A 72,089-nucleotide genomic window follows, 5' to 3' on the forward strand; every position below is an offset into this window, starting at 1 on the left:
GCCAAAAATGTCACAATTTGGACTCCTTAATGCATCGCTTCATCTGTAATGGGTACAAGAATATTTGGAATGACATTGTATTGCAAGTCGCTTTTCTCAAACGGACCGATGGAAGAGAAATCACACTAAACGATATAGTCTTCCCAGAAGATATTTCCTTTCCACCACAAAAAAACAATGTCATCTTGTGGCTATTCGGAAATTTTGTCAATTATGTTGTTAACAACAAAGGCAATGACAATCTACAAGAATATCGAGAATATATGAAAGACGAATATTTCAAAATATACCGGAACAAAGACCATAAAAAGAAGTTCGGAAATATGATGCAAATTTTATTTCAGAAACAAGGTATCGGTTAATACCTAAATAATACGAAATCGACCGAACAAGATAGACTGCCAAAGTAGGGGATTGCTGTTGAGGGTGAAGTACGGTGGGGACTTCGTGTGCCCCGGGACCGATACGGTAACCGTGAAGGCCTCAGCAGAACCCTGAAAAAGCAGGTTTTCCCAAGAAGTAACAGGAGTCATGCCACAGCACAAGAATAGTAGGGAAAAACTATTCTCATGCAAAAGACGTGCATCACTGAAGAAGTTTAATTTCCTCTCTTACTTTTTCCTTTGCTTCTCTCTCACTTTTGTTTAAATTCTAATGGAAGAATATTTTGCGTTCCGCTAATGCAGTCAATAGTATTATAGAGAGAGTTATTTTCACCGTAATCAATTCGGATTACAATTTACAATTTTCTAACATTGTCTTCAAGACGCAATTCAGTTTCATAACCCATTAAAAACAAAAAAAACAAAAAAGTGAAAAAAAACAAAAAAAGATGGTAGAGCACTTGCCCTCGAAAGGCAAAGGTCCCGAGTTCGAGCCTCGGTCGGGCACACAGTTTTAATCTGCCAGGAAGTTTCAACATATTTCTTCTTTTGACCTTCATCCAAAAGACTGTTCTTCACGAAGTGTAGACTTAACGTACCTGGTGGCTGTTTCTAGCGCTGTTGCTAGATTATCGTAATCCGGCGACATTGTCAACAATAAAGACAATGTAAACAACATCGGTTTCTTCTAATCTTGCTCCCGATGATAGTAGCTCTCGAATTAATTTGTCGAATTACTGAAAATGATCAGCAAGGAAGTTATTTGTTGAAACAAATGTTATCATTAGCGAATTTTTCAGAATTAACAACTGACTTGGCATTCCTCTTCACTCGAAAACATTGCACAGCTATAATCACAGATCAAAAGAAGTAGTTTTGTCTTTGGCATACTCCAGATTATTATTTGAAATTTGCTGTATGATTTGTGGCTTTCATTTGTTGTCACATTTCTTCAAAGTTAGTAATTGCGCATCTTTCTTTGCGTATTTTCGATTATTAGAATTTGTTTCGTTTAACCGTCGTATTTTATATTTCTCTGCCTCATCAACCATGATCAATAATATATAGTGAATTGAGATTTCTCTGTGATATCTAACAGCATGCAAATTTCAAATGATATCGCCCCTGTTGAGCATCAAAACTGCTGTGAATTGAGAATTCTTTATGATATCTCATAGCATGCAAAATACCAATGAGATCGCCTACTTTGGGAAATCAAAAAGTAAAACGTTATGAGACTTAGGGATTGATAAGTGAATGTAAAGACTGTGTAGATGAATAAAACATGAAATGACTGCATTTATTACAGTAACTTTTACACACACAAAAAAACAAGAGAAAATTACAAACCTCAGGACCGATTTGATAGGACGTGGACACGATTCATTTATTAAGTGGAAGGAGGGGGGAGGGAGGGGGGAACAAATCATCTCACCATTCTTGGTGGTTGTTCGTCATGTAGCGCTCACGGTAGCAGGCGCTGTGTCAGGACGACATGTCTTTCGTAGCAGCTTCGACGAGCTGGCAGCTCTCATCAGCGACCCGCGGCTTTATGGTCTTCCCAGGTCCAGTCTCCATGCTGACTCTCCGCCGTGTGTTGCATGGCCGAAGCTGCAGTATCACGGTGTCGGGAGGCAGATGTAGGTAATGGATGGAAGAGCCACCAAGTCCTCTTGCTCCGTGATTTCTCTCATTCCTTATCTACCTCTGAGCTCAACGACTGCTCGAATTTTTTCTCCTTCCGACGTTGTCATTGGCAGATTAAATTTGCAATTCTGTCCATTGACTAATCGCCATTTCATGATCACGCCTCCCAGTGCAGGACAGAAATTCTCTGTCTCGCTTGGGCTGGTGAGTGACTCAGAAAATAGTGCCTTTCTCTTTCTCGGATCTCTAGACAACAATTCAAGCAATTCGTGTTACTGGAGTTTATTACAAAAGGAAATGATTACAATACTTAACTTTGTGAGATAAAGAGGTGTCGCAAGCAAAGGGCCATAAGCAAGCTCTTCAGTATATACAATTCGTAATACAAGTGAACTAATACAGTTCTATGTCACTGCTGTAGCGTTCGTTGGTCGGCTCGACTCCAACTCGGGCGCGGCCAGGCGGAGCGGCGCTTCTATTCTGTTGGCCTAGATGCCGCTCCTGTCTCGATGTCGTCCTAGAGAGGGGTCTGTCAGCGTACTATTGGCTGACGTCCTCTCACAGCCCTCTCCTCTTCCGTTCTTGATCGTCTTGCTGGCGCTTGACGTTACACCGGAACACTACGTTTCTGTGAAAGCAGGCATACAACGCTTCTTTGTAACGGCTATCTCTGAGTGAGGTCTGGACAGTCTCATGTTTGTGCTTCGTCTCAGAATCCGCTGGCGTTCGTGATTTATACTGAACGTCGTTACTGTCCAGAAAAGACTTTTATAAAGCAGGCTGACCTCTTTCGCAGTTCTTTAGTTCTACACGTCTCCCTGCGCGAATTCTTGGTGCTGGGTGTACGCTCCTTCCGAATGCCTACGAGTTGCCGGAATTGTCGACACGTTCTTGTTTCCTAAGGCAGATAAAACTGGCTGCTGCAAGCCAGAAGCATTCACACGCCTTCACGTATGCATTCTTGACGCTCCGTCCTAATGGCTGCATGGTTTCATCAATTTTCGACATGCTTCTTATTGTCTGTCAGCCTCTTGACAAGGTGTCCATTCCTAAGCGAGGTGAGGGCATCCTGCCGCCTATCCCTTGCGTGTTTGTAGAATTGCTCCAATGTGAGTGCTTGGGGCGCTCGCCGCATGGGGGCCTGTTTTCTCCTAGGCTGTTGGCACTGTGAGTTGGCGAAGGTGGGCCCCGGCGGAGGTATCACAAGTGAGATCATACCCTTTGTACTATACGAAAAAATTATTTGTCCTGTAAATTAACACAGTTCTGGCCGCATAACACGATAAATTTAGAGAGCTGACACCATTCCTCATGGACACATTATCAGTTTACTTGTAATAATAGAGATTTATTTGATGAACTGCAGATAACTTTTGTTTACTTCTCAATAAGTGCACCAAACTGTAACACTTAGGAACCACATATCAATAATAGAATAAAAGATCATACCACAGGGTTGCCATCAAAAAAGAAAAAGGAACATACCACAAAAAAGAAGAATTCCATGAGAGATTTGAACTGCTACCCAAAAAATTTGTAAGTGAGGATCGTAGCTGCACTCTAGATCTTTCGTTTCCCCGTGCAGTACATTCTCGTGATCAAAACTTTGTTTTATTTACGTTCGAAATTGAGGCAAAGGCTATGATGTTGCAACTATTATATTCCGTCGTCTGAGGCAGCATTCACTGCGTCGCTGATGAAAGCAGGTACCTATTATCGCAGTTTCCACCTCATTCGACTTGTTGACTATTGCAAGCAACAGGGTCGAATGTACAAATCGTATTATACACTATGAGCTTAGTGATCGTATTTGATATCGTTTATCAAAGCCGGTTGGCGCGAACTGACTAAACAAAAGTATATTGCGAAGTTTAAAATTTGAGATAAAGTAATGGGTTTAGCTTTTACTGGTTATTATTCCACACCAAGAGATTGAAACAAACATCTTGGACTCCCAGGGGGTAGCGAACACACAATGACGGGAACACATGGAGTCTAATAGTATTCACAGAAGCAACTCACCGAAAATAACTAAATTATTACAGAAGACATGGGTGATAGCCATCAAAATCATAATATCGTACTGCAGGAAATTAAGCAACTTTCGAATCATTCTCAAATTTATATACCATGTGACCTATTACTACTACACACATGACCAAACCTCACTTACAAACAAACAAGTTAAAATCGAACGAAAATTCTCACAAAAAGGAGTTTCATACTTTACCAAATCGCTTTTGGAAAACAGTAATACACTTAAGCATAATCTGATACCTCAAGTGAACTCAGAATAGATTCCACGCACCCATTGTAGTTGCAGAACAAGCAACAAAGGAACGGCCCAGAATTTGTGAAATAATATGTGAAAGTACTGCGACCATGTTCTGTTCTGCTTAGCCAGTATTCAAGATGATTAACCAGCCACAAAACTTTAGATTTCTAATTGTGAATCTGCGCTCACAGAATTGCCGCGAACATATGCCTATGACCACGTTACAAGGAAACTCATATAAAATTTAGCTTTATCCCACAAAACTTTACTAATAAGCAACAGCTCAACACATTCTCTCAAATGAATAGATTTTCTTCACAGTTATTCCTGAAACAGAGTGCATAGCTAATGGTCAAAACTCATACTCAATGGTCCTAACCACAAATTACCAATTACCTTCTACGAACAAAATTATAGTAATAAAACCATCTTCTAACTGACTCTGAATGACACATTAAGAACGTTATCCACGGCACGATGGTGTAACTCGTTTTAATATCTAAAATCCACCATATCAGTAAGAGGTCCACAGCAGCGTCCGCTCCTCACGCCAGCTCGTCTAACAGTGTCCCTTATTCAGACCGGCCGGAGGCGAATGTGTCCTATTGGCTGTAGCCACCTGACATCTTCTACTCTCGATTCTATCGATCTTTTCCGAAGGCTACAGGAAATCTCTTTGCTTAGCTTTCCCACGCGTCATGTTTGGACGAAGCCCACTACATTCCATCTATCTTTGAGTAATCCTTCACCTTTCTATATTCCATCACATTCACACTTCATGCAATCACCCATTCATGGCAGGGTGTAGACGGGAATTGGAAAGTGTGATACATTAAAATAAAGCACAGGTGGGTCCATTATCATATCCAAAGGCCATATTTTATGAGTATAAAAATTTTTATTATGTCAAAGAGTACAATGACACTCAATCTAGTGACACGCTAACTTCACTTATACGAATAGCTTATAAATTGAGCGTACTAACAGTACCGCGTCATATTGTCACCTTTTTGCCTCAGTTATCGCAACCTCCGAAATCTTAACACATTCATAGGAAGTGGACAAATATTTTAGCAACCAATATTATTAATTTCATTTAAGCTGTGCTATTATGTCCCAATCCAACCACAACATTTTAATTCGTGAGATATTCAGAAGAAACAAAGCTTATCAATTTAAATTTTTGCGAGTAAAACTAGTATTCCAAGGTAACCTAAACCTTGGGCTGAGCTGCAGGTCAGTCGGTCACCACCGCTGGTTTTCTTTTCTTTTTTTTTTTTTTTTTTCAGCCTTCACATTTGTTAGCTTCGCCAACTCAGCCAAACTGTCACATACCAACCTAACGACAACTTTGTACTTTGTGATATGCTCGGAAGGAAACAATTAATTGTGACAACGAACATTAAATTTATAACCTGTGCTCCTGGCTCCCAGCCTAGCTACATCCATTGAAATTACAGCATATTCGGAAAAAGGTAACCAAATATTTCTGATAAGCAGGTTTACAAATGTTGGCTACGTGAAACTGTACGCATTGCCAACCTTGAGCAACAGAGAAACACTAACCTGACTGCCACTGACACTGTTACTTTTAGATTGTAGTGCGGTTAAAAAATTTTATAAAATTTATTTCGGTTTTCTCTGGAGGAATTTTTCGATTATGTCGTTGTTTTATAGAGGTGCGCATGGTATCCCTGTCTTCGTTTTAGTTATATAGATTATGTGAAATGCTTGATTCCAGTTTTGGCTTTCTGTTTTTGGCTGTTTTCTTTTAGAGAATTTCGTGTGTGCCATTTCTCGATTTCTCTTTTTTGGGGGGGGGGGGGGTGGGGGGAGAGAGGAGGGGTGACTGATATCGCTGCTTCGTTAGGGCTGTGTAGATCCCGCCTATCTGCGATTCCACATCTGTTTTTTTATACATATATTTTCGGTTGTTTGTTCAAATTCAAATGTGTGGGAAATCTTATGGGACTTAACTGCTAAGGTCATCAGTCCCTAAGCCTACACACTACTTAACCTAAATTATTCTAAGGACAAACACACACACCCATGCCCGAGGGAGGACTCGAACCTCCGCCGGGACCAGACGCACAGCCCATGACTGCAGCGCCTTAGACTTTCGGTTGTTTAATTGTCTAAGAATTATTGTGTTTTTTTTCGATCATGTGATTCTTTTGTTGGAGGGGTTTGGTACCACTATCTTCGTTTGAGCTATACAAACCAGGGGAATTATTTGATTCGAATAATATGTTTTCTCTGTATTTTCTTTCTGTTTCTTCTACAGGAAGTTGCAGTCGTGATGTTTCGACTTTTTGGTTGCTTTGGAATTATCTTAACTTTGTTAACCCTTTGTTTAGTTTGTCCCCGCCCAAAAGCATCCCATTCCCGTTGCTCTCCCGTCAATTTCTCTTTAGCAATTGATTGAAATATTTCGCATGTTGTTTACGTCTGCTTTCGACCGTAGTGATCTACCTCGTGGCCCCCATACTGAAGAATGTAAACGATCAGTTATTAAATGTTGTCTGTGGTTGTCTTAATAACTCGTGTAAACCATCTACTTTACTCGAAATATGACGTCACAGGTCACAGCAGACGGGTGGAGGTTCAAATGGCTCTGAGCACTATGGGACGTAACATCTATGGTCATCAGTCCCCTAGAACTTAGAACTACTTAAACCTAACTAACCTAAGGACAGCACACAATACCCAGCCATCACGAGGCAGAGAAAATCCCTGACCCCGCCGGGAATCGAACCCGGGAACCCGGGCGTGGGAAGCGAGAACGCTACCGCACGACCACGAGATGTGGGCAGCAGACGGGTGGAGTCGGACCTTGCTCTATTCCCCTTTTTCCACGGCTGAAGGGCACATATGGTCTCAGGTTAGCTGGTTAGGGACACCAGATAGCTTGAGTGTTTTCCTATACCATTTTCGGAAGCCATTTAGGCAGATGAGTTAGTTCCCCATCTGAAAAGTATTTAAACAATAAAAATTTTAACCAAATAAAATTTTGAGGCGAAGAACTCTTCGAGCCATTTTCGAAGGACATTTTCATCCGGTAAGGAAATTCCTCTAAGGCTGTTCAATGGAGAACGAAAAAGGTGAAAATCTGAAGGAACAAGATCAGGTGAATAAGGTGTGTGCGTAATGACTCCGCAACAAAATTCCTGTATACCGTTTTTTTTGTCAGTCTAGCAGAATGTGGGCCGGCGTTATCGTGGAGTAACAGCACTTCACTCAGTCTTCCTGGTCGTTATTCTCAGACTTCGTCTGCACGACCAGTCAGTCGCTGACAATAAGTGTCAGTAGTTATGGTTACACTGAGAATCAATTCGTAGTCCACATCGTCGCTGTTCCAACAGATGCATAACATTATCTTGTGTGGGTGCGCGCTAGTCTTTGTATGGCGAGTTGCTGCTTTGTTTGGGCTCAGCCATTCCTTTCTTTTCCTTACGTTAGCATAAAGACACCATTCCTCGTCACCAGTAGGGGCATAGGATAGGAATGGTCATTGTTGTTCACGAGCCCGTTGCCGGCGAGAAGTGATGCACATATAGTACCCGCTGATGTCTGTGATGTTAGCTTAGAGCATGCCCGATTTTTGAACCTTCCCCATTGCATGCAAATGTTGCACGAGGGTGGAATGATCGCATTCCATCACATTTGCCAGTTCTCGTGTACACTGACGTGGATCATTGTGGATTGTGGCGTTTAAACCATCACCGTCAAACTCCGAAGGTCTTCCTAAACTTGGAGAGTCACTAATGTCAGAACGATCCACCTTAAAACGAGAAAACCGTTTCTTGTCGAGCTCTGTTCGAAGGTATTATCCCCATACAAGGCGCAAATGTTTCTGGTTGTCTACGCTGCTGTCACCCCTTTACTGAACTCAAACAGAAGAATGTGTCGGAAATGTTCCGATTCCTCCACTTGGCGCTCCAATTCTCTATCGTCCGCAGCTCCATTGAGTACGTAAACGACAGTATGTAAACTCAAATTGCAACAATGAATGAGAATAACAAATGACAGTCCATGAATAAATCCATAACAACCGGAATGCCAACATACAAAACAAAAACGCTACGAAATATGCACTAGGCTAGTAGAATGATATCTCTAAGTCTCTTTCCTTTATAGGTAGCAATGATTCTCAATTACAGACGAGGAAATGGAAGAAATGCGTTTCTTACTAACTGCACGTTAAATCCGTTTTGTGTATATTCCAAATGTGCTATAAGTGGCTGACTCACAATATTTTCTTTTAATCTAATCAAGGTGGTACGGTGCATGTAGTCTGAGAAAACAACACTTTGTCGTTTCTGTTTATCTCGGTCACACGTTCTTCCATTACTTTAACTCTCAGTTAATGTAAGAGGGGACTCCTAAAAGTAAGTTGCACGTGTTGTTTAAGACCGTTACGCAACAGGAGCGGGGCGTTGTCAGAAGAGAGCACGTTTCGGGTTAGCTGAAGACGCTGTTCTGATGCGGTGTGGATAACAGGCGCATATCAGCCTGGGGTGAAATGGTAAAGTAACTGGAAACGCATTCCAAAGTTGCAGTACGCACAGCAATACGGTTCTTGTTGGCAAAACGTGTAAATTGCACACAGACTGTTCGGCTGGCGGAATGTGGACCAAATGCAATGTCGCGTCCCGTAGTAGTGCAATGACGCCAACAACTTGACCAAGGCCGCACAGACGTGAGTGATGCTGATCCTCAGCTTCGGTCGCAGGTTCGAATCCTGCCTCGGGCATGGATGTGTGTGATGTCCTTAGGTTAGTCAGGTTTAAGTAGTTCTAAGTTCTAGGGGACTGATGACCTTAGAAGTTAAGTCCCATAGTGTCAGACCATTTGAACCATTTGATGCTGATCCAGCGTTCAGTCCACATCCCGCGCCATACGATTTCCGTCTTTTCGGCGAGCTGAACGAAAATCTGATGGGGTACGTGATTTTCCAACGACGAGGACGTTCACACAATGGTTCTCGAATGGCTCAGTGACAAAGGAGTGGCTTTCTGTCGTGCATGAACTGAACGGTTAGTAGAACGCTCGACCGTTATTGACAGAGGCTTGGTGACTATGCTGAAAACTAGTGTAACGTATCTGTGTCCATTTAAAGTGTACTGCTGTATTCAATAAAATTTACTTGACCTCGCTTAATAAAGTGGAACTTTCTTCTTCAACTCCCCTCGTAAATCTGTATGCTTTCATTTAATTTTACTCACTTTAGAAACTTCCCATTTCCAGATAATTTCGAGAGGCAGACCTCTTTTCTTCTTTTGTCAGCCTCTTACGTTTAATTGCGAATTAGCTGAATTTTCATGGCGTTAAATTGTGGCTTGTGTATCTATTAAGTGTATATGAAACAAATTCGTCACTCTCTCTGTCCACTGCTTTTATCCTCTGTAAACGTAATTTTTGCGTTTCTCTTCCATTATTTTCCGTGGGTGCTTGTTTAAACAGCGCTACGTCTTTGAGTAGTCTAATCCAAAATGGGCAGTTCGTGTCGTTCCATTCACAGACAGTCGCTACACATGAAAGACGATCTGGAGAGGTAATTGTCCTCTGTGGTAGCTGTGGAAACACCTGACGTCGCAGGGCGATGGTATTGTTGCAGTTGCCGGGCGATGTGACTGAAGTCAAAAGCAGCGTACTGAGAACTAGGTGTGTAGCCGCTCCCGTCAGCAATGTTGGCCACTCTCTGGTGCATTCTGTTCCCAGAGGCCTTCAGGAGGGTAAGTCGCAACAGCAGCCCACATTCTTCTCAGCCTAAACTGTTTTTGTTTCTCTTTTTTTCGTTGTCCTTAACTACGAAGGCCGCTGACAGGCACACAGTTACTGTGGATGTGTCTCTCAGACCGTCTGTTTATTTATTACACACAAAATCAGTGCTTTGCTGAATATATATTTCCATGACTATCTGCCGTTCATTGCACTTCTTGAATGTTTTTAAACAATGTAGGATTTAAAACATCTAGACAAATAAGACACAGCAAAATTTAGGTACATTTTTTATTTGTGTGTTATTAAAATAACGGTAAACAGTTAGCTCTCTACTCACTCTCAGATTATCATCAGGGAGATAATACTACAGATTTCCAAAATAACTACTTGGAAAAACTCACTTTATTTATGAGAAATTGTATGCAAAGCCAATTTTGAGTTTACTGCTTATCGTTTCAATGTAAAGCGGATATTGCTCTCAATAATTCAATAATGGAAGCAAAACTAATGAAAAATTAGACGCTTTTATAGGATTTGTAGACGTGCAAAAAGCGTCCGACAATGTAAAATTGTGCAAGGTGTTCGATATTCTGACAAAAATAGGAGTAACCTATAAGGAGAGACGGATAATATACAATATATCTACATCTACATCTACATCTACATTGATACTCCGCAAGCCACCCAACGGTGTGTGGCGGAGGGCACTTTACGTGCCACTGTCATTACCTCCCTTTCCTGTTCCAGTCGCGTATGGTTCGCGGGAAGAACGACTGTCTGAAAGCCTCCGTGCGCGCTCTAATCTCTCTAATTTTACATTCGTGATCTCCTCGGGAAGTATAAGTAGGGGGAAGCAATATATTCGATACCTCATCCAGAAACGCACCCTCTCGAAACCTGGCGAGCAAGCTACACCGCGATGCAGAGCGCCTCTCTTGCAGAGTCTGCCACTTGAGTTTATTAAACATCTCCGTAACGCTATCACGGTTACCAAATAACCCAGTGACGAAACGCGCCGCTCTTCTTTGGATCTTCTCTATCTCCTCCGTCAACCCGACCTGGTACGGATCCCACACTGATGAGCAATACTCAAGTATAGGTCGAACGAGTGTTTTGTAAGCCACCTCCTTTGTTGATGGACTACATTTTCTAAGCACTCTCCCAATGAATCTCAACCTGGTACCCGCCTTACCAACAATTAGTTTTATATGATCATTCCACTTCAAATCGTTCCGTACGCATACTCCCAGATATTTTACAGAAGTAACTGCTACCAGTGTTTGTTCCGCTATCATATAATCATACAATAAAGGATCCTTCTTTCTATGTATTCGCAATACATTACATTTGTCTATGTTAAGGGTCAGTTGCCACTCCCTGCACCAAGTGCCTATCCGCTGCAGATCTTCCTGTATTTCGCTACAATTTTCTAATGCAGCAACTTCTCTGTACACTACAGCATCATCCGCGAAAAGCCGCATTGATCTTCCGACACTATCTACTAAGTCATTTATATATATTGTGAAAAGCAATGGTCCCATAACACTCCCCTGTGGCACGCCAGAGGTTACTTTAACGTCTGTAGACGTCTCTCCATTGATAACAACATGCTGTATTCTGTTTGCTAAAAACTCTTCAATCCAGCCACACAGCTGGTCTGATATTCCGTAGGCTCTTACTTTGTTTATCAGGCGACAGTGCGGAACTGTATCGAACGCCTTCCGGAAGTCAAGAAAAATAGCATCTACCTGGGAGCCTGTATCTAATATTTTCTGGGTCTCATGAACAAATAAGGCGAGTTGGGTCTCACACGATCGCTGTTTCCGGAATCCATGTTGATTCCTACATAGTAGATTCTGGGTTTCCAGAAATGACATGATACGCGAGCAAAAAACATGTTCTAAAATTCTACAAGAGATCGACGTAAGAGATATAGGTCTATAGTTTTGCGCATCTGCTCGACGACCCTTCTTGAAGACTGGGACTATCTGTGCTCTTTTCCAATCATTTGGAACCCTCCGTTCCTCTAGAGACTTGCGGTACACGGCTGTTAGAAGGGGGGCAAGTTCTTTCGCGTACTCTGTGTAGAATCGAATTGGTATCCCGTCAGGTCCAGTGTACTTTCCTCTATTGAGTGATTCCAGTTGCTTTTCTATTCCTTGGACACTTATTTCGATGTCAGCCATTTTTTCGTTTGTGCGAGGATTTAGAGAAGGAACTGCAGTGCGGTCTTCCTCTGTGAAACAGCTTTGGAAAAAGGTGTTTAGTATTTCAGCTTTACGCGTGTCATCCTCTGTTTCAATGCCATCATCATCCCGTAGTGTCTGGATATGCTATTTCGAGCCACTTACTGATTTAACGTAAGACCAGAACTTCCTAGGATTTTCTGTCAAGTCGGTACATAGAATTTTACTTTCGAATTCAATGAACGCTTCACGCATAGCCCTCCTTACGCTAACTTTGACATCGTTTAGCTTCTGTTTGTCTGAGAGGTTTTGGCTGCGTTTAAACTTGGAGTGGAGCTCTCTTTGCTTTCGCAGTAGTTTCCTAAATTTGTTGTTGTACCACGGTGGGTTTTTCCCGTCCCTCACAGTTTTACTCGGCACGTACCTGTCTAAAACGCATTTTACGATTGCCTTGAACTTTTTCCATAAACACTCAACATTGTCAGTGTCGGAACAGAAATTTTCGTTTTGATCTGTTAGGTAGTCTGAAATCTGCCTTCTATTACTCTTGCTAAACAGATAAACCTTCCTCCCTTTTTTTATATTCCCATTAACTTCCATATTCAGGGATGCTGCAACGGCCTTATGATCACTGATTCCCTGTTCTGTACATACAGATTCGAAAAGTTCGGGTCTGTTTGTTATCAGTAGGTCCAAGATGTTATCTCCACGAGTCGGTTCTCTGTTTAATTGCTCGAGGTAATTTTCGGATGGTGCACTCAGTATAATGTCACTCGATGCTCTGTCCCTACCACCCGTCCTAAACATCTGAGTGTCCCAGTCTATATCTGGTAAATTTAAATCTCCACCTAAGACTATAACATGCTGAGAAAATTTATGTGAAATGTATTCCAAATTTTCTCTCAGTTGTTCTGCCACTAATGCTGCTGAGTCGGGAGGTCGGTAAAAGGAGCCAATTATTAACCTAGTTCGGTTGTTTAGTGTAACCTCCACCCATAATAATTCACAGGAACTATCCACTTCTACTTCACTACAGGATAAACTACTACTAACAGCGATGAACACTCCACCACCGGTTGCATGCAATCTATCCTTTCTAAACACCGTGTGTACCTTTGTAAAAATTTCGGCAGAATTTATCTCTGGCTTAAGCCAGCTTTCTGTACCTATAACGATTTCAGCTTCGGTGCTTTCTATCAGCGCTTGAAGTTCCGGTACTTTACCAACGCAGCTTCGACAGTTGACAATTACAATACCGATTGCTGCTTGGTCCCCGCATGTCCTGACTTTGCCCCGCACCCGTTGAGGCTGTTGCCCTTTCTGTACTTGCCCAAGGCCATCTAACCTAAAAAACCGCCCAGCCCACGCCACACAACCCCTGCTACCCGTGTAGCCGTGTGTGTGTGTGTGTGTGTGTGCGTGTGTGTGTTTTGAACTGGGGACCTAGAAACAACAGAGAGGCTTCGTCTCGCCGTAGCCCTCAGTGGTTCACAACCCCATAACAGGCCGCAGCAGTCCACCCACCTCACCGCCGCCCCACACCAGACCCAGACAGTCTGGACCCGCGCGACCGCTACGGTCGCAGGTTCGAATCCTGCCTCAGGCATGGATGTGTGTGATGTCCTTAGGTTTATGTAGTTCTAAGTTCTAGGGGACTGATGACCTTAGTTAAGTCCCATAGTGCTCAGAGCCATTTGAACCAAACCCATGCTTATTGTGCGGTTCGGACCCCTGTGGACAACCCCCCCCCCCCCCCCCCCCCCCCCCTCCATCCCCCCGGAACGTCTCACACCAGACAAGGGTAACCTCAGAAGTTTGCGTGGTAGAGTAATTGTGCTGTACGCGTACGTGGAGACAGTGTTTGCGCAGCACTCGCCGACATAGTGTAACTGAGGCGGAATAAGGGGAACCAGCCCGCATTCCCCGAGGCAGATGGAAAACCGCCTGAAAAACTATCCACAGGCTGGCCGGCACATCGAACCTCGATGCTAATCCGCCCCTACTGTTCAATCTGTACATTGAAGGAACAATGATGGAAATAAAAGAAAAGTTCAGGAGTGGAATTAAAATTTAAGATGAAAGGATAGTAATGATACGATTTGCTGATGATATTGATATCCTGAGTGAAAATGAAGAAGAATTACATGATCTCGTGAATGGAATGAACAGTCTAATGAGTACAGAATACGAACTGAGAGTAAATCGAAGAAAGGCGAAAGTAAAGAGGAGCAGCAAAAATGAGTACAGTGACAAACTCAACATCCGGATTTGGTGGTCACGAAGTAGATGAAGTTAAGGAATTCCACTACTTAGGCAGCAAAGTAACCAATAACGGACGGAGCAAGGAGGACATCAAAAGCAGACCAGCACTGGTAAAAAGGGAATTCCTGTCCAAGAAAAATCTATTAGAATAAAACATAGGCCTTAATCTGAGGAAGAAATTTCTGAGATTGTACGTTGGAGCACACCTTGCATAGTAGTGAGACATCGACTGTGGGAAAACCGGAACAGAAGAGAGTCGAAGTATTTGAGATGTGGTGCTACAGACGAATGTTGAAAATTAGATGGACTGGTAAGGTAAGGAATAAGGAGGTTCTGCGCAGAATCGAAGAAGAATGGAATATGTGGAAAATACTGACAAGGAGAACGGGCAGGATGATAGAACATCTGTTAAGACGTCAGGGAATGACTTCCATCTTACAAGAGGGAGCTGTAGAGGGCAAAAAGGAAAACAGAGATTGGAATACATGCAGCACATGGGCGTAGCTTGCAAGTGCTACTCTGAGATGAAGAGGTTAGCACAGAAGAAGAATTCGTGGCGGGCCGCATCAAACCCCTCAGAAGACTGATGACTCAAAAAAATCAATAAAGGGCAATAAAAACTAATTACGTGGTTTTATGAGGCCCTGAATCATATTTCAGTCACTTTCAACCTGCATGCATCTCACTCAGACCTTCCTAGAACACTTCAAAAAAGTCGGAACGCCACACTGTCAACACGGAAATCTTTTTTTCCTCTTCAACTGAAACGGGTAAAAGGCACGTGTTTTTCGCACTGTTCTTTCAGTGTCGAGGCTCATCTTGTGTGTGAAGTATTCTTCTGACGGTGCCACTCAACTCTCGTGGGAAGCGTCCAATACAAAGTCTACACTTCATATGAGTCTCAGCAAGGTCTTTTGCTAGAGTCTTCAAGAAGATCAAACTTGTCATTACTTCTGCCTTTGGATAACCTTGATGCACCACATAAGAATTCGCAGCACAAGCCATATTCTCGTCCGGCGACTGTGCGAATAAGCTGCAAACCTTTAGTCTACACAGTCCACACCACCTTTTGTCGTGTTATAAAACATGATCATCTAATGTTTTCCTGATTCAGGTTCATTGTTTACTGCGTGGTGCATAGAAGAGATCAGTATTGCAGCTTTGGACCTCATGGGCACAAAGGAAACCAGTGTCACATCTTCCGTAAAATCATGAACAGATGTCTTCACACCTCGCTCCTTGTTAGGTAGAAGCTGCTGTTATATTTCCTTTTTATTTCTTTTCAGCGTACCGACGTATGTGAGTACTTTTGTCGAAAGTTCTTTGCTTGGTTCTACTAATTAGTAACGGTTGTCACCTGTAATATTTCTCCGTATGTTTTCAGTAGGTTTCACCAGCCGAAGAACACCCTGTTTGGAAACACTGTGATATTTCTTATAGTTTGAAATGGTGTGAACATCGCTGCTTTTCCGGAATAAATGTACGCATTGCACAAGTAGTCTGTGCAAACATCGGTGAAGCACTGAATTTTCAAGCCGTATTTCAAAACACGCTCTTTCCACAGAAAGGTACAAGACTTTCATCGACGTGTACCGTTGCACCTACAGTGTAGCAAGCTGGCTGCTTTAGATGAAACGCACAAAGATATGGGAAACTGCTGCTGATTTGTCTACTTTCTTCCTCTCCCCCCAATAACGTGGGTTGTCAAATAGTAATGAAGATAATAAACGCAGATGTCTTTCCTTACTAACAGTGCATCTGAAAACATCTCTGTCTGCTCCATCGGTTGCAAAAACAAGCTGAAAACTGATACGTTCCCCGGTTTGAAAATGGCTGAATACGCTAGCATACCAGTTAGTGCCTTCAGTTCAATGGCATCAATATATTGTAGATAGGATAAGCTGTGCTCTAAGCTTAGATATTTTCAGATTTATCCATAGAATGATTTCCTCTAGAATGTCTTGGATAAAGAAGAGTTTCCATACCTTCAAAACAGCAGGGTTTCCTCCGAGACTTTTCGCCGTCTTTCGCAGTCCAGGAAGCTGCAGGACGATGTTGCATTGTCCTTTTTTTACGCTGGCTGGTGGCTGCATTTTTCTCCAGCGAAAACATCTGTTCTTACCGAAGAAGTAAGCTTCTCCATCGTCATTAGCGGTCACACCTTCGTCACTTTCAGTTTCATGATCACTAAATATGTCGAAATCAGGGTCATTGTCGCTGTCATCAAAGTTTACATCTGAGGATTCACTGAGGCGTTCTTGAACATCCACATCTGTCTTATGTAAAATACGTTGCATAGAACTTTCAGCTTTCCCAGCCAAGGATAAATGGTGGCATCCAACAGAACAACGACACCCAAACACTATATTTCGACTGAGGAATCTCTCAAGGCGCGTAAATAAGAAACAAATGGCAGCAACAATGCAGGAGTTCTAGCACTTGTAGCTTGCCTTCCAATAGGAAGGTACACTGAAGAGTTTATTTCGCTTTGCAGGGGTGCGTGAAATATCACGAGAGGAAAAATAGTAGCGGTATGAGAGGCGGTACATAATTGTTAATTATAAGTAATGTCTAGGGTGACCAGATGCAATTGTTTAAAAAGGAGGACAAACAGCTTCAAAAAGGAGGACAAATGAAGAAAAAAGAGGACACATCAAATGGGTCAACTGCAGATGAGGGTACCACCCGTCAGCTTTGGACAAGTCACGTGACTGCTGGGAGTTGCCGGTAAAACTAGTTACTGATGGTCAGGTGGTGGTTAACTGAGCAATATAAAAAAAAAATTAAAAACATTGGTTGTGGTGACAGTGTGGCGTCAATTGTTTTGTTATGTCAACAACACGGAATTGTTTACAAAGCGAAAAACGTAAGACCATTCACCTCTCTTCATTCGACGCACCGCTACCAACATCTACAATTCAAGCAGCAGCTGACGACATGTAAACTGCACTTTAATTGCATGACTATGAAACAACGAAATACAATCATGACAGTTAATCTGTCAAGTTTTTTGTTACCTTTATTGGCCACTGAAACGTACGTTCCAGCTCCACATATCTTACATTACGCTTCAAATTCATTTCTCCCTTTCTTAAGCCGGATATTTGGAGGAAAGGACATCAAAAAATGTTCACTTTCGTTTAGGCATAGCCAAATATTGTACGTAACTCAATCGGTTAAAATTTACACTCACAAATTACACGTGCACTACAGGAAGCCAAGCCAATACAAAGCGAAGATACGAAACGAAATTTTTAATAATCGATATTTGCATTCGCTTATAGGTAGATCAACGATGACATCGACGATCCTGGTGCCACCTACTAACACCGCCTTCGTGCGTGTTTATCACAAAGGCTGTGCCAATAGTTAAAGTATTTAAGAAAAGAGCAATAGAACCGGACGAATTGTAAATTTAATTGTATTACGTTCAACTTTGCGAAAAAGCCGGGCACTGTAAAAATCCGCCCGGACCCCGGACAAAGAGCTAAAAAGGAGGACATGTCCCGATTAATCCGGACGTCTGGTCACCCTAGTAATGTCACCAAATCACAAGCGATCACAGGTAGATTTAGTACGGATGAATCCGATAAAGCAATGGATATAGCTGCCTTGACGCCACACCTCTCGCATTGTATCACAGATGTGCTAAAATTTTAGGTATTACTTGATAAGGTGAGGTGTAGAGCTGCCCACACCAGTACCCACTACGGTCACGCCACGAGACATCCGCTGTAAGAGGGGTGAAGGCAAGGGTAAGAGGAAAGTGCTCTTTGTGCATGCGCAACACGAGTAGCAAAGTCCCTACAACAAACATCAGCCGCCTCATTGTTAATACTAGAAACGTGGTAAGCGGGTTGATATTGGTTGTTCAGTCTGTACGTCCACGCCAGGTGACATTCCTACAAACTGCTGTGACTTCTTCTGATAGTGTCTAGTTGCCGTGATTAACACGCAACGGTCACGTCATTAGGAGGAACACTGGTGGTTGCATTTTATCTGTGAGATACAGGATCAACGTCGCACCATTAGCTTCAATTATCCTCAGATCTTGCCGTAAGTGAACAAAACGCAGAACAAAACGTGTATGAATTAATATACCACCAACTGAACATTTACATTATGAAAATGAGCACTAGAACTTTTCTTTATTAACATTTAGTAACTTTACACAGAATACAGTATTTGTGTGCAGAATCTAATAATGAAACAGGTACGAAATAAGTACAAAATAACGTACCTTTCTGAGGAAGTAAAAAAGGGAGACGTATCATCTTCGATGTCGTTATCAGCGTCACAGCCGTCGGGATAAAATATTGCACCGTATTGTAGATATAAATATTGACCACATCCTTTGCATTTATGCTGGGTGAGTCTTGTAGTCTTATTTGCCCAATATATATGGCAGTTCTTTCGCGTTTTGGTGTCCTCGGATGTTGTGCTACTGGGAGTATAGGTGTTTCAATTTGATGAAGTTCCCGAAGGCGAAATGAAATGGTTAGAGGCAAGCGGGGCAGTAGCGAATGCCTTAGCATTTGGTTTCTTATTAGTTCTTTTCCAAGAGTACGGAGTAGGATATTCGGCCAGCCGGCACTTGATTCCATTTACTAGATATATGATCTGGCTGTTTATAGGCAGCAACGAAAAATAACCATTGGCCACCATCTTGTGCCACAGTGTACTCAAAACACATTTTGTCGACCACGTCCACACCTATTTTATGTCGATTATAATAGGAAATCATATCCGTTTTCTTTTTTTCCACGATTTCATCGTTGATCGCTCCATCCATACGCATGCTGGAAATAACAATGACGTTTTTCTTCTTATTTTTATTTTGGGGCACGTACGACACCAAGTGCCCTCTTTGCGGAATGCAAACATACTGGAAAACGGTTCCCTCCTTTTTATCTCTTTCAGTTCGTTGGGGATTTGCCATGCGGCCAAGTCGTGACGAAGAGTGGTGTCGCGAAACCAGTTGTCAGCAGTGATATTTCGGGCGGAGTTAGCAAGAGGAGTAACCAGACGATCAACCACGTCTACGTGTTTGTTGCTTACCTGGAAAGGATCGTCGGCTTAAATTCCTTCATAAGTTTCCATGTTCAGTGTATAGTATACACCTGAATCTACTGCAGCTAGTTTCTTTATCCGGTATTCTGCCGGCTTGGACGGTACATACTGGATGAAATTACGCCTACTTCTGAAAGCGTGTAACTTTTCGTCTATTGTAAAATCGTCTCCTACACAAGAACATCGTTGGCGGTTCAGTACAAATTTCTGAAAATTTCCCGAACAGGAGCAAGACGAGAAATGGCTTTTCGCTCTTGTCTTGGTTCTCTGTTCTCAAACCTTAAGAGCCCGAAGTAAGAAACGAAACCGCAGCTGAGTCATGGTGAGTCGGAAAATCTCAATCCCGAATCCGTCGTTAGCCCATAAATCATCGAGGTTTAGTTTTCTAGCTTTATAGGGTCATCTGATATATCGAAGTCCAATGAATGCTTTCAACTCTGTTTGATCAGCTGGTTTCACGTCTCTTTCCCATGAATAATTATCTTTTACTGAATCGGTATATTAGTTTACAATGATCTCCAACAACCTTGCGAGAAATAAACAAGCCAACATATCTAAAATTGTGTGGATGCCCTTAGCTCTAATGATCAGGCCCGAGATTTTCCTGATAAGATTGTTTCCTCCTTAGCGACGAACGATAAGGGGTCTTCCTTTTTTTTCAGGAAATGAAGTCAATTACTTTCTTACCTCTCTTTTTTTGGTGAACATAGAATTCTTCGTCCTCTTCGCCATCAGATGAAACATCAGTGTCGCTTTTCTCAGTTTCCGAACTGTCCTGACGTCCTTTGATTATTTCCTCTGCGTGCGTGTCACGGTCTTCGTCTGTGTAAACTGTTTGCGGTAGGCTTGACACCAGGTTTGGTGCGGAATATCATTAGGACCCATGTCACAACCACCAAATAGGGTTCGTATATTTTTGCGATGTCGGCAGGATTACTGAAACCATATTTGTTTCTTGTGTCCTTGCTCACCTGTGGCAAGACGATGGTAGTATACACTCCTGGAAATTGAAATAAGAACACCGTGAATTCATTGTCCCAGGAAGGGGAAACTTTATTGACACATTCCTGGGGTCAGATACATCACACGATCATACTGACAGAACCACAGGCACATAGACACAGGCAACAGAGCATGCACAATGTCGGCACTAGTACAGTGTATATCCACCTTTCGCAGCAATGCAGGCTGCTATTCTCCCATGGAGACGATCGTAGAGATGCTGGATGTAGTCCTGTGGAACGGCTTGCCATGCCATTTCCACCTGGCGCCTCAGTTGGACCAGCGTTCGTGCTGGACGTGCAGACCGCGTGAGATGACGCTTCATCCAGTCCCAAACATGCTCAATGGGGGACAGATCCGGAGATCTTGCTGGCCAGGGTAGTTGACTTACACCTTCTAGAGCACGTTGGGTGGCACGGGATACATGCGGACGTGCATTGTCCTGTTGGAACAGCAAGTTCCCCTGCCGGTCTAGGAATGGTAGAACGATGGGTTCGATGACGGTTTGGATGTACCGTGCACTATTCAGTGTCCCCTCGACGATCACCAGTGGTGTACGGCCAGTGTAGGAGATCGCTCCCCACACGATGATGCCGGGTGTTGGCCCTGTGTGCCTAGGTCGTATGCAGTCCTGATTGTGGCGCTCACCTGCACGGCGCCAAACACGCATACGACCATCATTGGCACCAAGGCAGAAGCGACTCTCATCGCTGAAGACGACACGTCTCCATTCGTCCCTCCATTCACGCCTGTCGCGACACCACTGGAGGCGGGCTGCACGATGTTGGGGCGTGAGCGGAAGACGGCCTAACGGTGTGCGGGACCGTAGCCCAGCTTCATGGAGACGGTTGCGAATGGTCCTCGCCGATACCCCAGGAGCAACAGTGTCCCTAATTTGCTGGGAAGTGGCGGTGCGGTCCCCTACGGCACTGCGTAGGATCCTACGGTCTTGGCGTGCATCCGTGCGTCGCTGCGGTCCGGTCCCAGGTCGACGGGCACGTGCACCTTCCGCCGACCACTGGCGACAACATCGATGTACTGTGGAGACCTCACGCCCCACGTGTTGAGCAATTCGGCGGTACGTCCACCCGGCCTCCCGCATGCCCACTATACGCCCTCGCTCAAAGTCCGTCAACTGCACATACGGTTCACGTCCACGCTGTCGCGGCATGCTACCAGTGTTAAAGACTGCGATGGAGCTCCGTATGCCACGGCAAACTGGCTGACACTGACGGCGGCGGTGCACAAATGCTGCGCAGCTAGCGCCATTCGACGGCCAACACCGCGGTTCCTGGTGTGTCCGCTGTGCCGTGCGTGTGATCATTGCTTGTACAGCCCTCTCGCAGTGTCCGGAGCAAGTATGGTGGGTCTGACACACCGGTGTCAATGTGCTCTTTTTTCCATTTCCAGGAGTGTATTATTATCCACAAACATGTATAGATAGCTGTAAAGACAGTACACATACCAGATGTAACATATACAATCGTGTTGTATCTATAGGATACCCGTACGTGTTTACCAACGGTATTTCATCGGTGAGTTAATAACTATAAGTAATAGATATCACTATGTTAGCGACCTACATGAAGCATAAAAATCGGAAAGCAGATACAATGGATCTACAAGATAATACGGTCGCGTGGTATCTCTGAGAAACAAAACGGCTTCACACCGATCAAGCTTGAGCGGGAAAGGTCGCAACACGAATGGCACTAGTCTAGAGGAAGAGAAGAACGGGGAGTTCGAACCGCTCACGCGAGGGCCGCCCACCACGAGAATACGTAGCTTTGTATCTGAGAGATCCCACGCGACTAGTAGAGTGTTTAAGGATCAGCCACATCCCTGTTGAGAGTATTAAGTGTCTTTAGCTCTCAGCACAAAGACAGAAACGACCACGGAAGATGATTTCGCCGACAGGCACGATGGCTTGCTATTTACAGATGCCATCAAATTTATGAACAGTGAGAAGTCGCAGTATTGAAGGAGAAGGCGACATGTTTATTTATTTACAACATGCTCTATTACAATGCTACATGTATATATTGTGTGTGTGTGTGTGTGTGTGTGTGTGTGTGTGTGTGTGTGTGTGTGTGTGTGTCTGTGTGTCTGTGTGTCTGTGTGTGTAATGTTGTGTACTATTTGTGTTGTATGATGTCAATGGTGGGAGAAGGGAGAAGGTAAAACTCGGTGCCGGCGCATACCCTACTACTTGCGAGTAGCACAAGGGGGCCGCCGACCTTACCGTCCCCATCCGACAGAAGGATCACCACCCACAGTATCACACTACCTCATTTCATAAGACACTGCGGAGAAGTTCAGTATTTAAACCAGGATATTAGTATAAAGGTTGTCGTCAGGCACTTTACGCCACCACTTCTCCTCTCCTTGCGGCCAAATACTGGTAGCGAAAATTTTTTCCACCACTAGGACTCGAACCGGCTTTTTCCCGGGTCGAGCGCCATTGCAGAAGCGTGTATTAGAGGCCGCGGCCACGGGGGCGGGTTATGTCTGAAATGTGAGACACGAAGACAGTGACAGAGATACTGAAGTGCATGCAAAATAGCATATCGAAATACATATTATTTTCTACCAATTTCCACAGTACATTACAGACAAGATATGGAAACAGCAACATGGCGAAAATTTCAAAGCCTCCTGGAAGTGAAATGTAAGACAAGCGAAGAAACTCTGATAAAAGTTGATGTACCTATGAGATTTTACTTTCAAATACGACAGATTAAATTAGTGGTACGTGCGATGAGCATCGTAAAAAGAAAAAAATTGTCAGTGATTGCTGTGCATGGAGTCGTTGGGTGTTGTTGTTGACAATTCGTTATCATTGGTCACAGCCAATCAGAAGTATACGGTAACTACTATTTTTCTTTCTTATTTCATTCTCCTCGTCCCATATGGGCGGGGGATGGACTGTCAGCGGATACAAGTCGCCGCTCTTTAGCCAAACGAGAGCAAAAAGTTGAAAACAAATATAAAATTGGACGTGGCAGTTGACAAATTGAATGTCATGACATAATAAAAAGACATAGATTCAGTTACACAATTTAAAATACAAAAAGTGAATTAGTTGATTAACTGAAAGACTGACATAGATGAAAACGCAACAGAATGTTTCGCGAAAGATAACAGACAGAGGGACAGGCGTATAAGTTAAAAGAAGTAAAACTCCAATGTGAAGTAATGAGTGGGCCTAGGCTACTAGGAGGATGCAGCAGTTGGGGTAGTGCTTACGATGGTGTCTGTGCGGGAGCTTGGATAGAGGAAAAATTCGGGAAAGTAAAGAGGGATGCCATTCCGGACCAAGGCTTAGGATGTGAATTGAGTGGAGTTGAGAGGAAGGGAGTCTGACTGGGGAAGGTGGGATGAAAAGTTTCGTTGGGAGAGGATGTGGAGAGTGTGGAGGAGTACCGTTGGGGGAATGCGGTGGTAGAAGGTAACCAATAAGAATCGATCAGTCTTATAATTCTGGGTACCACAAATATTCGGCTGTTTTTTCCGAATATGTGACGATTTCCGAAGTTGCGGTTAGGTTGGGACCTAATTGGACAGACTACATTGGTGCGAGTAAAACAAAATATCAACTGATTAAACTGCTGCGAGTGAAACAAAGTGTCAGCTAATTTCATTTATCAAACAAAGAGAATTGCGAACGAGAATCTCACAGACTTTATACATCTGAGTCACGTCTCGTCTTGTTGACGTCCCAACAGTCATAGCGCGAACCGTTACTAACACCAACATACAATGGAAAATCCACCCACACCGTAAGTGCATTTTTACCGTCAGAGGCATAACTTAACCCAGAATTAACTCCTAGAAATAAAACCACTTTGATAACTCTCCATACCACAAAAAGGAGAAAAATGCCTATTGTTGTAAATCGTTGGAAAGTGGTACACTTTTGTGTGACCAGTGATAATCTATATTATAAACCGGGTAAGGAAATTCAAACTTGTACTGTTAGTTACAGAGCACAAGCTTGCAACTGTCTATTCCACTTATACAATTTGAATCTTACTACCGGACTAACCCCCGCTCCCCTACTCCCCTCGACACCACAGCCAACCTGGATGGGTCTCCAGTTCGCTTTGACAAATAATAAAATAAAAAGAAACGACGTGAAGAGTTGGAGTTTCGGGCGTAGGAGATTCCTTTCCAGACAGGAATTTGCGATACTAAGCAGTAACGTAATGACTGCTATGACGTCACATCTTAGAGAGCATTTTGAACTGCATATCATATTTTCTTTGGTTTGCACAGAAAGTATATTTTAACCGTGCTCTGTGTTTGCCAAACAAACTACTGTCTCTTCTATTTCGAAGGGAATTATAATATTTAGTCTATTCATCAATCCTTTTTTCTTTACGATATATTTTTTTTTTAATTTGTACTGCGTATCATGGTACTACTGCAGTTAACTCTGTTCACTTCCTTTCCGACAAATACGCACAACATTCGAAAGTGCATACTGGAGACTTGCCTCCTCTTGAGTTAGTGTAGTGTGCACGACAACATTGGACTTGCGGTATGTTTCTGAAGGCGACAGGGGACTCTTTAAGTTACAGCAATCACTTTAAACTTTTCTCTTGATTATCTTTCCCATGAATCCGCTAAATTGATTTTGCCCATTAATTGTATTAGTTGTTGATAGCCTGCACTTGAGGTTATCATAATTATCAGAATCTAAATGAACCTGAATGCTGAGAGAGTGTTAATGAAATGGTGGTCCTATCATTGACAAAATATGTGAATTGCTGATGGTTGGTTAATATATCAACAAGGGATTGATATTTTATAAAACTTATGGCACAAGTTTATTGATTAAAATTAGACGAAAATACATGTTAAGCGTGATGATAAAAATGAAACATGATCTGATAGCAGCACAAGTATGCAACAAATGCCCACCCGGTTGGCCGTGCGGTTTAACGCACGGGCCGGCCGGAGTGGCCGTGCGGTTCTAGGCGCTGCAGTCTGGAGCCGAGCGACCGCTACGGTCTCAGGTTCGAATCCTGCCTCGGGCATGGATGTGTGTGATGTCCTTAGGTTAGTTAGGTTTAAGTAGTTCTAAGTTCTAGGCGACTGATGACCCCAGAGGTTAAGTCGCATATTTTTTTTTTTTTTTTTTTACTTTATTGTTATGTTAAAACCTGTACAACTCAGGTAGGCTGGCAGCGGCACACTACGCCGCTCTTCAGCCATAGCGTGTTACAAGAGTATAAAACATGGTGAATGACAAAGAACAAAGTGACGGGCAAAAGAGAGAGGTCACAGAGACATAAAAAACACGGAGTCGTTCACATGTGACGATAACAACACGGAAAACACGCCGGCACGGCGCATAAAACACTGATGAGTCCGACGTCACAAGTGAACGTAGGAGTGGGACGGCGGACACCAAAAACACTATACGACGTCACACACACGAGACACAAAAGGCGACGATCTCCGGCGCGCGAATGTTCACTATACGTGTGCGAGTCCGGGGACCTGCCAAGAGAGGAGGAGGAGGAAGGGGAGTGGGAGAGCGAGAGGGGAGAGCAGAGATGCCACGGGCAGGGGAGATAGGGGGGAGGGAGGAAGGGGGAGAGGAAGCCCGGGGGAAGAGGGGGAAGGGGTTAAGTCGCATAGTGCTCAGAGCCATTTGAACCATTTAACGCACGGCTTTCCGAGCGGGAAGGAGCGCCTGTTCCCCGGCACGAATCCGCCCGGCGGATTTGTGTCGAGGTCCGGTGAACCGGCCAGTCTGTGGATGGTTTTTAGGCGATTTTCCATCTGCCTCGGCGAATGCGGGCTGGTTCCCCTTATTCCGCCTCAGTTACACTATGTCGGCGATTGCTGCGCAAACTAGTTCTCCACGTCCGCGTACACCACCATTACTTTACCACGCAAACATAGGGGTTAGACTCTGGTGTGAGACGTTCCCTGGGGGATCCACCGGGGGCCGAACCGCACAATAACCCTGGGTTCGGTGTGGGGCGGCGGAGGGGTGAAGTGGACTGCGGTAGTCGTCGTGGGTTTGTGGACCACTGCGGCTGCGGCGGGGACGTTTCTAGGTCCCCGGTTACAATATTATACAATACAATACAATGCAACAAATAGTTCACAACCCTGTGTGGCAGATGATTGGCTAAGACTAAGGTTTGACTGAACTATTTATTCTCTCTCAAAAGAAATGGATAACGCAATCTGAAATTATCTAACAATGAATAGACTTTCATGGATTTATTCTACATAGAAGTTTACTATGTTGGTGCAGATGAGAACAAGTGGCGAGATTGTGGTTTTGTTTGCCCTTACAAGCTGGAGCAGCAATACAGTACCCTCGTTCTCGAAGTGCGGGGCTACATCAGGTGTCAGTCGAGGTTCAAGTGCCTGCAGAACAGAGTTGTGCGGCGCCTGTAATTCCCTACCACGGGCACAAAATGTGCAGAGTCGTGGCTAGCGAGCCGTTAGACAGATCGCAGTTACTCTCTAACGGATCCCTGAAATCTGTGCAGATTCCAGCGTATGACACTCCCGTTCACTGGTCATACCAATGACCAGTTCGACTCATTCATACGGCAGTGTGCACAAGGAAATCAAATGTCAAAGAGGCAGACTTGTCACCAATAAGACTGCCCTCTGCATAGCGAGTTATCCTAGATGACTAAAGTCTCAACTCTCGGTACAGATAAGCCCTCACCACAGGTCCCCAGTCAAGCGCCGTGCTAGTGCACAGTCACGTTCATGACAAGTGTCCCAAGTGCACCCCACTCAACGCCAGTTTCCTCTCCAGACAGGATTCTGAATCCGAAGATCTACTACAGACAGCTGTCTGAATCAGAAGACCAAGTATCACGCCTCCTCGCTTTCTACCAAACCTCGGTAAACTCCTAAAAGCACTCCAGCAACCGCCCCCACAAGACACCACGAGCTCCACATCTCCCCTCTAACTCGTCTAACCCACCCATCAGTCACTCCTAATCAATGTTAACAACACTTTTCTCTTTTCAGGAGAATCTGTCAATCCCTGACTAGTACATTCCCGCGCAGAGAGGTGGAGATGTTGTGCTCCTGACTTTTTTTCCAACGGCCACTTTAGACAGCGTGCTACTTTGAGTTTATGTAAAACCTCAACATTACAGCACATCCGACCGGACTTCCTGGATAAAGAAGCGCTTTTGTGTCCCAACATAGATCGTTTCAGAGCCGCCAAAAATGTTGCGCTCCTGCTAAAATTGTTTCGAATGGCTGAGGCTTCCCAAAAAACTCTGCAGGCCGTGGAATGACACCACCTGACTGCTTCTTCGATAGCGTCTTATCCACGGCAAACATGGAAATTCATGAATCTTTATGGCCGCCATCCCTGTTCACAAAGACCATTTACGATGCTGTCATAACGTGTTGGCTGCGCGACCTAAATTTCTCTCTCACCACTGGCCTATGCTGCAGCAAGGGGCGCCTAACAGGTAGGGCGAGGTAGCCTGCTTCTCCGCCCAATAGACTGAACACATTGTCTACACACTGTGGGGGAACTTCTTGGTATCTTCTTGTATCGAGATGTTTCCATCCCTGCATGCGGCTTTCAAGCTCAAAACACCCACCGCAAGATTTACTTTTAAATAACCATGTAACACCGAAAATGCAGGATGCATGGCACCCGCTACCGATATATAATTTTTTCTGAATTGTATGTAAATATTTGTAATTTAAATGATTTCCTTTAATAACTAACGACATTGCTTCACTGCATGTGTGAATTTAGGTAGAAGTCTGTTGAGATTTCATTGTATTTATCCGGGGAAAAGGCAAAGGAATTGTTATTTGCATCGACTAACAACGATGATAGCAGTGCTTGTGCGTTGTAAAATCTTTGAGTAGGGAGTTGTTGCGCGGAGCGGACGGAGAGAGAGAGAGAGCGAAAGAGAGAGAGAGAGAGAGGCGGGTTCCAGCGCTTATAGTGTGCGGAAGTGTGGTATTAACACTCTCGCAGTAGAGAGTGCCATTTTCGGCGACATCGTGTACGTGCGCCGGCCAGATGTCTAGTAGCAGCAGTACGGACAGTGGATAGGCGGAAGAGGCTGTATTAGTTACGATTGCCCGTTCCTATAATTAGCTGTGGCTCCACAATATGCTACCGTCTTCAACAACAGCAGCAGTTCCAGCAACACAGTTTCGTCGTCGGCTCCGAGTTTCGTCGTATGCACAGCACTGAAGTAAGATTGTTCATTGGTAGAAAGAATTAACGGCTAACCCAGCAGCATAACTGAATGTGATTTGATTGATAAAATTTATTTAAATAATAAACAGTTAAACTCAGGGCGATTGTGTCCTCATTCCCCCAGACATTGTTACCAAGCAGGATCCTTATTCCTTTTTTTTTCCTTATATGCTAACTGGGTGTCATAAGGAACAAACAGAATAGTTACAGCCAGTTTATTAATGAATAATTCCACTTTTAAGAATTTTAACCTCAGTCTACTTTCAATTAACTGTTGTACAACAGAGGTTTCAGTATATGACTAAAGTAAAGCAATTTCTTTTTTCGAGATTGAAAATCAATCATGGGAAAAATCCAAATCTAAAGAAATGCACAAATTAAGAGTGCGGAAGTTTTATTTATTTTACATATAGGTTGGAGCAAATGGCTGTTTGGTTTGGTACATATTCTAGTGTTTAATTCTGTTCAAGTCAGTAAAAACGGCTCAGATGTTCAGACAATAATATGAAATCCAATTTGCAAAATAAGTACTTGCTTTTTTCCAGGTTTCTTTGATGACGTTATGTTGAGATCACTGAAAATCATTTTTCATGTAGCGAAGTTCAATTCTAACATACAGTTTAATTACATATTTTTAAGTCATTAATGCCAAACATAACGGAAGAGTGACTTCTCAGTTTTCTTTATCATTACATACTCACTGCAAATTAGTGTCAACAAAACGTGACAAACTTCAGTAGCCACGTCAGTGTTTAATAATACATGTTTTTCTTTCCCATCATCTTGTACAGGATTTTGGATGTAAATTGCCCTAGTGGGCTGGCGACCGTTAATTATTTCCTTTTTGTTCATTAGTGTAACTTTTGGATTCATGATCAGTGCTACCCCTTTTCTTTCCAGTGTTGTTGGTGAGTGAATGCACAAAATAACTTTCATTTTTCAAATTACAGCTCTGTTCGGTTTAATTAATTTTTATTTTTATTAGACTTTCTCTCAGAAGGGTCCGTTGTACACTTTCCACTTACTTATCGGTATCACATCTTCGGAAAAGATAGCCTTATCCAATTAGAAAAATCTATTAAGCCTACACGCGATCCACGGTCATATTTTATATCGCAAGCAGGATAGGCCTATTAGTAAGAGTTCCTGATAGCTGCCAAGATTTATTTAGTACCACAAATTTTTGATGGGTGCTGTGTAGTAATATACTACATTAGAGCTTTATACCTTGTTTTCACGATACCTGATGCGTTTTCATTCCAAGAAATATTTCTCTTATTTGTATGTGATTCATCATAATATTCATAGTTCGAACCACTTTTTGTCGGCGTAGTAATGCTATCGGCAATAAAACGATGCTATAGTCTGCATATTGTTTGTCTTTTACCGAACGTTCATTACGTTACTGGTGAATATTTATGGCTAAAAGCACATCTTCCTCTTTATCTGGGAAGCATTCCTCAGTAATTGCGAAGAGAAGTCACCATGATAAATGCGCACAATGACGAAGCACATTCCACATCTGAGTCAGATTTACAGATCACAAGTACAATACTGTACAGTAAAATTTTATTCATTTATGAAAAATGCTTATGGAAATTCATATTTTGACAGGTAGAGGCTTTATCACTGTATCTAGTAGAAAAGTGAAAGTATCTCTACTGCTAGGACTGGAATAACATTTTCGCGCAGACGACGTCTCTGCACCTTTTCGCTCCGTCGAGAAAATGCGAAACGTACTAGTCATTAATTTTCCATGAAGTAGCAAACAAATATTTCCTATATTTTTATTTGCTAGAGCTAATGAGTCGCTTTCACTTTAAAAGTTTACACAGTAATGGCTAACTCATAACTTTTAAAAGTCAGTCTCGTTGCGAATACTGTGATGTCCGCCCTTCGACAGTGCGGTTTCCAGTTTACATGGTGAGAGAAAAGAGCACGCAAAATCGTCTTATTAATTGCGTCATCGGTCGAAACCTGGGGGTTGCATTATTTTTTAACAGTAGACTGAAATCAACTGCAAAAACCACAGTCATAATGTCTTATGTTTCATTGTTTTTTTTTTAGTTAGTTCTTCGTGAACAGCTCATATTCGGATTTACATGAACGTAAAGTCAAACTGCACAAGTAGTATTGAAAATTTCATGATATAGTTACAACATGCAGTGTAGTAAAATTCGCTTGGGTTCCACTGTTAACTACCCGCGCGGTCCAGCCACATTAACGTGACCATCGCCTGTGTTGGAAGTCAATGTGCAATAACCACTCACAGACGGAAGGTGGCAGCATTAGCAGTAAAGGGTATATAAAACGTGTCGGTGGAGGAGTGTGGAGTGGAGGGGGGGGGGGGGGGGGGGGGCGACACGGAAAAACAGAGCGATTTATCCGACGTCCAAAAGGGCAAACTGTTCGCGTGGCGCCATGGTTGAAGTATACCTTGCACGGCTAAATTGCACTATCCAAAACCGGCCACGAGGAAACTGTGGTATCACGGTCCCTAGTCGACAGCAGTGAATGACGGCTGTTGAGATCTGTATCAGCGAGTTGTCTTGCAACTGTTGAGCAACTTATCGCCCAGATAATCCAACTGGCTGCCACAGCGTCTTCTCAATGAGCGTTCAGCGAAGGTCGCTACCTATGGACCTCCGCAGCTGAAGCGTGGTTCACGCATCCATGCTAACTGCTGTTCATCAGCGATCAAGGCTAGAATTTGCATTCCAATACCGTAACTGGACGTCCACCTAGTGGTGACAGGTGACCTCTTCGGATGAATCGCTTTTTATGAGTGTACGGCGTGAAACATCTGAAAGCAAACACCCTGCAACAATCGTCAGAAGGGTCCAGGCCGGAGGAGCGAGAGTTACGGTCTAGGAAATGTTTACATGGAATTCCCTGCGGGATCTTGAAATTCTGGAAGGCATAAGTATGCATACCTCAGCCCGCCCGGTTGACCGTGCAGTCTAACGCACGGCTTTCCGGTCGGGAAGGAGCGCCTGGTCCCCGGCACGAATCCGCCCGGCCCGGCGGATTTGTGTTGAGGTCCGGTGGACCGGCCAGTCTATGGATGGTTTTTAGGCGGTTTTCCATCTGCCTCGGCGAATGCCGGCTGGTTCCCCTTATTCCGCCTCAGTTACACTCTGTCAGCGATTGCTGCGCAAACAAGTTCTCCACGTACGCGTACACCACCATTACTCTATCACGCAAACATATGGTTTACACTCGTCTGGTGTGAGACGTTCCCTTTGGGGACCGCCGGGGGACGAACCGCACAATAACCCTGGGTTGGGTGTGGGGCGGCAGAGGGGTGAAGTGGACTGCGGTAGTCGTCGTGGGGTTGTGGACCACTGCGGCTGCGGCGGGGACGGAGTCTCTCCGTCGTTTCTAGGTCCCCGGTTAACATACAATGCAATACAATACATATCTCAAGTATGCATTTATCTTTGGTTAGCATATTCATCCCTACATGCTGTTTGTTTTTCGTCAGCACGATGGCACATACCAGCATGGAAATGCTCGCAGTGTATGTGCGTGGTTCGAAGAGCACCAGGACGAGTTTGCCTGCCCTGGCCACTAAACTCCTTGGATTTAACCCCAATCGAGAATCAGTGGGATCACTTCGATTGGGTTGTTCACGCCATGTTTCCTCAACCGAGAAACCTAGCGCAGCTGGCCACGAAGCTGGAGTCGGCGTGGCTCCACATCCGTGTTGAAACTTTCCAGAACCTCATTGACTCTCCCCCTGCACGTCTCGCAGCGGTGTGCGTTGAAAAAGTGGCTCTCCAGGCTTTTGAAAGTTTGTCACATTGATGTAATTGGCCTGTGTATTAGATACATTGTTTCAACAGTTTTACTGTTTTTAGTGTAGAAAGATTGATGTTAAGTTTTAACTGCAAAATTTTTGTTCCTGTTACTCTTTTATTTGCTTTGTTAATTTGCAGTTCCTGGTGCAGTAAAAACAGGAATGAACGTTAGAGTTTCATATTCCGTCGACATAGAAGTCATTACATGGAGAGCAACAGCTCGTTTGTAGGACGATGGTAAAAGAAGTCGGCTGTTTAAACCGACAAACATTACCCTCAATCTATATACGGAATCTCCGGATTGGAATGGACCGGACGACGACTTGAATACCCATGTGGCCATCCAGTTGTAGGTTTTCATTGGTTTCCGTAAATCACTCCAGGAAAATGCCGGAATGGTTGCACTGAAAGCACACGACTGATTTCGTTCCCCATCTGTGATCAGACTTGTGCTCCGCTAAACCCTAATCTTCCTTCCTTCTTTCCTTTTTCGTGTAGAGAAATGAAGTATGAACTAAATCTTGGTGCTTGTGTGGTGTTTTGAATCATTCCTCTCGCATGTAAATCCATTATCATAACTTACTCACCCCGAAGCCTACATATCACTGTACTGGAGGGTTAGAGAACTGGAGTGGGAGTCAGCTGTCAGATCATCTAGAGAAAGGACGTAGGCGACACTCGAGGGCCAAGTCAACAGTACGTGAAAATGCCTATTGTTCTGGGACAAGGTCCACATTCAGAAAAGGAAGCAAGATTAGGGTCAACGGCCCGTCGACGACGAGTTCGTTAGAGACGGAATGTGAGATCCTATGTTGTAAGTGTGGGTAGGAAATACGCCGTCTCCCTTCTAAAAGAACCGTGCGGAAATCTGCCATAAGTGATTTACGAAAACCACGGTAAACCTAAATCTGGAAGGCGGACCGGGAATTTCAAGCGCCGTCCTCCCGAATACGAGCCCATTGCCTTAACACTTACAACTACACCGATTTCGTACAAATTTATGGCATCTAAAGGGCTTGGCCAAAAAATGAAGTGACAGACGCCGGAGTTCCAGCTTTTCGAAAAAAAATAGCAGTTTTGGCACGGGCCTTGCGAGACAGTGAACCATTTACGTTAGCGTAGTGTCTACGAGGCAGTTAGAGCAGCGGAACGAGTACAGAACGGTAAGCCAAAGCCAATGGAGTCGAGTCTGTATGCGGGTGACTTTTTTCTTTTTCAGTTTTTACCTTACTTACACTGCAAATGAATTGAAATGCTCAGTATAATGCATTTCTTAATATTTTCATAAAAGCCACCAAAATAAAAGGTAAAGGAAAATTTGATTTAGGACATAAATTTCAAAGAAGGGATTGTACTCGAAACGTCCAAGAGGACTGTGCAAATAACTTTCCAACAACGGATTTTAATTAACGCGTACGGAACTTCATATTCCATTACTTTAATTTTTACCTTCGAACAGCATTATGCGTGGTTTGCTGCACACTGTGCGATGAAATAACTGTTCCCCCGTTTTACGATGAGTATAACCTTTGGACGTGTAAATCATCAACTATAGAATAGCCAGCCGGTGTGGCCGAGCGGCTCTAGGCGCTTCAGTCTGGAACCGCGCGACCGCTACGGTTCGAATCCTGTCTCGGGCATGGATGTGTGTGATATGCTTAGGTTAGTTAGGTTTAAGTAGTTCAAAGTTCTCGGGGAACTGATGACCTCAGATGTTAAGTCCCATAGTGCTCAGAGCCTTTTGAAAAATGTTTCAAATGGCTCCGAGCACTATGGGACTTAACATCTGAGGTCATCAGTTCCCTAGAACTTAGAACTACTTAAACCTAATTAAGCTAAGGACATCACACACATCCATGCCCGAGGCAGGATTCGAACCTGCGACCGTAGCGCTCGCGCGGTTCCAGATCGAAGCGCCTAGAACCGCTTGGTTACAACGGCTGGCGAGCCATTTGAACCAACTATAGAATAATAAAAGGATCCAATTTTGTGTACGAATCTGTAGTGTTCGTCTTACAATCCTTTGCTGGAAATATATTAGCTGAATCCTCGTGGACGCTGTTAAATACAATCCTTTCTTAGAAATTTATTAGCTGCTAGTTGGTGTACCCAGCTTCGCTCAGGGAGTTAATATGAGATTGTGTAGTAGTTGGAATAAAAGGCCAAACTTTAAAGTATAAGACGTAAAAAAAATTATTGAAAATATATTCTGGCTATTTACAATACTTGTTAAAATATATGAGGTAAAATTTTTTATTGAAAACATGTTCTATCTATTTACAATTCTTATTTGTAAACAACAATTTTTATTTTGTTATGCAGGTTATATATGAACAAATTTTTCGAATCTCCTACTCACACCGTACTGCACAACGTTTTTGGTTCCTCCCTTCGTCACTGATAAGAAACTGACTTTTGAACACACGACGGCTCTTGCTTTATATACCCCACCAGTGGGTAGTCCCATCAGTGGCAAATTCCAGTATATACCAAAAAGGCTTCGAATGGTCCACGATGTTCCAGAACATTCCACAACGTTCGAAAGTGTTCTGGTATGTTCCACAATGGGCTGGGATCTTCCGGGATATTCCCGGACATTCTGGAATATTCCCGAGTGCTCCAGAATATTCCTGAACATTCCGGAACATCCCGGATCATTGTGGAACATTGCGGAACGTTGAAGAATGCCCAATGTTCTGCAATGTTCTCGAATACACTCGAATGTTCTGGGATTCTGGAATATTCTAGAAATTTCTAGAGGGTGAAACTTCCCAGCCCTTATGCCGTCAGAAACATGCCCCTCAGGTAAAAACAGGAACCTTCTACATGGGTGGGGGATAGAGGGCTGCCACATCATATAACACCCTTGACCCTACCTGGACTCGTTTCTGTGTTTTAGCGGCACGTTCATTGTACACTTATTATATACAGGGTGATTCACGAAGATATGCAAATATTTTAATACGTTACTCTACAAGTAAAACTAAAGAAAAAAGGTCACATAAATGTAGGTCCGCAATGTTTAGTTCTGGAGTTAGGTCTAATAAAAGACTTTGCCTGAAATTTAGTAACTTCGGTAATACGAAGCCATCGCAAAACTGTACGAGGTTTAAGTGAAGCACGATTTCCATTTATATTGTTGTTATTGGTCTGGTGAATCTAATAAAATATGTCTCAGACGTGTATCTGCAGTAGTTTTCCAGAACATCCAGAGAAGAAAAGATTATTATACAAGTAAATTTGTTTATTTTCCATTAAGAATGTATAAACGTTTACGTCATTGTTGGCAACAGTTAGTGAGTTGTTTCAGTCATTTGCTAACCTTGAAAATAGTTAGTTTCCTGTATTGTTCAGTGAAATAACACAATAACAACAGTGTATTTAAGTGAAACCACATAGTAACTGTTGCAGTTTGTAGATTATTTATGAAATAGGGATGTCTTTCAATTTACGACAGAGGAATAAGCCCATAGTGTTTATTTATGGCAAATGTGACGATAATGCTACGGCTGCAGTTAATGAATATCGCATACGTTATACAACTCGGAGGATTCCAAATGCACGCACCATTAGTGGAATATTTCGAATGCTACGGGAGACAGGTTCTCTACCTAGCGTTCATAATCAGTACCAGCGCTCGATAGGCCTACGTGAATACGATGATGATGATATGGATGCTTTTCATCGTAGTCCGGCTACCAGTACACGACGTATTTATCAACGGTTAGGCATTTCACAATCTAAGGTATAGCGTAGACTGAAGTACAGTAATCTGTATCCTTACCGTAAACAAAAAGTTCATCATTTACATCTAGGAGATCCTGCCCTTCGCTTGGAGTTGTGCAACTAGTTAAATACTAATCGGCAGTTACACAAATACATTTTATTTACTGATGAGACACAGTTTACTAGATATTGTATAAACAATTTACATAACGAGCACGTATGGTATGAAGCAAAGCTCATAAGTTAGTGTAACGCCATTTCCAGCAGCGATTTAGCATAAATGTGTGGTGTGGTATAATCAACATACACTTTGTTGGACCATTCATTTTCCCGGGACGGCTAACTGGTGAGAAGTACTTACAATTCCTCCAAGAAGAAATGCCCCGCTTGCTCAAAGATATGTCACTTGCTACGCGATTGCAAATGTATTTTGAACATGACGGCGCGCCTCCACATTTCACCAACGCCGTTACTACACATTTAAATGAACATTTTCCCCAGAAATGGATTGGTCGTGGTGCTACACGTCTCTGGCCACCAGATCGCCGGATTTAACATCAATGGATTTTTGTGTACTGGGATGGATGAAAGACATAATTTATGAGGACAAAGTCAATACACATCAGGCATTACTTGCTCGCATTATGAAGGCAATAGACTAAATTAAAAACAACCCTGTGAAACTGAAATGAGCAAGAAAAATCTGTTCATAGACGTGCAGCTAAATGCATTGAACTCGGTGGAGATATTTTTGAACATCTATTGTGAATGTATTGTGAAATTTTATGTACAGCGTGCAACTTCCTTAACACTGAGCTCTGTTTTTTCCGGTTTAACATGAATTCACATGTGCTATGATATTAATAAAAGCAGATTATCTGACACACTCATACAGTTTCAGTTAACGTTGTTACTATCATTTTACAAAAGTTAAATTCTGTACAACATCTGTTGAAAACTTTGTGCAATTTTCTGGAATGTAAAAAAAAATTGGGCCAAGTAGTTAATAAATTAGAAATTTTACGAAATTACTTCTTTGCTTCTCAGGATGTTCTGGAAAAGTACTGCAGATACACGTCTGGGACATGTTTTATTAGGTTCAACACGCTAATAACAAAAGAATAAATGGGAATCTTGCTTCACTTTAACCTTTAGTTTTGTGGTGGCTTCATATTAGCGAAGTTGTTAAATTTCAGGCAAAATCTTCTATTAGCCCCAACTCCGTAACTAAACGTATGCTGACCTATGTTTATGCGAACTTTTTTCTTTAGTTGTACTTGTAGAATAACATATTAAAATACTCGTATTTGCATATCTTCATGAATCACCCTGTATATTGATTAAAATTTTCCTTTTTCTTTCCTTTCATGGCTTTTATGAAAATATTAATAAATACAATGTGTTGAGTATTATTTCTTAATTTTGCAATGTAAGTAGTGTAAAAACTGAATATAAAAGTAAAGTTTCTTCAGAGGAACTCGACCTCTTGAGCTTCAGATTTCCGTTCTGTACACACACACCCCTCTTCCGCCCCCCCCCCCCCCACCCTCCCCTTTCGTACCAAACGCTAGAATTTTTTTTTAAATGCTTGGCCATTTGAGGCTACCTCTTCTGTTGCTTTCATTCCTGACCATGCTGCACACATGCCATACATTTGGACGAATTCGGTGATGATGAATAAGCGCGGTTCCCTTGCGAGTCACCTTGTAGCACATTCAGATGAATGGTAGAGCGGGCAGCAAGGGTTATTTGGAATATGGACTGGAAGCAATGGAAACATCGATAGGTGTAGTATAGCGTATAACGTTTCCAGCTGTTCGTTGGAGGATGGCATTATTTGTGGGGTTGGAGTGAGGTAGGACTGGTTAGTACGGGTACAGCGATTTCAGGGTTAGTTAAGGGTAAATGTGATTCGTAGTAGTGGGAGAAGGTGAGATGTTGTTGATGCACTTATCGTCGGAGTAGGGTTTATACGTAGGCATTAGTCGAGGAAGAAGGGAGACAAGGTGGGTCACTGCTGTGAATACGCTGGAATTGTACCACTTACGCACGTGTTGTTGTCACTGACAGCCGAGCCCTACGTTTGTTTCTTCATTTATCATGGAACTTCGTACATCAAGTGGGAAGTCCAGCGAGTAAAACGAGATTGGTATTCTGTGCACTAGCGCATCATCGGTGTCCGACATCTATCTTTCGATCTCGTTCGGAGGATTAAGTTAGGTCGTGGGTAAGGGACTTAAACATCTGCATCTTGACTCAGTGGTAAGTTTCTCTTGTTTTATACCCGCCAGCAGCAAGCAGTACTAAACCGCAGGATCCCACTCTAAAAACAAGATAAGGAAGCAAAGTTGACGCAGATATTATTTTTGGATCGTTCTACTTTGTTGTGGAAAGCGGAGGTCATCTGCAATAACTTTTATAGCTGCCCAGAAAAACTGTTAAGGTAAAAAGGAAATGGAGTTAAAATATATTAAACAATCCAAGATTATTGCCATCAAATCAAAAATTATGGGAGAAAGAGACCGATCTGAGCTGCTTGGTTAGAGTTGCCGTTCTAGATCGTAATTCTGCTCGCCCCACGAAATTTTATACATGCCGCTTTCTTTAGTAGATACAGGGTTGAGTAAAAATATGGGAAGATCGCGAGAAATGGATCTTTGAGCGCAAAAGCAATGCTAGCCACCCTGCATCTTGCGCTGTTGTATTTGACTGCGAACGGTATCTGTGCAACGGTCTCAATACTTTGCAATTGTCAGTCGTGGTCAGGACAGTGTTCTGTGTAGTTGTGAGTGCATTATAGTGGAGCCAAATGTATTCGAACGTGGAAAAATTGTTGATGGTCTATGACGGGTGCTTCCGTAACCAAAGGAGCCGAAGTGTTTGGTGTTTCAAGAGGCATCGTATACTGGGGAAGCGGAGAAACACCATCTGCTGAGGCACAACGCGAACGGAAGTATGTGTTAAGCGACCATGACAGAAGGTCATTGAAGAGACTTGTGACGAAAAATAAAAGGACAACAGCTGCGAAGGTAACTGCAGAACTTAATGTCGCACTCGCGAACCTTACCAACATCAAAGCAACACGAACGGAGCTCCATACTGCAGACCGAGCTGGAATTCCAAATCCACTCATCAATGTTGCCAGTACCTGTACTAGGAACACGTGGTACCGAAGCCTTAAAACCTGAAATATGGAGAAAGGGAAAAATTCATTTGGTCGGATGGGCTGTGTTTCACAATGTTTCCAAACTCTGACCGAGTTTACATCCCAGGAATAAAATATGACTGGGTTCGGCGACGATTTGTGCAGCCATGTCGTGGTATTCCAATGGGCCTCATGATTACCCTGTACGGTCGGATTAGTGTCAATGATTATGTGACCATTTTGGCTGATCAGACGCACCCCATGGTACAAAGTTTGTTCCTGAATGCTAATGCTGTGTTCCAAGACGGCAGTGTCCCTGAGCGCACAGCTGGTTTAGTGGGCACGAGGACGAGTCATGGCCGCTGGCCACCAGACTCACCAGATCTCAATATTATTGAGCCTTTGTGATCTGCTTTTAACAGAAGACTGCGTGATCGTTACCCACCTCCATCATCGTTAACTAACGTGTCACTATTCTGCTGAAAGAACGATGTAAAATTCCCTTGAAAACCACACAGGAACTGTACTTATCCATTACGAAAAAACTGGAAGCTGTTTTGAATGCCAACAGTCCTTCGCCGTATTAGACATGGTAATGCGTTTTTAGTATTTCCGTATTTTTCTCCACTCCTTGTAGATGTTAATGTACTGTTTGAGAGTTGGCACATACACTGGGCGCGCTTGGTGTGTGTGCATGAGCTGACGATCCCTGCAGGCAGCCGGTGACGCAGCTGTCAACTGGGCTGAGCAGGTTCCAGCCGTGTGTTCGCCACGGGGGAGCGAGCGGGCCCCAAAGGCAGACGCTGGAATTCCCACCTAACTGTCATAGTGGGCATCCGTATAAGGGACAGTCAAATGAAAACGAGACGGATGGGAAAAAATGAGTAAACTGTTTATTAATTCAAAAGTAACAGCCATTCTGTAATAGATTTATCCCACCGTGAGACAAGACGGTCAGTGCCTACATGGAAAAATGTTTGCAGTTGCCTACGGAACCGCGATTGTGCTCAGGCGTGCAGCTCTTCGTCCGAAGGAAATCGACGGCCACGAATTCCTTTCTGCAAAGCTCCAAAAATATGGAAATCACGTGGAGAGAGATCGGGACTGTATGAAGGACGTGTAAGGATTTCTTAGACAAACTTCAGCAATGTACTCGAAACAACCATGGTAATATGTAGGCGGACATTTTGTTTCCAGATCGTTTCGACTACGCTGCAGAGGTTTCGTTGGGAGGCCCTTACATATCTTCTACACAGTCCCGATCCCTACCCACCCAATTTCCATATTTTTGGAGCCCTGAATATGGACATTCGTGGTCGTCGATTAGCCTCGGACGAAGGGGTGCACGCCTATGCACAGTCAAGCTCGCGTAGGCAGTCGCAATCATTTTTCCATTAGGCATTGACCATCTTGTCTCACACTTGGACAAATGTATTATCAGACATGCCGACTATTTTTGAAAAAATAAATAGCTCATTTACTTCATTTCCATCAGTCTCGTCTTCGTTTGAGTGTCCCTTATATATACGAAAACTGTATGATAATACTGAATTGCCATACAAAATCAGATAAAAGACAGCGAATAATGTCGTTGGATAGCTCATTGTATTAGCATATATCGCTATGGCACACATATTTCTTTAGCCAGCAGGAACGCGTGACTGCTGATGAAATTCAAATTTTAGCAATTCACTGAAAGAATGAAACAATCCACTGTAAACAATCAGACACACACTGCAGTACGCCATAGAATAATACAGAAATACTTAATAGATTTACACGTAAACATAAACATTTAATTACATACAGTAATTTTTTGTGTTTACGTAGGTCGCAAAGGGAAATTTAGTCTTTAACATGTATCTCATACACACTACTGGCCTTTAAATTGCTACACCAAGAAGAAATGCAGATGATAAATGGGTATTCATTGGACAAATATATTATACTAGAACTGCCATGTGATTACATTTTCACGCGATTTGGGTGCATAGATCCTGAGAAATCAGTACCCAGAACAACCACCTCTGGCCGTAAGAACGGCCTTGATACACCTGGGCATTGAGTCATACAGAGCTTGGATGGAGTGTACAGATACAGCTGCCCATGCAGCTTCAACACGATACCACAGTTCATCAAGAGTAGTGACTGGCGTATTGTGACGAGCCAGTTGCTCGACCACCATTGACCAGCCGTTTTCAATTGTTGAGAGATCTGAAGAATGTGCTGGCCGGGGCAGCAGTTGAACATTTTCTGTATCTAGCAAGGCCCGTACAGGACCTGCAACAAGCGGCCGTGCATTATCCTGCTGAAATGTAGGGTTTCGCATGGATCGAACGAAGGGTAGAGCCACGGGTCGTAACACATCTGAAATGTAACGTCCACTGTTCGAAATTCCGTCAATGAGAACAAGAGTTGACCGAGACGTGTAACCAATGGCACCCCATACCATAAAGCCGGGTGATACGCCAGTATGGAGATGACGAATACACGCTTCCAATGTGCGTTCACCGCGATGTCGCCAAACACGGATGCGACCATCATGATGGTGTAAACAGAACCTGGATTCATCCGAAAAAATGACGTTTTGCGATTTGTGCACCCAGGTTCGTCGTTGAGTACACCATTGCAAGCGCTCCTGTCTCGGATGCAGCGTCAAGGGTAAGCACAGCCATGGTCTCCGAGCTGATAGTCCATGCTGCTGCAAACGTCGTCGAACTGTTCGTGCAGATGGTTGTTGTCTTGCAAACATCCCCATTTTTGACTCAGGGAACGAGGCGTAGCTGCACGATCCGTTACAGCCATGCGGATAAGATGCCTGTCATCTCGACTGCTAGTAATACGAGGCGGTTGGGATCCTGCACGGCGTTCCGTATTGCCCTCCTGAACCCACCGATTCCATATTCTGCTAACAGTCATTGGATCTCGACCAAGGCGAGTAGCAATGTCGATAAACCGCAATCGCGATAGGCTACAATCCGATCTTTATCAAAGGCGGAAAAGTGATGGTACGCATTTCTCCTCCTTACACGAGGCATCACAACAACATTTTACCAGGCAAAGCCGGTCACCTGCTGTTTGTGTACGAGAAATCGGTTGGAAACTTTCCTCATGTCAGCTCGTTGTAGGTGTCACCACCGGCGCTAGCCTTGTGTGAATGCTCTGAAAAGCTAATCATTTGCATATCACAGCATCTTCTTCCTGTCGGTTAAATTTCGCGTCTTTAGCACGTCATCTTCGTGATGTAGCAATTTTAATGGTCAGTAGTGTAATATTAGTCGCAGAAACAAGATCAAAGCTTGACGTTAAAGATTGTACGACGTACGTTTTGATATAACAATCGGTACTGTAGCTCAGTAACTTTAGTTTAGAGATATTATATACTACATTTAGGTTGACTGTTTCTCCATGTTCGGAGACTGTTCACGAACTGTGCCCCGGAAGTGTAGAGGAAGTGGCTTTCTATAAGGCCGAGTGTGAGGGAGGGTTTAAAAAACTGTCAGTTCGGACGTTGTGCAGCGCTGAAACTGTGGTGGGCTGCGTGGTGTCTATGCGCGATGGTTTTCGGACTTTGTTACTAGGCGGCAATGTGGCTGTTCCAGTACTGAATTTTCGAGTGGGTGTCAGTTTAGGGCTCTGTCTTTACGTTGTACAGTGTCACAGGAACTTAGAAATATTTCGCTTGTATTTGAAACATTGAAAAGGGTATCACAGCTGTTTAATGCAACACTTTATTATTATCACGTAGGCTCTAAATAAGTTTCAATGACTTGTGCAGGAAAGACTATGGAATTTCAATGAATTTGTGGGAATTCGGGATACTGTGTGATTAGAACTGACTTAAGTATTTTGTTTCATGGCCCTCGTCTGTACAGTTGGTCATCTGAATTTATATCACATATTAATAAACTTTGGTTTTAAAGTCAGCATGTGTCAAAAACCTTCGTTTAAATTGCCGTCGCCGCGGAAATAGTTCTGAGTTGTTGTGCCGCTCATTTTATGAACCCATATCGGCCCGTAGTGTGATCTACATACGTTGCACAATTATGTGGTTAAATGAAACCGATTCGTCCCGTGTTGGAATGGAAGATAGCGGTCGTGTGACATATGCCACAAAACCCTATAGGAAGAGATCGGTGACAATCGTGTCATCAATAATCGGCCAGTTCCATGGACTCTGAATACAATTAAACAGCTGTTCTGAGAATGCTTCATGAACAACAATCGCGCATATGTCATCTACAAAAGGTGCATGATTGCAACCAAGCCGGCCGGGGTGGCCGAGCGGTTGTAGGCGCTACAGTCTGGAACCGCGCGACCGCTACGGTCGCAGGTTCGTATCCTGCCTCGGGCATGGATGTGCGTGATGTCCTTAGATTACTTAGGTTTAAGTTGTTCTAACTTCTAGGGGACTGACGACCTTAGAAGTTAAGTCCCATAGTGCTCAGAGCCATTTGAACCATTGCAGCCAAAGGACTTGCCACATCGTGTCCAGTTTAGAAACTGGTTCTGCAGAAACGTGCAGAAAACCACAATTTTCATGTTTGGAGGAGGCGGTATGTTCAACAGTAGGAACAGCCGTGTATATACTAACGGAACCCCATACGCACTGGGTCTGTCCACACAAGATCCCTGAGAATATATGCATTAGTAATCGCAATGAGTATGTACGTTTCCAATAACGTTTTTTCAAAATGCCCTCTCACCGTTTCTAGAAGCTGTGGCGCTGATAATTCGTCAAATTATGTTGTTTCAACACGACAGGGCACCAGTAAGCTTTGAACTCTATGTTAGGAACTAATCAATCTACGATTTGATCAAACAAAGATTGGTTACGGTGGTCCTTTTCCATGGCCAACGCCATCAGTAAGCATGACACCAATGAACTTCTTCTGGTGGAATGTGGAGAACTCAGAGCACGAGAATGCTCGATACTCAGATGCACCGTGTTGCTAGGATTGTTGCTGCCGTGGAAATAGTACGCCAAACTACTGGGATTCTTGAGCCTGTAAGAAAGTCGATGGTCAGTTGTCGTACACAATGTCGTGATCATGGTGGTCGAAATTTGGATTTATTACTTACTGTACTGCACACTGACAAGGTAGGTTCAGTGGCAATAGTTTACATGTTTCATACGAGGGTCAAGTGTCATTATTCTGTTTTGTGCTTAACGTTTTCGTGACTGGACTGTGTAACGATACAGATATCATTACAACACTAAACAATATCTTCATTAACACACTTAATTAAATTTCGATCAGGTAAGTTGTTCATCTTTATACATCATAACTTTGAAAAGGAACGCTGGAGCCGTGGTCCATGGAAATGAAAGAGGTGCTGTATGAGACACCTAATGTAGACGCTCATCCCATCTGGCGGCTGCTGTGACGGAATCTGGTTGTAAAAACGGGTGGATTACAAATAGCCAAGGCTAAGCGCAAACTGTGTCGTGTATAGTAAGTGTGACGTGACATGAGTTTACCTGCACGTTTTGAAACGCGTATGATGAGTATGCCCTTCAGTCGAGGTGACGCGCGCCTCACAGACGCCGGTTACTGTCCTGCTGCTTGCCAAACCGACAATGTGTGATTTGCGAATAAAAGAGTTATTACCGGTATAGTTAGACTAGAGTTCCGATTCAGATTCGGATGCTAATGCTGAAGACGAATGAATAAAAAATTCAAATCATCATATTTTTTGTTTGAAAAGAATAGATGTGGACAGTTTTAAACTACGACTAAGATGAGTGATGCTGATTTTACAAATTATTTCAGAATGACTAAAGTACAAGGAATCATACAGCACGCCATTGACTCAAATTTATGTAATGCACAGGAGTCGATTTCAACTGAACGAAAACTGGCAGTATTTTTGAGGCAGTTGATGAGCACTGACATTCATATTGTTATTTAAGAAAGTATGAAACGTTGTACCCATGTGTGTAGGAATTTTATTTTCAACCCACCGACGCAAAATGTGTCATAAAGCTTCCTGCATTCCCTCAGTGCCTTTATTAACTTTTCTTCTGCCATTGTGAAAAGCAAACTATTCATCCACTGCACTACACGATACTATCAGTAGCTAAGAGTAACGCACGTGACAGACATGAGGACGCTAGCCATATGTGCCCTTTGAGGAGAATAGTTCACGTTGTTCGAAAAAGATTGTCATGAATGTAAGCCTGCCTTTGTCAGCAATGCATTTCAAGAAATTAAATATATCAAACCACCGCTTTTTCAGGATACTCATGCTTTCGGGATAACACCGACCACTTCTTCGTTTGTATATCCCGTTGTATAATTAGTTTACTAATGCTGATACCGTATGTGCAACCACTGAAACGCTTTTTGTCGTCACGACGAGCTAGTTTGAATGCTGCAGTCGTGAGGGTTTCTCGACTGTTTCTAGCTTGCAGTGGAAAAGGGATGTCCACATGCATGCAATATAATGTCTTTTATTACATCCATATCCAGGTAATCACAGGGAAACTTGTATACTTCAGATCTTGTACGCTTTTTGCCAGGAACAGAAAGGGGGCACACCTGTGGAAATTACCTCTATTTGAATTTTTGCAACAGATCGTACAGCACGTAAATAACCTTGTTTTACTTTTCTGCCTTGCTTCTTGATCTCACGGTGATGTAATATTGTCACGTAGAAGAAGGTGTAATTAGATGAATGACGAACACTAACTTCACTTAACGAAGGTTTATTCAGCACTTGCACATACAAGAGCGCGGAGCGAACTGCGTCCGGCCAGAACACATACGGTATATATACAGTTACATTACATTCCAGTACAATGATTCTTGACATTTGTAGACACTTCTAGAATGTACTCGAACCGAATATAGAAATTAAAATTTTACAGTTCAGGTGAGCTATGAACTCATGACCCTCTATGCGACCTGGTGCAGGCGCGTGTCACGTCAAAATCGCGTCGCGTACCATTTTGCATGGTCCCACTTGAACTTGTGAACCTAATGGCAAACAACCTACGTTACTCATTTACTAAACTACATTAAAAATAATTATATATATTACGTTCCGTTTATTTTGTTAAAAATCTCAGGACGTTAAAATTGTGCATTGTCTATTATAAACAGACGTGGCTTTCGATACAAGTAATGATTTTTAAGGGAATTCCTGCATATTAATCTGAGTGGCGGCAACCCGTCCTTTGTGAGAAGAGATAGCTCTCGAACAAAGATTGTCTAAGCAGTCAAGTAGTAGTGTCAGCACAGTGCGCGTGTATTATGGTGTTTGCGTGGTGAAAATCTAGCACCGGTATAATTATCCACGGATGATTGCTGAAGGATGCTGCTATTTTATAAAAAGTGCTGTTAAACTGTGTGTTGCGGAAGAAGAGGTTTGCTCTTACTTATTTTGGAGTAAAAATCCAGTTGTAGTGTGGATCATGGGGCTCTGCCAACTACAAGAGACATATTGCTGCCGGCCGTTGTGGACGAGCGGTTCTAGGCGCTACAATCTGGAGCCGCGCGACCGCTACTGTCGCAGGTTCGAATCCTGCCTCGGGCATGGATGTGTGTGATGTCCTTAGGTTAGTTAGGTTTAACTAGTTCTACGTTCTAGGGGACTGATGACTTCAGAAGTTAAGTCCCATAGTGCTCAGAGCCATTTGTACAAATTGCTGGCTACACGTACAAATAAAGATCCTTTAGCATTCAGAGCCACAGACAGTAAGCTGTCACTTCACCTTTCAGTAGCATTTGTTAATGAGGCTTGGACATAACTCGTCATCACGTGAAATGCAACACTTTTATTTGATCTGTGCTACAGCATATAACAGTCTCATTTTGTTTGCGCTGCAACGTAAAGTGAACTTTGAGCTGGGAAGCCATATTAGCAGAGCGTGTAAAAGACCTGATGTAATTAGAACTGCAAGTTGAGTAATAAAACAGTGGTCATTTATAAAGCAAATGTTTATCTCGTGTGTTCATTTATGCATTTAAAAATCAGCATTCCTACAATTTCAGTGTTTTAAACCAAAGATTTTTTCAGTGATAAAAGCTAGTATTTACTTGAATACAAAATCGTTCGCCGACTTACACTGAGATTTCATATGTAAATTACAAACCAGCCAAATTTCATAATGGATGCTGTGTCCCGCTGTTACTGTTAAAAATTGTGGTGGCTTGGGTACTTTGCATGTCGAAACCTGTGGCATGTAAGGAAATTTGAGCTTGTGTTTATTAAATTCAGGTGCAGGTGGTAATTGAGACCCATTACGTAATTTCTGATTACATATCGCTAAGTGACTTAAACTTTTTCATACCTTGCCTGACATATTTTTGTAGCATTAATGTTAAATATTTTACCACTACAGTAGATAACTACCTTCAATGCCTATCAGGTTACTCATTAAAAGTTTCTTATGTTAATTTTGATGAAAAGTGCTGTACTATTTTATTATGTATGTGTGAATATAGGAACGTTAATATTAGGCATTCCTGTGAATTGGTGCTCCATGTTGAGCTAACATCGTGTACGATTGTTACCTCAAAGGCAGTTAATAGTAAAAGTACTTGGTTTCCTCTACGATTATTTGTTGTTAACATCTGTTTACTATCGTTTTAAGTAATTCGTGTGGTAGATTGCAAACTCTCAAAGACAAAAGACAGTAATCAGCCATCACGTAACTGGGGACCTACTGCACACTACTGTCTTCTGTAATTTACGAGTCCGACTGCCACACACGCTTAATCAAGTAATTATTACATCCTAATCAGGAAAACATAAATTGAACCGCACTGGAACATCGCAACTGTATAGTACGGTTGGAATCGGAAGGGTGAGTGGTGCTGACAATGAGCCGAGAGGCCCGATGGATAAACTGCTACCGAAAGAAACGCTTTCATCACGTCGCTGGTTCAGCGAGACAAACCTGGCACAGTCCGTTGACCCTGGCAGGCGCTGGCTCGCGGATGACTGCTTCAATACCTTTCTGTACACTGATGGCTCTCGGACTGACCGTGGAGCCGGGTGTGCCTTCGTCATTGGCGCCGACGTTTTTCGGAATCGGCTTCCGGAACACTGCTCAGTATTTACAGCACAGCTCTTCGCCCTGTATCAGGCCATGCAGTACATCTGGTAACACAGGCTTTTCAATTTCGTCATCTGCTCCGACTCTCTCAGTGCTCTTCAAAGTCTCTGTGTGCTGTACACCATCCATCCCTTAGTGCAACGGGTCCAGGAAAGCTGTCACGTGCTCACTCTTGATAGAGCCACTGTGATGTTTACATGGGTTCCTGGTCACGTCGGTCCGATATGAAACAAGGCCGCTGACGCTGATGCCAAGCCTCTAGTCCTCGTACCTCAGCCCGCTAGTTCTTACGTTCCCTCCGACGACCTCTGTATTGCCGTCTGTCAGCAGGACGTGTTACTTTGGCATCACGACTAGCAGTCCATTCATGGGAACAAGCTTCGGTTCAAAATGGTTCAAATGGCTCTGAGCACTATAGGACTTAGCTTCTGAGGACATCAGTCCCCTAGAACTTAAACCTAACTAACCTGGACATCACACACATCCATGCCCGAGGCAGGAATCGAACCTGCCACCGCAGCGATCGCGCGGTTCCTGCCTGTAGCGCCTAGAACCGCTCAGCCACTCCGGCCGGCTACAAGCTTCGGGTTATTAAGCTTCTCCCAGAGGCTTGGATGACCACCTCTCGTTCCTCTCGCCGCGAAGAGATCAGGTTGCGTTTCGGACCCTGTCATTTTAGCCATTGCCATTTGTTAAGTGGTGCTCCCCCACCACTTTTTGCTCATTGCGCTCAACCTATGACGGCCTGCAATTTTATGACGAAATTCCCGTTTTTTAACCATTTACTTTGTCGTTTGTTATATTGTAACAGATAAGCCCTCGGTCACAAATATTAAGTCAAAATTGACCTTGTTTCGACGCTACTATGAGCGTCGTCTTTAGAATTAGACTAGCTGTACTAAAACATTAGGTATATAGTACAGTAATAAAATTAAAGTTTGTACTGACTCGAAAAGATGCAGTACTTACAAGTCACATATTAAAAAAGATCTAAGCTGGAAAGGCGACGTCATGAACACTTGTAAGAATGCGAGCCGCTAAGGGCTGCTCGTACTGTGAACAAGGGTTGCAACAAGACTGAGGTGCCCACTTTAGAAAGTGTGGGCAAGTAAACATGGTGTTACTACGAGCGCCATCTAGTAGCCGCAGAAACAACTAGGCTACTGTACATTCAAAATTAGACACATGAAATTGCATTGCAGCTGATTCAGGCATAACGTAAGCATTTATAATAACAGGATAAAGTTACATATTTATCTGCTTTAAAAAGAGATACATTTTGTAACGCAAAAACGTTAGTTATGACATACAAGAAAAATAGCAAAGATGTGACAGGAAAACAACATTTCGGTAAACTGCATGAGGAAATCTGAATCAAAGATCAAGCAATGGCTTTATACAGTCAAAAAAGTTTTTATTTCGCAGCTGCAGCTGTTCGTTGAGAATGAGGCCATCATGACGAGTGAGATGTTTGAAAATCTCCAATTCCTCTAAGACATCTAACCTACGCCCCTTCTTTTCGGTATACAGAATATTGTTATCGCCTATGGCCTTAGGCACGTGTCCAGTAATTAAGAGATGATCGGCAAAGGATGAATTTAGGGACTGGTGTCGTTCTTTCTCAAAAGATGTTCTTTATATCTGATGGTGAAAGCACGTCCGGTTTGCCCTATATAATAGGAGGAGCAGGTATCGCAGATGATCTTATAAACGCCAGAACTTTCTATAGGGGAGCGAATGGATTTCAAATTATGAATGAAGTTTCTCTCTAGATTATTATTAGTAGAGAAGGCAACATTGCAGCTGTATTTGTTGCGAAGCATGCGCTGAATCTGATGGGAAATGGGTCCTATGAAAGGAAAATCAAAACTTTTTTTGGGTTAATTTCAGTGCATGAGGGGTTGAGCGTGGTAGTTCTTACAGTTTTCTTTTTTAGGATATCGTCCACTATGTTAGGCGTACATTCATTATTGACTGCTATGGTTTTAAGTAAATTAATATCCTCATTAAACTTTTCTGTTGAAAGTGGTATGGAGGTGGCTCGGTGGACGGCAGAGTGAAAAAAGGCCATTTTTTGATACTGTGAATGAAAAGAGGAAGCGGGCACGATTTGGTCAGTATACGTTTCTTTTCGAAAATTATTGAAAGTGATGTTATTGTCTTCTATTGTAAGCGTCAAGTCTAAATAATTTAATTGGCGGTTATCGTTTTCGAGTTCAATAGTGAAAGAAATTTTTTCATGGACTTCGTTAAAAAGTTTAAATATATGATCAATTCCATCGGCGGGTCCGTTATAGATGACTAGAATATCATCAACGTATCTTGTGTAAGAAAGGATACCTAGTGGAGCGGCTGAGACACGGTTAAACAGCTTTTTTTCCAAGGAATTGATAAAGATGTCGGCGAAGATGCCGGCTAAAGGGTTGCCCATAGCGAGCCCATCAGACTGCTGGTACTGTTGTCCGTTGAATTCAAAGTAGTTGTACTTGACATCGACATTAATGAGATTCATAAAATCAGTAATCTGTTCATCTGATAGATCTTTTTTTAAATTGACGTAAGTTTTCTTCCACAATGATGAGCGTCTCATGTTCCGGGACATTGGTATAAAGATTTTTAATATCTAAGGAAAAAAGCTTGGTGTCTGAACTGCATACTAAGTTTTTAATATTTGGACCAAAACGTGGCTGTTAGGAACTGAATAATTATTTTCGAAAACAAAGGATTTTTTCAGAGTTTCGTATAGAAATCGGGCCAAATCGTGATATGCGCTATTCATGCTATTGGAGATTGGACGTATTGGATGATTCGGTTTATGAATTTTGAACTGGGACCGAAGTTTAGGGGGCTGAGGGTTCATATTGATGAGTAGTTTCTTTTGGAAAGGTTTTATAAGAAATTTTGCATTGTTAATGGCTGACCTTACTTCTTTCTGTAATTTTGGAGTCGGATCATCATGCAGCTCCGATATGTTGTTTTCACTGAAGAAATTTTCAGTTTTAGAAACATACTCAGAAATATAAGCAATGACTAGACAACAACCTTTATCGGATTTAGTTATTAAAGCATTTGCTGTTTTAAGTTTATTATTAATGAAAGTTACTAAAATTCTGCCTTTTTTGTGTAGCATTAGACGAAGTAGCTGTATTTTTCTCTAGCATGCGGGTTACATCATACGCAATTCTGGCTTGAGAAGCATTATCTATCTTATTATAATCGAGACCGATTTTTAAATCAACGAGCATATTTTCTCTTACATTTCTGTGACAGGTTAGGCCTGACATTGTATTTTAGTCCTTTTCCTAACAGGACTTTTTCATTCTCAGTAAAGACGATGTTGGTTTTATTTAAAATTCTTTCATGAAAGACGTGACTGCTTTTTTAAAATGTATTCTGAGGGCATTTTTCATTAGAAAGCAGACAGAAAAGATTGCTGAGCTTCTTCTCGTGTTTCTGCATTACACCTATTTTACAAATCTCTAGATGTTCGTTAATTTGCGTCCACGTGTCGTCAATATTAAAATTATAGTTAACACGATAAGTGTTTGTGATATTTAAGTACAAATGGTATGCTTCTTCGTTAAGACGGTCTTTTTTTAGCGTACAGCTTTTTTATCCTATTACAAATAATATTCTTAATGATAGGTCTAAAGGACTTTGGATTTTTCTTACATACAGAAAAATTGATGTAGGCTTTTGTTTAAGTCGGGACAAGTCCCCTTTTTTCACAGTGCTTGTTAAAATAGATAGCCATACTTGTATTTAAAATTTTCTTTTTTAATTCTTTATATTTAGAAGCAGTCTTAAGATACCTGGGCAGCTAAGAAACATAAAACTTTGAACATAGCTGCTAAGTTTCAGTGACCGTGTCAGAATTATATTGTAACAGATAAGCCCTCGGTCACAGATATTAAGTCAAAATTGACCTGGTCTCGACGCTACTATGAGCGTCGTCTTCAGAATTAGACTAACTGCACTAAAACATTAAGTATATAGTACATTAACAAAATTAAAGTTTGTACTGACCCGAAAAGATGCAGTACTTACAAGTCACATATTAAAAAAGATCTAAGCCGGAAAGGCGACGTCATGAACACTTGTGAGATGGCGAGCCGCTAAGGGCTGCTCGTACTGTGAACAAGGGTTGCAACAAGACTGAGGTCCCCACTTTAGCAAGTGTGGGCAAGTAAACGTGGTGTTGCTACGAGTGCCACCTAGTAGCCGCAGAGACAACTAGGCTATTGTACATTCAAAATTAGACACATTGGACTTAACTGCTGAGGTCATCAGTCCCCTAGAACTTGGAACTACTTAAAACTAACTAACCTAAGTACGTCACACACATCCATGCCCGAGATAGGATTCGAACCTGCGACCGTAGCGGTCGCGCGGCTCCAGACTGTAGCGCCTAGAACCGCTCGGCCACTCTGGCCGACTGGTTCGGCGAGGAGATGCTCATGTAGCACCCTGCGATTATGACGACAGGCCGGAGGGCGCCCGGTAGCATCAGTAGGCCGTGACCGTAGCCCTAACATCCCTCTCTGCCTCAAAATTCAGACCTATAAGGCTCTGGCGCGCACTTTTTACACTAAAACCTGGCACCCAGTCACGTAGCCCGTAACAAGTGTCCTGCCCTAGTGTGGTGACACCGACCCGCCCTCTATGCCTGTTACCGCTTCACGCTGCGGTTTTCGCAAGGTGCGGTTACCCAGCCTCACAGTCCTTCTGCGTACATATTATTCTGGCCCACACGTCGCCACACTGCGGCTGCCAGCCCACTGCTGCTATTGCGATACTCCACGGCGGTTGGTTGGTTGGTTGGTTTTGGGGAAGGAGACGAGACAGCGTGGTCATCGGTCTCATCGGATTAGGGAAGGATGGGGAAGGAAGTCGGCCGTGCCCTTTCAGAGGAACCATCCCGGCATTTGCCTGGAGTGATTTAGGGAAATCACGGAAAACCTAAATCAGGATGGCCGGACGCGGGATTGAACCGTCGTCCTTCCGAATGCGAGTCCAGTGTGTAATCACTGCGCCACCTCGCTCGGTCTCCACGGCGGCTTTCTTACCACTTCCTATTACTTTCACTAAAAACTGGGCAGCGACACAACGGCGTAGTACAGGCTTTTGCACTGTTGAAAGCAGTTTTCACAGAAACAAAGGTAAGTGCAGTTACAAACCGAGTAAACCATTCTCTTCTTTATCTTTCGTCCCTTTTCGCGCTGCTCTATGGACTCAGCTTTGTCGTTTGGATTGCGGCAATGTTAGTGTCAGTGAGTGGCGGGACGTCCTTTCTGAAGACCCCCCCCCCGCTCCCTCCCCCTCCCCCAGGATGGAATCTCTAGTGTCCCATCTGTCTGTATCTAGTGTAAAACCTTTGGTCGACGGTGAGAACGTTTTTCTATCTGAGGTGGGACATGGGACTAACACCTGAAAAGAAGTCTAGGCTGACCAGCTTAGCAGCCCTCGAAGTTAATTCACGAGGTTACATTCAATTCGGGGCAAGTTTTACTTCCAGAATCCCAGAAGCGGCGCGTTAACGCACTAAGCTATGGTAGAGTCAAATTGAATAAACGAAAACTACGTTATATCTCGTTAAGAAGCCGCAGGTGATTCTAGGTTAGAAAATATCTCTGAACAACATCCGAAATATTGTCTGTTGAATTCAAGTTCGCCTTCAATTTTTCTGTTGGCTCATTCACGGCTTTTTATATGCGTGTGTAAATATATACCTTGTAACTACTTATTTAATTCGTTTCTTTACTACTATTCAAAATTTAATCAATTATTCACACTCTCTGTAATTTAATTCCACTTATTTACTGAATTCGTTTGAAAATTACCTCTTAATGAGTATCAGTCTTCTGAATATTTGGTTAGAATAGAAAGAGTTGTCAAGGACAAACTTTTTTAGATTGTTTTCAAATTTTGCTTTGCTATCTGTCGGACATTTTATATCACTGGGTAACTTATCAAAAATTTTTGATGTGGCATTGTACACCTTTTCGTGCTAAAAATAACCTTAATGTGGCGTAATGGGTGTCATTTTTTTCTGATGATATTGTGATTGTGTATATCAGTGTTCCTCCTGAACTGCAGTGGATTATTTACAACAGACTTCACGAGGGAATAAATATTCGGTGAAGAAATTGTCAGAATGCCCAACTCCTTAAACAGATGTCTATTAGACGATTGTGGGTGTTCACCACATATTACCCTTACAGCACGTTTTTCAGCAATGAAGACTATCTTTTTGACAAATGAGTTAGTCCAGAACATTATTCCATAGGATATTATTGAATGGAGATACGCAAAATATGTCGACTTACTAATTTGTCTCTCCCCAAGATTTGCAATGATTCTAAGTGTAAGTGCAAATGTGGCTGAAACACATTTATTTAGAAGTTTCAAAATGAGCTTTTTCCAACTTAAATTCCCATCAACATGATCACCTAAGAATTTTGAAGTTTCCACCCTGTTTATTATAAACCTCACCATATGTTCCACTTATCACTGGTGTAGTACCCCTAAATGTGCAGAACTGGATATGTTGTGTCTTTCTAAAACTGACGGTGAGACCATTCTCAGAAAAGCAGCCAAAGATACTTTTAAGAACACTGTTTATCATTCCTTCCGTTTCTGTATGAAGGCATGGATTGGTTACAATACTAGGGTCATCTGCAAAAAGAGCTAACTATGATTGTTGTATCTTAGACAGAAGATCGTTGATTTACATATATGAGGAACAATAGTGACCCTAAGATTGAGCCTTGGGGAACCCCATACGTGATTTCTCCCCAGTCAGAACAATGTGGCCGGACTACATTCGTTGAATTACAAAGTCCAGTTTTCTGCATTCTTTTGGTTAGATATGACATTATTCATCAATCTCATAAAACTTGAAATTATCTAGCAGAATATTGTGATTCACACATTCAAATGCCTTAGATAAGTCGCAGAAAATACCAACCGACGCTATTTAATTATTTAATGCTCGTAAAATTTGATGAGTGAACATGTAAATGGTATTCTCAGTCGAACAACTTTTCTGAAATCCAAACTGTGGGTAACTGAGGATATTGTTGTTGATCAGGTGAGATACTATTCTGGAATACATCACCTTCTCAAAACTGTTGTAAAATGATACCAGCAGTGAAACAGGTCGGTAGTTATTGACATCTCTCCTATTACCTTTCTGACACCACGTTGTTGTGTCCATTCCATACGCGATTTTCTTGCAGCACTAACACCAGCACATCACACTGAAATATATAACAACTAACTTGGAAAGAACGTATATCTCGGTGACGGGGGCCATATCTGTAGTGATTTGAGATCAACACTGTGAATAAATCACTGAATTTGTGGCGTTGTTTTACAGGATGATGGTCCGATGTTCTGGAAGCTGTGTTTCATCAATCCCATGGGCTCGACTCTCGTGGTGGTGGGACTTGCACTCGTCGGCTTGGTGAGTTTACACCATCACATTTGTGAACACTGATTCCACAAACCCAGCCTTCATACTCTCACCATTGTTATTACTTTTGCTCCTGACTTCATTCGTCTTAATTGAGCCTAGGTTAGATACAGAGTTCGTTCCGTAGACTCATAGTGAGAATGTCCGCGATGAAGTGGTACATGTCACTAAAACAGAAGTACATAATATCTATTTACAAATGGGCTGATATACCAATGTGCCTTCTACAGATTCTAAATCAAATGGTCCTCATGGATGCGTGAAAACTCAACATTTTTCCTTTTACATATTAAATGAAAATGTTTATCACTGTCATTAAAACTGAATAAAGTAATTACTAGGCTAATGTATCCTGGCATCATTAAAAAAGAAGCAGTTCACAGGGTGCTTTCACTAATCGCATTACGCCACTGAAGCTATGCCGAAGTCATATTTTGTGAAACGTTCATTTTATGTCATATAATTAATAACGTGTATATTTATCACATCTGATAAGAAATTTCTCAGTAAGGTAAGAATCTGGCCACAGGTACGTCCTTAAGACTCCTCTTAAATTATAGCTTACTAATAATAAACCTTTTTATGGCTAGTAGAAATCTGTTGAAAATGTCTGTTCCCGAATAACAGGAAGCTAAACGCAAGTGCGTGATATTAACTATTTATTTATGTCTGTTGAGTGGTTTAGAATCGCAAATTCCATAAGTGTCTTATTGGGTGGCTTATTCCTAAATTATATTCAACAATAATTGGAAGATAATATAATGAGCGTTTACACATAACCATATTAGTGAAGGCTGTTTGCATACTTTTTGGTTGGATTAATGCCACAACAACATACTGTGTAACCAGTCATCGAAACTTACATTTACAATTCATCACAAGTTGCAGAGACTTATCTGCAACTTCACGTAACAATCTCGGACTCTAATTAGTTTTGGAGTGACGAGCTTATATCTGTTTGAAAATGAGGAGGCGTACCTAAATAAAATAGCTCTTTTCTCTACAAATATCTGAAAATATCGTCACTTCGGCGTTTTCTGTCAAGTGTGACATATTTCAAGGATCGTGCCCATTTTCAAGCACATTAACTGAAACCGGAGCATGTGCGTAATGTCATGGTGAGAGCTGGTTCGTGTGCTTCATGTATCTTGAAATTAAACATAATAATACGAGATACGTAACAAATAATTACCTCATTTTAATAATTTTTGTTTGTTGACGAGCACATGCTACAAAACGGGAACAAATCACAAAAATTTGCCAAAATTTACAGTTACATTTTATTGCTTTATTTTTCTATGTTATTACAACTGCTCTATGATGTGATTATAAAGCTTAAGTTACGATTGAACGAGCAAACTGAAAGTAAAAGTGTTGATAGAATGAGTGTGGTTTAGATTTTCAGAGAAACGCAGCTATATGCAAGTCCATGAACCGATCGTATTTATAAGATCAGTCTGAGGTCCAGTGGGGTTCTCTCAACAAAAGAATCTTTGCGAGGACGTTTCCGCAAGTTTGGAGTTGAGAGCATTCGGCAGAATTTGATATACTCACCGTCCAATCAGAGGACTTAAGAATTTCACATACTACTGTATGGTGAGTGTTAAGTCAACTTCTGTACTTGGCACACAGGTTGTCATTAATCTTAAGGGTTGTGATAAAAAGAAACATGTTGATATCAGCAGTGCTTTCTTTGAGAACGTGGATGACGACAGAACTTTGCCGTGCTTAATTTTCAGCGCTGAAGCAACATTTCATGTTATAGATAAGTCAAAGGGCACAACGTCCGCACTGGAGACTCTAGATCATTCGGAAAGTAACTGATCATGAAAGAGCTTCGCTTAAAACGAATATTCTTATGAAAAGGTTTCCGGTGCGTTCTCATTTGAGAATGAAATAGAGTGTGTAATGAGCTATGTTCATAAGCTGCAGAGGCGGCGCTGTCCACAGCTTCAGGAGGAATGAAATGGTTTCGTATTCCAGCTGGACGGATCCCCACCCACGCTAGCATAATAAAGCATGCCACTTATATATTAAGACACGGGTTCTAGATAGGGGTGGCAAGGACTCTTCTTGACCTCCAAGATCTCCACGAAAGGTCCTGCGGGAGTATTCCTTGTTGAGTTTTCATTTCCCTTATTTTAGTGATATAAGTGACCTCAAAAAGAAAGTAATAGCAGCAGTGACTGTTATTGTTGAATAATCCTTACACAAAATTGTGCCGTATGGCACTTGCCGCGAGGGTATCTCTTGCTTTTCGGCTCGGGTCGCCGAAAGGTTTAAATACCCGCTGGTTCGATCTGTCTAGCGCAAGATAAGCAGTCATTACCTTCTTGCGTAGGGCAGGGCCTTGTGGAGCTCTGGTGGCGGCACAGAGGCTGAAGGTTGTTGTTGGCGAGTGATTCGATGGGCTCTGCTATAAGCCTTCTCGAGGTGGTCGTGTTGGCTTTTCCATTCCTCGAAGGGATTTCTTTGACCGTTGACGTGAGTGGCCTTTTACTTGTGTCAAAATATTAATAGAATTTTACGAGTCGCAAGGATCAGCTAGGCAGTTATTGAATTCGCTTGGGTTGTTGCAGTTGTGATTGAATTTTCGTGTGTTTTAAGTTGCACAGATCATCAGGACAGCCATCGTGTTCTTCAGTTTGGTAGCAGTTTGTCGTTTAAATTTGCCAGTGGCTTCTAGGTGCTACTCAGATCAGCTGGGCAGCTGTTGAGTTCATTTGAGTTGCGTGTTTTAAGTGCTGCACAAATCAGCTGGGCAGCTGTTGACATGGCTGAAATCGCTGTAGATTTTACTTGTTGTACATTAATGTGGATTTAATTTCTGCCGAGCTCCGGGTAGCAGCTTTGAGTTAATTGGCGAGGCTGCAGGATGGCATAGGTGGTCCTCATGGCGGTTGTGAGTTGAGGGGAGCTACTGTCGATATTTATCATTTCTGTTAAGACCGCAGTAGTAGGCGTTGAACTCCACACAGATTATACTTCAGCGATTACGTACTTTTCCGATATTAACGGGCTGAAGTCCGTTTGCGTCAGAAGGCATGGATGACAATTCTTTCAAAAGGCTATGAAACAAGTATATCCTTCAGCCTTGTAATTCTGCAATTAGTGTGTGCCCTAGTAGCCCAAGTTGTCGCTACTGTCCGTTCGTTAGGTTGTTGAAATAAATGGTTGTTAAGTTGCCGTAACTGGCGTAATTCGCCAACCATACGCATAAGAATTGGTCGTGGGATCTGCTCGGGTTCCAAAATACATAACGAATACATCTGTTGTCTTACATATATTCCGTACAACTGACTGATGGTGGAAATATAAAACATTCGTAATAGCATAGCAAAATGAACTTTATAATTTTGTGGGTTTTTTGGCAACATGTCCCCGATTTTGGAATGTTTCCATCAGTCAAAAAATTGTTAAAATATGTTATTATTTTTTAAACAGCCTATATTATACACAAACTGATGTCTCATGTCAGTACATGAAGTACAAGGACTACCTTACTTTCGTGTTGCTGTTCCAGTGAATGTGTTTTGAAACAGGCACGGTGACTTAATATGTCAGATTGGACGAAATTTTAACACTCAGTATTGGACCTATCCTACAAGGCGTAATAGTAAAGTTTTAACTGTTACCTCTACAAAACAAAGTTAAGTAATAAATTGTTGTTTGTTTGCAGGAACATTCCTGCATTCCTGGTGCACCCTGAAATTACACTACTGGCCATTAAAATTGCTACACAAAGAAGAAATGCAGATGATAAACGGGTATTCATTGGACAAATATATTATAGTAGAACTCACATGTGATTACATTTTAAAGCAATTTGGGTGCATAGATCCTGAGAAATCAGTTCCCAGAACAACCACCTCTGGCCGTAATACCGGCCTTGATACGCCTGAGCATTGAGTCAAACAGGGTTTGGATGGCATGTACAGGTACAGCTGCCTATGCAGCTTCAACACGACACCACAGTTCATCAAGAGTAGTGACTGACGCATTGTGACGAGCCAGTTGCTCAGCCACCATTGACCAGACGTTTTCAGTTGTTGAGAGAGCTGGAGAATGTGCTGGACAGGGCAGCAATCGAACATTTTCTGTATCCAGAAAAGCCCGCACAGGACCTGCATCATGCGGTCGTGCATTATCCTACTGAAATGTAGGGTTTCACAGGGATCGAATGAGGGTAGAGCCACGGGTCGTAACACATCTGAAATGTAACGCCCACTGTTCAAAGTGCCGTCAATGCGAACAAGAGGTGACCGAGACGTGTAACCAATACCATCACGCGGGGCGATACCGAATACACGCTTCCAATGTGCGTTCACCGCGATATCGCCAAACAGGAATGCGTCCATCATGATGCTGTAAACAGAACCTGGATTCAACCGAAAAAATGACGTTTTACCTTTCGTGCACCCAGGTTCGTCGTTGAGTATACCATCGCAGGCGCTCCTGTCTCTGATGCAGCGTCAAGGGTAACTGCAACCATGGTCTCCGAGCTAATAGTCCATGCTGCTGCAAACGTCGTCGAACTGTTCGTGCAGATGGTTGTTGTCTTGCAAACGTCCCCATCTGTTGACTCAGGGATCGAGACGTGGCTGCACGATCCCTTATAGCCATGCGGATAAGATGCCTGTCATCTCGACTGCTAGTGACACGAGGCCGTTGGGATCCAGCACGGCGTTCCGTATTACCCTCCTGAACCCACCGATTCCATATTCTGCTAGCAGTCATTGGATCTCGACCAACGAGAGCAGCAATGTCACGATACGATAAACCGCAATCGCGATAGGCTACAATCCGACCTTTATCAAAGTCAGAAACGTGATGGTACGCATTTCTCCTCCTTACATGAGGCATCACAACAACGTTTCACCAGGCAACGACAGTCAGCTGCTGTTTGTGTATGAGAAATCGGTTGGATACTTTCCTCATGTCAGCACGTTGTAGGTGTCGCCACCGGCGCCAACCTTGTGTGAATGCTCTGAAAAACTAATGATTTGCATATCACAGCATCTTCTTCCTGGCGGTTAAATTTCGCGTCTGTAGCTCGTCATCTTCGTGATGTAGCAATTTTAATGGCCAGTAGTGTAACAACTTGGCTGTGTAACCACCAAGTGAATGCACACTGTTGTGTAGAGGTTTTACAGAGGACGCCCTCCACTGCCTACCGTGCCTGCCTGTTGCAGGTGGTGAACGCGGCGGATGTGGTGCACCGGCTGCAGCACATCGCGACGCCCAGCGAGGCGTCTCGGGACAGACCCACCTGCTCCGTCAACATCAAGTGGCGGCCCAGCCCAGGTTAACGGCTCTTGTCGGTCATTTTTAGCTCAATATTGAAGCCGAATGTCACCAGCCATGTAGGCCATTAGTGTCAATATACTTTGGTAGAAAATGAAGAAGGAACATATCTAATTCAGAGACGCACATACACCACACACTGAGCTGAAAAAAGTCATCAGATACCTCCTAATATCGTGTCGGACCTCCTTTTTCCCCGCGTAGTGCAGCAAGTCGACGTGGCATGGAGTCAACAAGTCATCAGACGTCCGCTCCAGAAATAATGAGCCATGCTGTCTCCACAGCAGCCCATAAATGTGAAAGTGTTACCGGATGCAAGACTTTGTGCTCGAATTGACCTCTCGATTGGGAGACCAAATCATTCGCTCCAATCGTCCACAAAGTCCTTCAAACCAACTGCGAACATTTGTGGCCCAGTGACGTGGCGCATTGTTCTTTGGGAAGATGAAGTCCACGAATGGCTAAAAATGACCTCCAGATAGCCAAACATAAGAATTTCCAGTCAACGATCGCTTCATGCTCCATTCCACGTAAACATAGCCGACACCACTATGGAGCTACCACCAACTTGCACAGTGCCTTCTTGATAACTTGGGCCAATGGCATTGTGGGGTCTGTGCCACACGCCGACCCTTCCATTAGCTCTTGTTGTTGTTGTTGTGGTCCTCAGTCCTGAGACTGGTTTGATGCTGCTCTCCATGCTACTCTATCCTGTGCAAGCTTCTTCATCTCCCAGTACCTACTACAGCCTACATCCTTCTGAATCTGCTTAGTGTATTCATCTCTTGGTCTCCCTCTACGATTTTTACCCTCCACGCTGCCCTCCAATACTAAATTGGTGATCCCTAGATGTCTCAGAACATGTCCTACGAACCGATCCCTTCTTCTAGTCAAGTTTTGCCACAAGCTCCTCTTCTCCCCAATTCTATTCAATACCTCCTCATTAGTTATGTGATCTACCCATCTAATCTTCAGCATTCTTCTGTAGCACCACATTTCGAAAGCTTCTACTTACTCTTACTCACTGAAATAGAGATTCATCTGACCAGTCCATGGTTTTCCAGTCTTCTAGGTTCCAACCGATATGGTTAAGAGCGCAGGCGAGGCCCTGCAGGCAATGACGTGCAATTATCAAAGGCACTCGTGTCTGTCGTCCTCTGCCGCAACCCGTTATCGCCAGATTTCGCCTCTCTGTTCTAACGGATACGTTCGTCGTACATCCCAGGTTGATTTCTACGGTTATTTCACGCAGAGTTTTTTGTCTGTTAGCACTGACAACTCTACGGAACGCCTCTGACCTCGGTCGTTAAGCGAAAGCACACGGCCAATGCGTTGTCCGTGGTGAGAGGTAATAACTGAAATTTGGTATTCTCGTCACACTCTTGACACTGTGGCTCTCGGAATTCCAAATTCCCTAACTATTTCCGAAATGAAATATCTCATGCGTCTAGCTCCACCTATCATTCCGCGTTCGAAGTCTGTTTACTTCCTTCGTCCACCCATAATGTCTTCGGAAACCTTTTCACATGAATCACCTGAGTGGAAATGACAGCTTCGCCAATGCACTGCCCATTTATACCTTGTGTACGCCATACTACAGCCATCTGTATATGTGCATATCTCCATCCCATGACTTTTGTCATCTCAGTGTAAATATGCCACGACTGTAATGGCTAGAAAAATTTGCGCAGTTACCTGAATTTCCGTGATTTTGTATTGTGGTCATTCCACACAATTAGCCTACACTTTGAATATGAGGCTTCAAATGTCCATAAATGATGGTGCCGCTAATACTCGTGTTTGGCGTCTTGGTTCCAGATGGCAGCAGAACACACGTTTTGTCACGAACTCGTCCATCAGACGTATAGTTGTTAAAGATTGCGTCGTAACGACAGTGTAGATTGGGGCTGCCGATCGTTCCAGAGTACTTGGGAGAACGCTGGGCTATATGAAGTTGGTCATTGTCCAATTGCATTTTCTCACGTCGCCACTGTGCAGTATAGTCTCTGCTGTGAAGGGCAAGCCACATATAGAGTTACGAACAGCATTCACCACGCAAGCCCAACAGTTCCTTATATTCCATCTCCACCACAGATAATATAGTCCGTTTTATCATAGCTGTCCTTGCAAATTCTCAATCTTTTTTACCCTTTCTCAAGTCAAGGGGCTGCACATTCCACATTTCAGCTCAATGTCACCATCACATATTCTCAGAAGCACTCTCATTTCTCTCTCTCTCTCTCTCTCTCTCTCTCTCTCTGTCTCTCTCACACACACAACTTCTCGCCAAGCTTAGATACTCGGTCTTGTGCATCCCCACTCTTCCATGTACAGCACCTGCAACCCTGCTACACTAAATTCCCATCACAAGCACAACTACATCCAGGCCCATTACCCAATCCTCGGAATACATCCTGACAAATACCCTCTCAAATCCCTTACATCAACTTCCCATCGACATCCCATTTCCATGTTCCTACATTTGCTCCCATTTCACTGACACGTTTACCTGGAACTGGTCATCAAGTTGCAGGTATCATTCTCTAGCTGGAAGCTCTATCTACAGCCACCGTAAAACATTGTGAGGATCATGGCAGATGCTACTTAGCGTTGTACCACGTTAGGGTCTCTTCCCATTTTAATCGCGTGTGAGGCTTCGGAATAATGACTTGCATCTTTGTGCCCTGTAATCTGTCCTTAACGGCCACTATTGAGCTCGATATGTCGTGTGACTAGGGCCTCCCGTCGGGTAGACCAGTAGCCGGATGCAAGCCTTTCGATTTGACGCCACTTCGGCGACTTGCGCGTCGATGGGGATGTGATGATGATTATGACAACACAACACCCAGTCCGTGAGCGGAGAAAATCTCCGACCCAGCCGGGAATCGAAACCGGGCCCTTAGGATTGACATTCTGTCGATCTGACCATTCAGCTACCGGGGGTGGACACTACTGAGCTAAATTCAGGGAGATGTAACATATTTCTACATTCCTCACTGGATCCCGAAAATTTTTGGGTAGTCTTTGGCAGGATAATGGGCATTTATTTTTAAGCATCTGCCAATTTAGGATTTTCAACATTTCCATGGTACTCTCCTGTGAGTTAGCAAATCATGATCATTGATGTTTCCCTTCTTTGCATACATTTAAATCCTTTGCACCCCTATCTGGTATGGCTGTTGTACATTTGAGCTGTATTCTAAGGCGAGCCACAGGTGTCGTGCGAGCAGTCTTCTTTGCAGATTGACTGCGTTTTCCCAGTATTCTGCCAATGACGAGATGTGTCTGCTACCTGCTTTACCTACGACTAAGCTTACGTTATTATTCCACTTTATATACATACAAATTGATCCACTCTATATTTGTTATGAGTTCACTTATTCTGCTGAGGAACTCATCAGTATTGTAGATGTACAATATTATTTTTCTGCATTTTGTGGAGTTCACAGTTTTACAAAAAAAATGGCTCTGAGCACTATGGGACTTAACATCTATGGTCATCAGTCCCCTAGAACTTAGAACTACTTAAACCTAACTAACCTAAGGACAGCACACAACACCCAGCCATCACGAGGCAGAGAAAATCCCTGACCCCGCCGGGAATCGAACCCGGGAACCCGGGCGTGGGAAGCGAGAACGCTACCGCACGACCACGAGATGCGGGCACAGTTTTACATTTCTGGTTATTTAAAGAAAGTTACCAATGTTTACACCGTTTCATATCTTATCAAGATCTGACTAGATGTTAGAGAAGTTTCATCAAATAGTGCTTCATTACAAATAGCTACATAATCCCCCAAATTCAGATGCTATTATAAGTATTGTCTGATAGGTCATTAATATACGAAGGTACGCTGACAAGTAACGCCTCCGAATTTTATATTCTGCTTTCAATATCGGTTGAGGTATTACATGAGACGCATGGTACTCGGTCGACTTTCCCGCTTGACTGACGCCAGTTGCAGCCGTCTGCCGCTAGAGGGCTCCGAATTGTAGCGTGTAACATGGCGGTGCGTAACGTAACTACGTCGGTGCATGAGAAAAATCTCAGGAAAGTGAAAGCACAAATTCGAAGAGCTTTTTCCACACATGAAACACCCTCTCCTTCAGCATGACAATGCCCGACCACGCACAAGCGGTGCAACATCTGCAACAATCCGACAGCTTGGGTTCACAGTCATCAATTAGCCTCCCTTAAGTCCCGACTTAGCCTCAACCGATTTACATCCGTTTCCAAAACTTAAAGATAACCTTCGAGGTATCACTTTTATAGCAATGAAGCGATGCAAGCGGAAGTGAGACTGTGGCTGCGTCAACAAAGTCGAACATTGATCGTAGAATGAAGCACGGCAGGTGTTGTCATCACTTAACAATCCCGGGCTGAGACGCCGTGATCCATACATAAGACTCCCCTGACGTTTCGCCTTCGACTGCGGAAGGCATCCTCCGAGGACAATAGGCGAACTACAGCGAGAGTGCGAGAGAGCGCCGTATATATAAGCCATCCAGAGGGCGACGTTGTCAGTCAGAGATCTTAGTACAGCCGACGTCACATGATTGCCAGCGGCGCCCTCTGGATGGCTTATATATACGACGCTCACTCGCGCTCTCGTTGCAGTTCGCCGATTGTCCTCGGAGGATGCCTTCCGCAGTCGAAGGCGAAACGTAAGGGGAGAGTCTTATACACTCCTGGAAATGGAAAAAAGAACACATTGACACCGGTGTGTCAGACCCACCATACTTGCTCCGGACACTGCGAGAGGGCTGTACAAGCAATGATCACACGCACGGCACAGCGGACACACCAGGAACCGCGGTCTTGGCCGTCGAATGGCGCTAGCTGCGCAGCATTTGTGCACCGCCGCCGTCAGTGTCAGCCAGTTTGCCGTGGCATACGGAGCTCCATCGCAGTCTTTAACACTGGTAGCATGCCGCGACAGCGTGGACGTGAACCGTATGTGCAGTTGACGGACTTTGAGCGAGGGTGTATAGTGGGCATGCGGGAGGCCGGGTGGACGTACCGCCGGATTGCTCAACACGTGGGGCGTGAGGTCTCCACAGTACATCGATGTTGTCGCCAGTGGTCGGCGGAAGGTGCACGTGCCCGTCGACCTGGGACCGGACCGCAGCGACGCACGGATGCACGCCAAGACCGTAGGATCCTACGCAGTGCCGTAGGGGACCGCACCGCCACTTCCCAGCAAATTAGGGACACTGTTGCTCCTGGGGTATCGGCGAGGACCATTCGCAACCGTCTCCATGAAGCTGGGCTACGGTCCCGCACACCGTTAGGCCGTCTTCCGCTCACGCCCCAACATCGTGCAGCCCGCCTCCAGTGGTGTCGCGACAGGCGTGAATGGAGGGACGAATGGAGACGTGTCGTCTTCAGCGATGAGAGTCGCTTCTGCCTTGGTGCCAATGATGGTCGTATGCGTGTTTGGCGCCGTGCAGGTGAGCGCCACAATCAGGACTGCATACGACCGAGGCACACAGGGCCAACACCCGGCATCATGGTGTGGGGAGCGATCTCCTACACTGGCCGTACACCACTGGTGATCGTCGAGGGGACACTGAATAGTGCACGGTACATCCAAACCGTCATCGAACCCATCGTTCTACCATTCCTAGACCGGCAAGGGAACTTGCTGTTCCAACAGGACAATGCACGTCCGCATGTATCCCGTGCCACCCAACGTGCTCTAGAAGGTGTAAGTCAACTACCCTGGCCAGCAAGATCTCCGGATCTGTCCCCCATTGAGCATGTTTGGGACTGGATGAAGCGTCGTCTCACGCGGTCTGCACGTCCAGCACGAACGCTGGTCCAACTGAGGCGCCAGGTGGAAATGGCATGGCAAGCCGTTCCACAGGACTACATCCAGCATCTCTACGATCGTCTCCATGGGAGAATAGCAGCCTGCATTGCTGCGAAAGGTGGATATACACTGTACTAGTGCCGACATTGTGCATGCTCTGTTGCCTGTGTCTATGTGCCTGTGGTTCTGTCAGTGTGATCATGTGATGTATCTGACCCCAGGAATGTGTCAATAAAGTTTCCCCTTCCTGGGACAATGAATTCACGGTGTTCTTATTTCAATTTCCAGGAGTGTATATGGACCACGGCATCTCAGCCCGGAAGGGTTAAGTGAAAGTCTATATTCTTTATAGACTATTCTATAGTGATGGTGTCAACAAACTGGCCTCTCCTTGGGAGAAATGAGTTCGTCACCAGGATGACTGTGTTGAGAAATGAATATGTAGACATGAAGAATATAGATGTAGAATGTTAATAACATTTGTTTTACGTAAACAAATTCAGAGGCATTGCTTTTCAGCATGCCCTCATACAACAAAAAACAGCAATGGTCCCGGCCACACTTGAAACTACTTACGCTTCTGCCGATGATTCTCCATCCAAGAAAACAGGCTGCATCCTCCTTAACAAAAATTCCTTACTCCAGTCGCATATTTTATTTGATACACTATATGACACTACTGCTTTTAACAAATGTTAATGTGGCACCAGTCTAACTTCGAGCCCACAACGAACGTCTAAGAAGTAATCATTGCCTCATATAGATCATCTGTTTGTAGTAACATCATATGTATGTTCTCATCCTATGATGTTTGTTTTAACCAAGTCCTGTTGTTACTAACTGTATGGCTGAGATTTATCTCGTCAGCAGGGTTGGCCCTTGGCGAGAGTAGAGACGAACAGCAGTGCGGTAGGTGCCTGAAGGAATCAGACATCGACGTACAAGGGACTTCAGGCATAGTGATGATGGGATGACTGTACAGTTCTGGTGTTCTTTGAGCGGCTAATGAACATCGAGGATACATCATGAATCTCGTCCATCCCGTCGTATTGCCGTCCCCACAGTGTCAGGGAGGTGTGCTCTTTTCGCAGGTTACTGGTCGTCCTTCGCTTGACTGTTACTGTGCGTGATGCTGTCTCGTCCATTGAAATTGACAGGAAAAAATCCCTTGCCCAAAGAAATAACAGACGGAAGTAGCATATAATTCTCTTTCCCGGGATGACATACGACTATTCTGTTACCGTCTCTACGAATGGTGAATTGAAGTTATAAGAAGTTATGCACGATACATAAATTGCTACCCCTATATGCTCCTATGTTGATGATCTTATATGATGTCTAAAATACAAAATCAATTCAGAAACATAACTAAATATTTGTACGTGACAGTCAACCGTCCTAGTAACATGCCATTTTGCGGCATTTTTTTTTGTTATATCTGGTTTACTTTCGTAGCTACTGCTGACTTTTTCCTATATCTGATTTACAGGACCAACTTAAGAACTTATGCGTGAAGGTGGGGAAAACATTTACAGAACGTTTGAATGTCTTGAAGAAAGCTTACACAGAACACGCTCTACGGTCGAACGTAGTGTTACCAATATATTTCTGCAGTTCCAAAATGGTCGACAAGCAATTGAAGATGACAGTCGACCAACAAGGGCTTCAACCTTAAAAAGAGGTGCTGACATTCAGAAAATCAAGGAAATGGTGCGCACCAACTACCGCATATCAAAATTCTTCCAGAACATACTGTAATCTCAATTGATTTGCAAGATGCCATTTCAGCAAGTTACCCTTGTGTTGGCGTAACGTCTTTGACTAGTAATCAACACATCATAGATTTCCGGTTCGAGCCCAACAAGTCCGTTATCATCTTAGTTCTTACAACAGCCTTTTCAACGAAAGCGGAGAAGCAGACATGAATTTGGGGCACCCTCTTGCCCTTGGTGTGGGAAATTGCTCTTGAAAGGTCGAATAAACAGCAATGATCAACGGCATGAAGAAGCAGAAGGAAATGAAATTACCGCATTAAATACAATTTTTTTCCAGAGGACAAATGGTTCAAATGGCTCTGAGCACTATGGGACTCAACATTTGAGGTCATCAGTCCCCTAGAACTTAGAACTACTTAAACCTAACTAACCTAAGGACATCACACACATCCATGCCCGATGCAGGATTCGAACCTGCGACCGTAGCGGTCACGCAGTTCCTGACTGAAGCGCCTAGAGCCACTCGGCCACACCGGACGGCCTTCAGAGGACATCTGGCCTGTAATTGAAAAAGAGTTATGATGCTCTCTCCATTGGCAAAAGATTCCGGGCCGGCCGCGGTGGCCAAGAGGTTCTAGGCGCTTTAGTCTGGAACCGCGCGACTACTACGGTCGCAGGTTCGAATCCTGCCTCGGGCATGGATGTATGTGATGTCCTTATGTTAGTTAGGTTTAAGTAGTTCTAGGGGACTGATGATCTCAGATGTTAAGTCCCATAGTGCTCACAGCCATTTGAACCATTTGAGTAGATTCCGGATTAGTCCCACATTGGTTCCTTTGGTAGAGGACTGCCAAGTGGGAGGTAAGCATGACGAAAAAACTGAATGATCAGGGAAAGAGTAACATTCTATGGCTCGGAACGTGGAGTATTGGAAGCACGAATTTGGAAAGGGAAGCTGTAAAATGTGGAAGGGAAATGCAAAGGCCCTATTTAGGTATAGTGGCAGAGAGTGAATCGAAATGGAAAGAAGATCAGCATTTCTGATAAGACGAATGTAGGGTGATATCAACAGGAGCTGAAAATGGTTTCACGGGAGTACAATTGGCTATTATCAGGGAGATAGGTGAGAGAGAGTGTTAATGTGAACTATTCATTGATAGGATTTTTCTCATCAGTATCGACAGCAAATAAACCCGCCAGTAATAATTCAGGTATACATTGCAATGTCACAACCAGAATGCGAAGAGATTGAGAATATACGAGGTCTGTTACAAAAGTATCTAACCTTTTTTTGTAAACGCCTAATGGATTTGAATCTAGCGCGCTTGCATGAACCTACCTTGAATCATTGTGCGCATGAGTGAATTTTTCCCCGCCTGTCGATAGCGTCAGTTGCTGACAAGCAGCAGTTGAATGAGGCAGTGTATAGTGCTATCGTCGGTTTTTCTTTGCAAGGGAAATGGCGGAACGACCCGAGCAGCGCTACTACATCAAAATTTGCCAGAAAGTGGCCGACAGCAATGTGGAACCCATTCGGAGGATTCAGGTGGCTTTCGGTGACGATGTTATGGGCATCCCACAGATTGAGGAGTAGGACAACCTGTTTACAGACGGCAGCACATCAGTGTAGAGCGAGCTGTGGTCCGGTGGCCATCAACATCCCGAAATAACCGGGTCATTGCCAAAGTGAACGCTGTGGTGATGCGGGGCCGTCGTGTGACTAGCAAAGAAACTGCGGAAGAGATAGGCATCAGCACTTTTTCGACACTTTCCATTCTGACCGGAAATTTGGTCACGAAGCAAGTGTCGACGAAATTCGTGCTCAAACTGTTGACGGCGGAGCAAAAGCAACTTCATGCTGAAGTGTCACAGGACCTGCTGGACTCTACAAACAGCAACCCCAACTTCGTGAACACCATAGCCACTGGTGACGAATACTGGGTGTAAGGGCACAACCTGGAAACCAAATCCGAGTCGTTGTAGTGGAAACATTCCTAGTCACAAAGACCAAAGAAGACCCACCAAGTGCGCAGCAAAATCAAAGTGATGCAGACTGTTTTCTTTGACTCCTGCGGTGTGGTACGCCATGAGTACACGCCACGGGGCCAAATACTCACCAAAGAGTAGTACAGGGATATCCGCCGTCACTTACGTAATGTTGTGCAGCGCAAGAGACCGGACTTGGAATCAACAGGAAATTGGCGCCTCCATCACGACAATTCTCCAGCACATTGCTCGCACTTGATTCAGACGGTTTTGGCTAAAAACGAGGTTCCTGTGCTTCAACGGGCTCCTTACTTTTCTGTATGGCCCCCTGCGACTTCTGGCTGTTCCCCAAACTGAAGAGGTCATTAAAAGGAACGCGATTTCAGACTGAGAGAGGACTTTTCGGTATCAACGACAGCTGAGCTAAACTCCATTCCGGAGGAGGCCTTTTCGGAATGCTTCCAACAATGACGGTACCGCGGAAAAGTGTGTGGAGTGCCAACGCAGCTACTTAGAAGGTGATTAGGTGTCCAGTTCTTTTCCCTGACAAAGTCGGATACTTTTCTAACAGACCTCGTGAGATGCCATTGAACGGGTAACTCAGTATATAAAACGAGATGATAGTCTAATATTCGTGAGAGATTGCAATGCAGTGGGGGAGGAAACAATTGAATACGGGAGAATATGGGTTCGGTAGTAGGAATGAGAAAGGAGAAAGACTAGAAGAGCTCTGAAGTAAACTTCATCTGGCAACAGCAGATACACTGTTGACAACTCATAAGACGAGGAGAAGGTATACTTGGAAAAGGCCTAGAGACACAAAAAGGCAGTTGGATTACATCGCGGCCAGACACAGATTCCGAAATCACATACTGAATTTTAAGCTGCACCTATAAGCAGATACAGATTCAAATCACAACTTAGAAAAGATGAAGAGTAGGCTTAAGTTTAAGAGAATCGTCAAAAAGAAGAGAATAAAAGTTTAAAGAAGTGGGCAACAGAAGTACTGAGGAATGATGTGCGTTTGTAGTTTCCTGAGGCCTTACGTGCAATAATGAGTACCACAGTAGGCGATTCAGTTGAAGAGGAATGGACATCTGTATAAGTGGCAACCACGGAAGAAGGAACTGAGAAGTAGTCTTGTGTGTCAGTAGAAATACTTCAACTGATCGACGAACGACAGAAGTGCAAAAAGGCTTGGTAAAAGGCAGGGATACAGCTGTACAATATACTCTTGAATGAAACAAATAGGAAACGCAGAGAAAGTAAGGCGAGAAGGCCGCAGGAAAAGTGCA

Source organism: Schistocerca piceifrons, chromosome 2 (genome assembly GCF_021461385.2).
Source record: "Schistocerca piceifrons isolate TAMUIC-IGC-003096 chromosome 2, iqSchPice1.1, whole genome shotgun sequence".
Classification (NCBI taxonomy): Eukaryota; Metazoa; Arthropoda; class Insecta; order Orthoptera; family Acrididae; genus Schistocerca; species Schistocerca piceifrons.